The sequence below is a fragment of the Bos taurus genome, chromosome 21 (assembly GCF_002263795.3).
Source record: "Bos taurus isolate L1 Dominette 01449 registration number 42190680 breed Hereford chromosome 21, ARS-UCD2.0, whole genome shotgun sequence".
In the NCBI taxonomy this organism is placed as follows: domain Eukaryota; kingdom Metazoa; phylum Chordata; class Mammalia; order Artiodactyla; family Bovidae; genus Bos; species Bos taurus.
The window spans coordinates 23270294-23342382 of NC_037348.1; the positions used below are offsets into that span (position 1 = coordinate 23270294).

The following is a 72089-nucleotide window of genomic DNA, read 5'->3' on the forward strand; positions in this document are numbered from 1 at the left end:
GACTCCAGCTTATAACTCATCCAGCCTGGCATTTTTCACAATGTGCTCAGAATATAGGTTAAATAAACAAGGTGACAGCAGACAGCTGTGTGGTACCTCATTCTCAATCCTGAAGCAATCAGTCGTTCCCTATAGTGTTCTAACTGTTGCTTCTTGACCCACATACAGGTTTCTCAGGAGACAGGTAAGGCGGTCTGGTATTCTCATCTCTTTAAGAATTTTCCACAGTTTGTTATGATCCACACAGTCAAAGGCTCTAGCATAGTCAATAAAACAGAAGTAGATGTTTTTCTGGAATTCCCTTGCTTTCTCTATGATCCAGCAAATGTTGGCAATTTGATTTCTGGTTCCCCTGCCTTTTCTAAACCCAGCTTGAATACCTGGAAGTTCTTGGTTTGTCTACTGCTGAAGCCTAGCTTGGAGGATTTTGAGCATAACCTTACTAGCATGGGAGATGAGTGCAATTGTTCAGTGGTTTGAAAATTCCTTAGTACTGCCCTTCTTGGGGATTGGGATGAGGATTGACCTTTGCCAGTCCTGTGGCCTCTGCTAGGTTTTCCAAATTTGCTGACATATTGAGCGCAGCACTTTAATAGCATCATCTTTTAGGATTTTAAATAACTCGCTGGAATTCCATTCCCTCCACTAGATTTATCGGCTGCATTGTTTCCTAAGGCCCACTTGACTTCACACTCCAGGATGCCTGACTCTGAATGAGAGACTACACCATTGTGGTTATCCAGATCATTAAGATCTTTTTTGTACAGTTCTTCAGTGTATTCTTTCCATCTCTTCTTGATCTCTTCTGCTTCTATTAGGTCATTACCAGTTCTGTCTGTCCTTTATTGTGCGCATCTTTGAATGAAATGTTCCTTTGATATTTCCAATTTCTATGGCTACCGACTTTAAAAAAAATTACCTATCTATGCACCCACTAGATGAGGCACCAAGTCTGCCACAAAACTTCCTGTTCATAATCCAGCACTAGCCCCTAAAATAAGGAAATTGTGAACATGCGCTGCTGCAGAAGAACAAAAATTCTGAGGTAAAGACTCCTTATCCTTAAATAGTTTGTGCTAAACAAACTCTCCGTAACATCCTTAGGAAGCCCTTGTCCCAGATACGTGGCCATGCAGCTGTCAGGTGTCCTCTATGGCTCCATCCTGCACCCCCTTCCACACAGCAGACACACTGTACCCAATCACCCCATTTCAGAACAGGAATAATTTGTTTCTATGAATATGATTTTAATAATATTCCATAAGTATTCAGTAATCAAAGTTTTCTCCAAATCAAGAAAAAATCCAAAGTAATCAGCAAATATTTTGTGTGTATATATATGTATATATACACATATAATTTAAAAAAAAAATCCCTTTCCGTAATTTAGTTCTGACTTCTCAGTGACGGAAGCAGGGAAGGACTCAGTGTCAAAGCACACTGTGATAAGACTTTCTCAGGGCAATCAGTTTCTTGTGAATTATTCATCAGGCTTGCTCCAATTCCACAAGGACTCCACCACAGTCACTAGGATGGAGAAAGATCATTGGTTTTCTATGTGCTCCTATTTTGGCCTCTTCACTTAGAATACAAATCTTTTCTTTCCAATCCAACACAGCTGCATTTATATTATCCACCCTAAGAAAAGGAAATAAACAAGAACACATCTGAAATCATAAAAACACCCAATTATAGTATCGTAAGACTTAGAAGAAACTTTGCAAACTCATGAGTCTGACTCCTCTGCCTTTGGGCAGAACCATTCTTTAACCATCACAAAAATAAGCTTAATACTTCTAGAAACCAAAAAGGAGGTTGCTAAATTTTCCTAGGTGAGAACCACATGCTTAAGAATTTTCTCCATTAGTAAACATTTCTCCTTAGGGCCTAAATGATGTTTTCTCCACTTCATAGTATGTTCTTGTGGCAACACTATTGATGATTCCTCACAAATTATTTTTTCTAAGAGCCTTGGGTTCCTCATTTATAAGAGGGAGATGAGGCCTGCCATATAAATGGCCAAGAGAGCAAAATGAGATAACAGATAAGCAGCTCTTAGCACAGTTTACAGAAGGTACTCAACAAATATGAGTGCTTCCCTGATCTCCAAACCTCCCATCTGCCAAACTGTCTGGTTATTACTTTTATTTTGGCCATGCAGTGTGGCATGTGGGATCTTAGTTCCCCGACCAGGGAACTGTGAGCATTTCCAGGGAGTTACTGAGCATGAGGGTGGGTTTGTGCTGTTCTATGCTTAGTCACTCAGTCATGTCCAGCTCTTTGTGACCCCATGGACGGCAACATGCCAGACTTCCCTGCCCTTCACTGTCTCCCAGGGTTTGCTCAAACTCATGTCCATTGAGTCAATGATGCCATCTAACCATCTCATCCTTTGTTGTCCCTTCTCCTCCTGCCTTCAATCTTACCCAGCATCAGGTTCTTTTTTCAGCGAGTCAGCTCTTGACATCAGGTGGCCAAAGTGTTGGAACTTTAGCTTCTTCCAATGAATATTCAGGGTTGATTTCCTTTAAGATTGACTGGTTTGATCTCCTTTCAGTCCAGTTGACTCTCAAGAGTCTTCTCCAGCACCACAATTTGCAAACATCAATTCTCCGGTGATGGCTGGCTCTAAATTGTGCAGTCTGACTAATAGGCATATCAATTAAAGTTTATATATATATATATACATGCTAAGTCACTTCACTCGTGTCCGACTCTTTGCGACCCTATGGGCTGTAGCCTGCTAGGCTCCTCAGTCCATGGGATTCTCCAGGCAAGAGTATTAGAGTGGGTTGCCATGCCCTCCTCCACATATGTATATATACACATACACATACATTGTGTGTGTGTATAGGTGCATATGATGTCAACTGTATGCATTACTTGTATTTGCTTTTTTATTTAAGATGTCTTAGCAATTTTTCCATGTCAGTACATAGAGGTCAACAATTTTTAACTGACTACATAGCATCCTAAACAATTATTTCATAGAAATACAAAAGGTGATCTAATACTTCCCATAGTAATAAGCATTTGGACTATAACAAGGGAAGTGGGCTCTTCTCAATGGTTTGGTGATAAACTATGCATCTCTAGTGTTGCCTGTTGAACAAAAGAGTTTGGTGCAAGTTTGTGGACACCATTCCACTGGCATCTGAAGCCACATGCACACAGCAGGGACAGGCGGAGACAGATACAAATATTCTAGAGTGAAACTAAGAGATATGGAGGACAGCTTCATATATTCTAACAAACCTGAGCTAAAGAAAAAGAGATCAGCTGGAGTAAGAGTAGAAATATGTGAAGAGATATCTGATAATTCTACATAATTGAAGAGAGAGATGAGTTCTCAAATTAAAAATAAATAAATAAAAATATTTATTTTATATTGTTATAGACAGGACACAATCCTGTTTGATGACATTTGACATAGAAAATTGAACTGAACAGTGGTCTGATTAGAACAGTAAATAATATGGGTCTAATTAGCCCTTATTCCCGATGACAGACTTGGTCAGTTGCCAGATATTTATACTTTCTTTTCACTTGACTCTTGCTGAAATATTGCCTCTAGTAGGGCTGCTTACTGTGCTATAAATAGATGACTTGGTAAGAAGCCAGAAACCCACTGATGGGTGAGACGTGGGTAAAAATTATTGGAAAACCTCCTCCTTGCTAGGAGTCACTATTTCTTCATTTCACATTTGAAGGTCCTTTCTACAGATCCCACTCTTAATTTGTTTTTGTTTTTGTTTTTTTGGTTGGATGAGGTAACTTGGCCTAAAGGCTTAAGGAAATCTGCGTAATATCAAGTGGAGTCCCTTGCTTCAGTTTATTAGATGTCAGGGTTTCCTGCATAAACTCTCCTGGCCTCTAATGTAGAACTCACCTATGAAGTCCTGTCTGACTTGAACTTTTCTGTATGTCAACAGGATGTGGTTTTGTTTGTTTGCTTGCTTGTTTTCGATTAAAATATTAAAGTGTTGGCTTTACAAAAGAACTTTACAAAATGCAGAGACACAAATACGAAAGAAGTAAAATAGCTCAGCATCCTTCCACCTAGAGGTAGCGGCTGCTAACATTTTAATTAACCTCTGATTCCCTTCTTAGGCATGGACACACTTACCTGTATTAAATGTGGTAAGGCTTACATTCTTCTCTAATTATTGCCTTTTACGCCCAAATTTTTAAAAAGAAATTTCAAAATCCATAGAAATTCAGAGAAAGCTAACATCCATTCTGACTTCATCACCACTTGACTTTATCAAATTGAATGTTTTGTCATGTTTGTGTCAGATTTTTTTATGGGAGGGGTGGGAGGAGAATAAAATGTTCCGTTGGTATTCCTTTTGTGTGTTTCCCTAACAGCCTTCACTCCTCGTCTTGTTCCCTCCATCCTTAGAGGCACTTTGGTGGGTTTTCTTCCAGCCCATACGCTTGTGCTTTTTATTGCCGCATTTTCGTGTGGCTATCCACGTTTGTTGGTGGTGTTTAGTCAGTGAGTCATGTCTGACTCTTTGCAACTGCATGGACTGTAGCCTGCCAGGCTCTGTCCATGGGATTTCGCAGGCAAGACTATTGGAGTGAGTAGCCATTTCCTTCTTTAAGGGATGTTCCTGAGCCAGGGATAGAAACGGCCTCTCTTATGTCTCCTGCATTGGCAGGCAGATTCTTTACCACTAGTGCCACCTGGGAAGCCTGGATATTCACATACTTATCACTTTATCTATAGGTGAGATAGAAAATGCTATGTGTGTTTCTATTTCAATGTAATTAAATCTGTCAGTCTTTTCCTTTAGGATTTCTACCTTGGTTGATGTATCTAGGACACTCTTCGTTGCATCAAGTCTGTGTGACTTTTAATCTATAACTTTTTTTTACTATTTTACAGTGGTCAAACAACTCCATTTAGAAAAATTATTTCCAGAAGATACGTCTTTTCCATGGTTTTAAAAAAAGAAACAAATGGGCATTTACAAGATATATGATTTTCTAACTTGACTTTATCATACTTCAGCAACCTCTTCGTATCTAGAAGGCCTAGATATAGCGTGAGTTTCCTTTTGCAAGGTTGAGTGAAAAATTGAGAGCAGCTTTTTCATATTATAGACATAGGCCTTCTATAAATGGACAGGAAGTCTTCCCAAAGGGCGATGGTTAGTTCCTATTGGCTGCATGCGGTAAGTTATTCCACCATTTCTATTAATGTCTTTCGACGTCAAGGTCTTGGCAGAACCACCACCAACTGCCGAACCGTTAATTTCTACCCGTTGCCCACCGCGGCTCAGCTCACCTTCCGAGCCGTTAAGGTCTTCGTCAGTCTCCACGCGTAAGCGGTCACCTCAGGTACCGGATCCGCGCGGGTCCAAGGCGTCCACACCCACCCGTGAGGGCCTGGCGGAGGCTTGGCCTAAACCATGCAGCCTTGGGCCAAGAAACCGGGTGGGTTGGTCAGCGAGATCCGGGCTCTGAGCGGCCGCCGACATTAGGCTGCAGAGGTGAGGGTGAGGGTGAGGTTTGCTGCGGCTTCCAGTGGGTGGCGGTGGTGAGAGCTCTGGGGCACCGCAAGACACAGCCCAAGCTGTCCCAGTGAGTGCGCCCCCAGTTCACCTACCCACCGCGGGTCCCGGCCCCCGGCTCGCCCGCCCGCAGGAGGTCCCGGCCTGTGGACTCCTAATTCACCTGCCCACCGGAGGCCAGAGGACCTCCGGGTTGAAGGCCGCCATCCGCTTCTCACCGCACTCCCTGCCGGAACTGTATGTAATATTCTTGAAATGCAAAGATTATAGACATGTAGAACAGACCAGCAATTGCCTGATATTAAAGAAGAAGTGGGGGTGGGTGGAAAGGAAATACGACTGTAAAAGGCAACTTGAGAGATCTTTGTGATAGAAGTGTTCTGTATTGACTGAATTAATGTCAACCATACCGCAATTTCGGAGAAGGCAATGGCACCCCACTCCAGTGTTCTTGCCTGGAGAATCCCAGGGACAGGGGAGCCTGGTGGGCTGCCGTCTGTGGGGTCGCACAGAGTCGGACACGACTGAAGTGACTTAGCAGCAGCAGCATACCGCAATTTAAAAATTGGTGGAGAAAGGATGAACATTCAATACATGGGGTTCAAATATGATTATTAATATCCAAAGGGAAAATATTAGAAAATATCAATCCATTAAAGAATAAATTCCAGGTGGATTAAAATCTATTTATGAAAAGTAAATCTTAAAGTATTTAGAAAAAGAATATATAGAATATCTGTATGATCTCTGGGTGATGTTTGTGTCCTTAACTAAGATACAAAAGGCATAAGTTACAAAGGAAAATATTTATAAATTCAAGCAGGTTAAGCAAACACCTTTGTATCATACAAATGTATATACTATGGGGACTTACCCTGGCGGTCCAGTGGTTAAGACACTGCGCTTCACTGCAGGAGTCGGGGTTTGATCCCTCGTGGGGGAACTAGGATCCTGCATGCATGCCCTGTGGTGTAAGCAAAAAAAAAAAAAAAAAAAAAGGAAAAAAAGGAAAAGTATAGAGTGGGAGAAAATCTTAATAATAAATATAACCAATAAGGAATTAGTGTATGAGATATTGAAATACAATAAAACAAAGGCAAAGTGAACTAATAGAAGAATGGGAAAAGGATATGAACAGGAAGTTCACAAAGAGGAAACTGCATAGTCTAAAACATGAAAATATTAACTTCACTAACAAAAATGCAAAAAATACAAAAATATTTCATATTCTTCAGAGTGGGAAATTTTTTAGTGAAAAAATGCCAAATATTGGCCTTGATGTGTAAAAACAAGAACTTTTCTGCACTACTAAAGGGAATGAAAATTGGTATTCCACCTTAAAATGACAGTTTGTCATTGTCTGGTACTAGTGAAGCTCTCAATGTCCACAACAGAGCAGTCTCACTAGAGTACGTATCCCAGAAAATGAGTGCAAATGTACCCTTTGTTGGAGTTGTTCAGTCACTCAGTTGAGTCCGACTCTGCAACTCCATGGACTGTGGCCTACCAGGCTCCTCTGTCCATGGATTTCCCAGTCTAGAATGCTGGAGTGGGTTGCCGTTTCCTTTGGGAATCTTCCTGACCCAGAGATTGAACCATGTCTCCTGCATTACAAATGGATTCTTTAACACTGAGCCACCGTGGAAGCCTGGAATTCTAGTACTGTAGGTGACAATATAAGATTGCTCATTGCAGAACCAATGTAAATCTTCATAGGCTTTTAAGAAAATTGATCAATAAAAAAATGAAAAGAATTGATGAATCAGGCTATATTTATAAATTGGATTACTCTGGAGTCATAAGAGTGAATGGGTTAGAATTGCATGTATCAACATGGATATTTTCAGTAACATAGTGTTGAGACAAAAAAATCCCGCTGTGAAAGGTTAGGCAAACTATGATACTGATTACTTTGTTACTTCTCACCAAGGGGAGGGAGGCAGGGAATAGGATTGAGGAGGTTTGGCAGGGGGCTTCCACCATGTTTGTAATGACACATTTCTTAAATACAAAGAAAACTTTTAAGAAATGATGAAGCTTACTGGTGTGTACAAGAGTTTGCATTGTCCTCCTGACCTTTTTTGGATCTAAAATATTTCACAGTAAAGTAATTATAGGGGCCCCAAAACAGGTCTGTCCTAAATATTGCTACTGTATTTAGAGTCACCATTCCTGAAGTAGTCCCTTTTTTTTTTTTTTAGTATTTATGCAGTATTATTTAGTCTGTTTTGTCCATATTTTAATCTATATTTTAAAATTTACTTTTGGGCCCAAGAATCTCCAAATTTTTTCTTGCTCCCTGAGCTCATCTAATTCAAATACATATTTGAAGATAGGGAAGATTCCATACCAAATACAAGAAAAAAAATTAAATGAGTGTGTAGTGTGTTCTGAGGTATTTACAGGAAAACAAGTGTGATGATCTATGTTCTCAGCTTAGCTCTTGATACAAGGTCAGGCCTGTGATACACTCTCTCTTTCCATGATTCTGATAAGAAACAGGGACAGTAATATTTTTTCTCTGCACAAAAATTAGATTATTTCAGAGGAAAGGCATCAAGATCATTAATAATTCTCTCATCCCTGCTCCACATCTTTTATGCAGCCCCAGGCCTTACGTACCCACTCCCATATTGAGATGTTTCACTGTAACTTGGGAAGTACTCTGAGATTATTAGGAAGGAAATCTACTTCCCCTGGAAAGCTTATCAGGTCTCCTTAACCTTGAACAGCCTTGAAAGTGAAAGTTGCTCGGTTGTGTCCAATTCTTTGTGACCACATGGACTGTATAGTCCATGGAATTTTCCAGGCCCAACCCAGGGATCAAACCTGGGTCTCCCGCATTGAACAGCCTTAGAGACTCATTGAAAGTGAAGTCGCTTAGTCGTGTCCGACTCTTTGCAACCCCATGGACTGTAGCCTACCACGCTCCTCCATCCATGGGATTTTCCAGGCAAGACTACTGGAGTGGGTTACCATTTCCTTCTCCAGAGGATCTTCCTCACCCAGGGATCGAACACAGGTCTCCCATGTTGTAAGCAGACGCTTTACCATCTGAGCCACCAGGTAAGTCCTATTAAATCTTCATAAATATTGAGCTTTTGTGGTCAGCGTTTCTTGGAAGAGGTATGTGGAGGGGGGTTACATAAAAACCAAGGAGAAAGCTATTCCAAAGCTTGAGAAACCTTTTCAGTGCCTATTTCTATCAGTATGCACCTTTAAATTCATGATTTAGGAGAGGGCATGAGCGTGGCTATTTTGCTCATGTATTTCTTTGTGGATAAAGTTATTTCAGAATTTGATTGCATTTAAATCCACACTCAATCCTTTTGGACCGTGGACCATACATCAGCCAGAATGTCTCTTTCGCTTGCAGAAATTTGCAATTTGATATTCTAGTCAAGTGCCAGCCATGGGAAAAACAGGTTTAAGTTAAATACTATTTTAAAAAATTAATATATTTCTTTTCTTCAAAACATATGCTTCTCAGTTTTTAAGACACTAGTATTTGAGTCAATATATCAGCAAGTGAATGCAATAAATTATAAACTCTAGGGAAAAATTATTAATGTATTCTCATGTGGAATCAACATGTTTTTTATATATTTATAAAATTTATGGCTTCAAAAATCTTCAATTTCAGGGTATTATGAATGTTGTAATAAATAAAAAATATATAATTATGAAATGATGTTCTTGAATTTTCATATACTACTGATAATCATTAGCTCTTGCAAATAATAATTAGAAGGAAATTAAAAACTTGTAAGTCATATTTCTGCAGCTCAGCTGCTTTGAGCCAAAATAATTATTTCCACAATAAGCTGGCAGGTTCCTACTTGGAGAATTAAGACTTCAGTAGCCTTAGCTTTAAAATAACTTGTATTTCATTTCATGCATGCTTCATAAAGTGGCCATTCATTTTTGTGCTAAATTGTAAGCAAAGCATGCCACATCAATAGAGGCTAGTCAGTGGGTTCAAAGTGTGTTAGATTGGACAAAGTGAAGTAGGACGTGAAAAATGTCTGCCAGATGCTTGGGTTAAAAAACCCTTACTACTGACTCATTAAGGGAACTGAGAGATAACCTTCCTGTATCCTTATATCCACATCCTAGTACATGAAAAGTGAAAGTGAAAGTGAAGTCACTCAGTCGTGTCCGACTCTTTGTGATCCCATGGACTGTAGCCTATCAGGCTCCTCCGTCCATGGAGTTTTCCAGGCAAGAGTGCTGAAGTGGATTGCCATTTCCTTCTCCAGGTGATCTTCCTGACCCAGGAATCGAACCCTGGTCTCCCACATTGCGGGCAGACGCTTTACAATCTGAGCCACCAGGGAACATGATAGGTTCACCATAAAAAGTCATTGGAGAAACAATGTGTCCAAAATGGTACTTTATATTTTGAGAATTCATGAAATAAAATGCTCTTCTTTTTCATATCACTTTGCTGCAGTTGTAGTGGGACTTTTAGTAGAGAGATATTTACATTTTAGGTTTAGATTTTCAGGCCCAACACTCAAGATGCAAGTTAGTGCCTCACAGTTAGGATATAGCAGATGGCATTGGGGTATAGACCCCACCAGTGGTTATGAGATCATAACCATAGCTGCCCGTCAGCAAATATGTTTTCCTTTTAGTGTTGTTTTTCAATGTTAGTTTTGTGTTTCATTTAAATCATTAAAATGAAACAATTACTAAAAATGCATTTGAAAATTTTTTTCTGAAGTTCTAACACACTTTTTAAAAAATATCATTCTTTTTAAGTTTCCACAGTTTTTGTGTTCCTGTATTTAGATTAACTCAAATACAGTCTTAAACCATGTTTTTGTAATTTGCCTGCCTTTTGAAATTAGAATCAAAAGCTTTTTAGGGTTATAAGTCAGCATGATACAAGAAATTTTTGGTCATCACTTCCCTAATCTGTTAGTTGCTTTCCAAAAAAAAGCAGAGTACTTCAAATTACCCTTTCACTTTTTCTGTAATTTATTTTCTTCCTTTATCCACACATAATAAGCACAATGAAATAAGTCATGTAAATAGATGACCTTGTACACTGGCAAGGTTGTTGTTTCCCAGGAGAATAGAGCTGTATCTTTTTGACTAAGAGAATTCTCCACCCTCATAAATTTCCCCTGCAAGACTCCCAGTTTGGTGCTTCTGGAATGTTTAATGTAACCTGGCTGGGAGTTTAATAAATTTTAATTTATACCTTTGATGAGTCACAAAGATGGAACTATACAGTGTTAGAAAATACTAACTAAGCCTGGGTCAGCCTATTGTGATAATACAGAAAGATGTTCTCAATGAACAGTCAAGAGAACTGTATATCTGGATACTTGTTTCTATAGCTCCCATGTAAGCTTATCATTAAACTTGCCACATCAATTTGGAGCTATATCTTTGTATCTTAAAACTAATTTGCATTCATTTCTGTATCATCAGCACTCAGCCCTGTGCCTAATACATATATTGTACTCAAATGGTTTTGATTAAATGAATGATTGCATAACTCAAAATAAAATACATCCTAATTCATTGTTTAAAAATTGGAACAGACATTAATACTCAGGAGTGCCACACTAGTTTAATTTGTTGCTAGTTTAATTTGAACTAGTTCAATTTGTTGCCTCCATATACCTCAAGGACAACTAAATCTTATCATTGTTGAATTCTGCTATTTGGACCTTAAATTGGTGATTCTCAACCAGTGTGAGGTCTGTAACTCTAATGTTATGGATTTAGTTTTATAACATTCATCTTCATAATGTATAAGGGAATGAACACATGTATAAATTTTAATGTAAATATTTGTATGTATTTATATTTTGTATACTATATATTATATATGTATGTTTTATATATTATCTTTATTTTATATAAATATTTATATATATTCAAATATAATAAATTAAATAAAAAATTTTTTAAATAAAAAGAGGAAACTAATTGTATACCTAGTCTGTATTTCAGTTAAGAAATGTAACTATCATTTAGGTCATGCTTTTGGAGGCAGCCCTAATGCTGTTCATTTCACTCCAAAAAGTCTTTCCTCCTTTATATTTTCTAACTCCCATTAGGGATTGTACCTTCCAGAAAATAGTTATGAAGAGACTAGGATATAAACTGCAATTGGAACAGAAAGTAAGGTGAGGATAGTTTGAGATGGAGAAGGATGAGTTCATGAAGGAGTACATGGATGCTTGGGGCTGGTGCACTGGGACGACCCAGAGGGATGGTACGGGGCGGGAGGAGGGAGGAAGGGTTCAGGATGGGGAACATGTGTATACCTGTGGCGGATTCATGTTGATATATGGCGAAACCAATGCAATATTGTAAAGTTAAAAAATAAAAAAAATAAAGAAAAAGTGTATCAAAGTTGTTCCCTGGTGACCTTGCGGTTTGGATTCCAGGGTTTCAAGTTCATTCCTGTTACCCAGGTTCAATCCCTGGTCAGGGAACTGAGATCCCTCAAGCTGCACAGTGTGGCAAAAAAAAACAAAAAACAAAACAAAAAAACAACGTATCAGATAATAAAATACAAGCTAACCACTACTGCTACTGCTAAGTTGCTTCAGTCCTGTCTGACTCTTCATGACCCTATGGACTGTAGCCCGCCAGGCTCTTATGTCCATGGGATTGTCCAGGCAAGAATACTGGAGTGGACTGCCATGAAGAAAAGCAGTCATGTGGAGGGATATCTGTAGGAAATTTCTTGGAAGTATAAGAATGAATGAGATATAAATTAGAAAAAAATCATAGATCAATAAATAATAGTAGCAGAGGAAAGGAACTCTAACTTAATACAGATATTCTTGGAACAAGAGCAGTAATCAAAATTATAATCTGAGAATAATATACAATGCTGAAAATAAAGACGTTGAGTATCCAGTCAAAAAGGCCAACCATTTTAGTCAAAATAGATGAAAATAAACAAACAACCATTAACAGGTACACCTTGATTCCAGTTTTTACTTCAAGTGCTAACAAAGCAAAACCCTATATGTTTGCATGCAGAAATATAAAATACATGTTAAAAAGTATAAAACTCAGACTTCTGCAAATTTAAATTTGCAGAAAGGTCAGTGATGCATGTCTACAGTTTTGAGGGGAAAGGATCATGAAAAATAATGTATCTTGCAGCGTTGCCTTCCCTCTGTGAAGTACAAAGGTCGGTAATGTGGGAGACATTTACCCTTCTTGAAGAAACAACCAGTGAAATAATACTTAGCCAACCAAGAGTTAAAAATGCATGCATGAAAAAGTCCTAAGATAAAAAGACTGGTATTTGTTATCCATTTCTAGATATGTATCCTAAATTTGAACAAAAATGAAAACATAAAGATATGTAGCAAAAAATTATTATGTAAAATAAGGAGACTCAGCAATCCCTCTTCTGAGTATTTACCCAAGAGAAATGAAAAGCTGTGTTCACACAAAACCCATATGTGAATGTTTATGGCATTTTGTTTATAATTGCTAAAAGCTGGAAACAACCCAAACATCCAGCTGGTGAATAGGTAAATAAATTGTGTGATACACACAGTGGAATACTGTTCAGCAATTAAGGAATGAATTACGGGTACACACATCAACATAAATGAATTTCACATGTATTATTTTAAGTGACAGGAGTCAGTCTCAAAAGACTATGTACTGTATGATTCCATATACAGGACAAGGCAAAATTAATGGGTGCAGAAAACAAGTCAGTGGTTGCCAAGGGCTGAGGGTGGAGAGAAGTTGGATACAAGGGGCAACCTGAGGGCATTTATGAGATGATGGATCTGTTCCATATGTTGATTGTGGTAGTGCTTACACAACTGTATGGACTTGTTAAATCTCATGAAATTGAGCACCCCTCAAAATTTTTACTGTATGTAAAATTTAAAAGTAGAGAAAATGAAAAGACAGCACAGGTGCCCACAAAAGGTAATGTCTGTGTATGTGTGTGTGTATTAATTGCTCAGTCGTGCCCAGCTCTTTGCAATCCCATGGACTGTAGCCTGCCAGGCTCCTCTGTCCATGGGATTCTCCAGGCAAAAATACCGGAGTGGGTTGCCATTTCCTACTACAGGGTATCTTCCCCACCCAGGGGTCAAACCTAGGTCTCCTGCATTGCAAGCAGATTCTTTACCATCTGAGCCACCAGGAAAGCCCAGTGTCTGTACAACAATGTGAACATGCTTATAGTCTTGCATGGTATACTTAAAATTGGTTAGGATGGTAAATTTTATGTAATAATGTATTTTACCACAGTTTAAGAAAACTCAAAACTGTAAGATAGATATTATATATTTATAATGGATTATTATGAAGTCATTAAGCAATTTTCCCAAGGAATTATTAATAAAATTGGAAAGTGGTTATAATTTTAGATTAAACTGAATACAAAGTTGAATGGGCTATAAATAAATCTGTAAATAAATCATGGCAGAAACACTGGAAGAGGAAATGCTAAAATATTAAAGGTAAAGGTCTTGATGATGGGATTTTTTAATGATAGATTTTCCTCCTTTATACTTCTTGGCCCATTATTAGTTTTCACTTATTCTTTTTGTCAGTTCAGTTCAGTCTCTCAGTCACGTCCAACTCTTTGCGACCCCATGGACTGCAGCACACCAGGCTTTCCTGTCCATCAGCAACTCCCAGAACTTGCTTAAACTCATGTCCATTGAGTCGGTGATGCCATCCAAGCATCTCATCCTCTGTTGTCCCCTTCTCCTCCCACCTTCAATCTTTCCCGCATCAGGATCTTTTCCAATGAGTCAGTTCTTTGCATCAGGTGGCCAAAGTTTTGGAGTTTCAGCTTCAGCATCAATCCTTCCAATGAATATTTAGGACTGATTTCCTTTAGGATTGACTGGTTGGATCTCTTTGCATCCCAAGGGACTCAAGAGTCTTCTCCAGCACCACAGCTCAAAAGCATCAATTGTTTAGCACTCAGCCTTCTTTATGGTCCAGCTCTCACATCCGTACATGACTACTGGAAAAACCATGGCTTTAACTAGATGGACCTTTGTTGGCAAAGCGGTCTCTGCTTTTTAATATGTTGTCTAGGTTGGTCATAGCTTTTCTTCCAAGGAGCAAACGTCTTTTAATTTCATGGCCACAGTCACCATCTGCAGTGATTTTGGAGCCCCCCAAAATGAAGTCTGTCACTGTTTGCATCGTTTCCCCATCTATTTGCCATGAAGTGATGGGACTGGATGCCATGATCTTAGTTTTCTGATTGTTAAGTTTTAAGCCAACTTTTTCACTCTCCTCTTTCAGTTTTATCAAGAGGCTCTTTAGTTGTTCTTCACTTTCTCCTATAAGGGTGGTGTCTTATACTATGTCTGTCTGCATATCTGAGGTTATTGATATTTCTCCCGAATATCTTGATTGCAACTTGTGCTTCATCCAGCCTGGAATTTCTCATGATGTACTCTGCATATAAGTTCCTCCATAGCTGCTTTCTGTTAATTAAACACAGCTGATTTTGTAAAGCTTGATTGGTTTGGGGGGTTTAAAATGTTCAAGATTCAAGAGTCAGACAGCTAGCACTTTAAGTTCCTGGAGCATGCTTAGGATGGTAAATGAGCCTGATGCAGGGGAAGTTATTTTTACCCTGCTTTCTTATACCCTCTGGTTTGGATTTCAAAGACTCAGATATCGAGAAAATTGGCCATGGTTGAGAAAAGTGGAAGTGAGACAATTTTATTACTGATAATCTTCTCTATGGCTAGATAGAAGACAAAGCCCTTATTCCAAGAGAAAAATGTCATCCAATTTTAATCCTCTTTAATTTGATTCTTTCTTCCATAGGTGTGACCTTGGTTAAGGGTTAATCTTGCTAAAGCAAAGAAAAATGTGGACACAATATAAGATTTTAGATTGATTCACAATAAAGTAATACAACTAATTCCAGGGGAAAGTTTATTAATTATATTTAATTTATTCCCTACCTTTTGGAGAAGGAAATGGCAACCCAGTCCAATATTCTTGCCTGGAGAATCCCAGGGACGGGGGAGCCTGGTGGGCTGCTGTCTATGGGGTCGCATAGAGTCAGACACGACTGAAGCGACTTAGCAGTAGCAGTACATTCAAAAAGGATTTGAGGTACTTTGTGAAGGCCCAAAGCATAAACACAGTAAAATACAAAAATCAAGTAGGAAAAGGGGATAAATAAAATAAATTGTATTTTAAAATTCTGGCTGGTAATCTGTTAATAACTATTTGCAGAAAAATAAAATTTGAGTTTTACCTTACCCCATAGATCAAAATAAATTCCAAATGGAGTAAAGAGTTACACTTAATCACTAAACTATAAAAGAACTAGAAAAATATATTTAAGTATTTATCTGTTTTCAGGTCAGGGTGGGAAAAGCATATCTCATTAGTAAAGAAAGCTTAAAAAGAACTGACTACATAAAAATGTAATACTTTTTGACTTCACAAAGCACCAAAACCAAAAATTAAATGGGGAAAATATTTCCAGTACAGATGACAAAGAATTGATAACTTCACTATGAAATGTATGAAATGTAATAGCTTTACCTGTTAAAATAATAAAAGCATAAACATTCCAATAAACAAATGAAGGGAAGAAAACAAGAAAATTTTGAAGACTTAATGCAAAAAAGCAAATTACATGGAAAGATATTAAACCTAGGTAAGAAAGAAATGCAAATTAAAGCATTGAAATTAAAAAAAAAGGAAACTATTTAACACTTATGATTAGAAAAAATTTTAGAAAATTAATATCCAAACTGAGAAGAGGTACTGAGAAAAGGGAACTTAGGTTGCCTGATGATAATAATAAGACCTTCCTGGAGGGCAGTGAAGTAATATGTTGAAAAATCTTATGAAATATACCCTTTTTCTCAGAAATTTTATTTCCATAAATTTGTCCTTGGGAAATAAAATGTTTGTTCAAAGATATATGTATAAAAATCTTTGTTATTTATTCTTTTTTTAAATAGAAACTATTCCCAGAGTTTTTACAGTGAACATTTATTTCGTTTACAATACGAAAAAAAATATTACCTTTCTGTATCTGTTTGCTTTAATTAGGAACTGAATTCATTCCCATTAACTGGGAAGTCTGTGCTCAGTTTTGAAGAGCAAACCGATATTTTTGTCATTCAGTATCTTGCTTTAGAACTCTCTGATGAGATGGGTTAGTAATTAAAGAAGAAGATCTTTGAGTTATCAAGTCTTGTACAAACACTTTTTACTATTAGTATGAGAGCTCCTTGGGTGCGTTTACTTGCTTTTGTTGCAGACAGGATTTGAAAAAGCTCTGTTATCTCTCTATGTTCTAGAGCCAGTGCCAGGCAGGCACTGAGTACCAGTAAAGAAAGAGTGATGGCTGGAGGCGTGAGAGCCAGAGAGGAGAGGCGATGAACGAGACGACAAAACCAGTGAAACAAACACAAGTTCCCACATCAGTGCAGCAGTTTGGGGCCAGTTAAAATAAAGGCTAATAATCATTTACATTGAAATGGCTCCTGAGAGCATGGATGATGATTAATATTTCCTATGAAGAACTTAGGTCACCTAGAAAACTAAAAAAACATAGGTCACCTGGAAAACTCAAAAAACATCCCATTTCCCCTTGTTTCAAAAAGGAGGTTGTGTAATGTGTTTGAAAATTAATATTCAATATGGTTGAAGTAGAGCAGAATTTGGCATTTATATAGGGTGAGCTTTAATTATCTGGAAAAAACTACCTGAGTGGAAAAATAATCAGAATAAATGAGGTGATCCCCTCTGTGATCAGAGAGGTACCAGTAGAATTTCACAGTGAAGATTCTGTTTTGAAGTTAAAAAAATCGAAGGAATGAAGTGACTTTCAGAGAGAGGCAGGTGGGGTCTGCTCTCAGGACTTGGGGAAACTTGCCCAGCTCACCTTGCAATGTGCCTGTGGCCCTTTTTCTCTGCCTCAGGACTGCTCTCTGGGTGCGGAAGACTTCTGAGCCCAGCAGTGTTCAGCCTGCAATGATGTTCAATACCTGGGATGTTATTATGAATGGCTTCCACAGTACAATGACACTGCCACCCTCTGCACACACAAGTGTCAGGCACGGGGACAAAACTTTGTCCTAGATGGGACTCTGTGCACTGCTGACTCCTTGGACGTGTATCAGTGGCATCTGCCAGGTAAGCCACACCTGCTTCCCGGACCCCTGGCTCCAGCTGGTGCCGCAACCACTGTCAGTAAAGATAACCTTTCTCTTCTGTACTTCTGTTCATGCAGACCAAATATTGTCTTTGAGAATTTTAATGTAAAATGTATTTTAAGGAGTATTATTTACCTGAAGATTATGTTTTACTTATTTAAAATACCATGATCAGAGAGGTAACAATAGAATTCCACACTGAAGATTATGTTTTGAAGTTAAAAAAAAGGCAAAGGAATGAAGTGACTTCTGGAGAGAAGCAACTGGGGGTCTGCTCTCATGGGACTCAGGGGAACTTGTTCAGCCTAGTGCTGGCTCAGCCCACCTTGCGATGTGCCTGTGGCCCTTTTTCTCTGCCTCAGGACTACCCTCTGTATGCAGAGGACTTCTGAGCCCAGCAGTGTTCAGCCTACAATGATGTCCATATTTTGGACATCATTTTGCCCATATAAAGTCAAAAGATCATAATGTATGACTTGTGGATTTTTCTAGATCAGTGGTTCTCCAACTTGAAAGTACATCAGAATCACCTGAAGGACTTGTTAAAAGCAGTGTTCTGGGCCCTAATTCCAGAGCTTCTGACCCAAAAGTTCTGGGAGAGGGTCTAAAAATTTGCTTTCTACCAAGTTCCAAGGATATGCTGCTGATGCTGGCCCAGGGACCCCACTTTCAGAACCACTGGTTTATTGGTATCAATAGGTTCTCTGACTTCTCTTGTCAAATTCATCGTTTGAGGCCTATGGGAGCAATGACTTATTTACTAAGTAATTAGTGCGAATGTTCTCCAGTAAACTTTTCAGAGTGGACTTTCCAGAGCTGTGATGAATGTGGTTGATGTATAACCCCCCACAGCTTGTAATGGGGGTGAGAACTCAGGGGACTATAACAGGTTGCTGAGACAGTGTGGGGATTGTAGGGAAAAGATCGAATTCTACTCCATTCCTTTGATCACTGGAAAAAATTGTAAACATAGTGAATGCTTACTATTCCATCTACCCTATTATGTTCATAATAAAAACAGCAGTAACAGTAGCAAATGACCCTCACCATTTACTAAGTGTCAGACCCTGCCAGGCACCTCTGACTTCATATGCTTAGAGGAAGTCATGGTCTTGCTCATCATATGAGCTTCTCTTTCCTGCATCCCTTCATCTAGAAAACAACCTCCAGTTGCTCACCACAAAACCTTGGAGTCATTCTTTTTTTTTTTTTTAATAACTTTTATTGGAGTATAGTTGATTTACAATGTTGTGTTAGTTTCTGATGGACAACAAAGTGAATCAGCCATACATGTACATATATCCCCTCTTTTTTGGATTTCCTTCCTATTTACATCACATATAGCTTTGGGTAGAGTTCCCTGTGCTAGACAGTAGGTTCTCATTACTTATCTATTTTATACATGGTAGTGTATATGTGTCAATATCTACTTCCCAATTCACCCCACCCCCTTTTCTCCACTTGGCTTCCATAGGTTTGTTCTCTATGTCTCTATCTCTGTTTTGCAGATAGGCTCATCTGTACCATTTTTAAAATAATTCTTGATTCTTCTCTTTCAATCTACACATCTAATCCATTGCTGAGTCAATTCTACCCTCAGACAACATAGTTGGATCTTGTTATTTGAACTACCGTGACATTCTTTATCTTTTTAACTTGTGCATTTCAACTCACTGCCATACTCCATTACTCCCACAATGTCTGTCCCCATCAAAGGTCCTCGGTTAAAACTGGTTGAATAAATGAGTCTTATCTATTTGCAAATGCAAAGGTTGTTCATATCTCTTGGTCTCTCCTTTATTTCTGTCTCAACCTCCAATCTTGAATTTTCTGGTTCAAATTTGATTACCATTCTGGGAGATTCCACAGATTCCTCCAATACACCATGGGAATTCCTCCAGTCCTCACCCTTTCTCAAATGAACTAGTATTGTTCTTCCCAGATCCACTAGTTATTCAAACTTCTATTTCTGTTGGTTTCTGTTTATGACACCACAATTCTCAGTGTCACCTTCCTGAATTCATGTTGTGGTCACCGAGTGTATTTGCTTACATGTCCTCTATCCTGGTACTTCTATCAAATTTCTCACATTTCATTTTTCTTCCCCCTCCCACTTTTGCCTTTTTACCCCAGAACTAGACTAGCCAATCTTCCTTTGGTGGCCTAACTAATCGCTCTTCCTTTCTGTTCTACTCTTAAACCATCTTATTTGTTGTTTACTGTTGACTAATCTTCCCAAAGGTTGGAGTTTGACTTTATTCTTTTATTGTATTTGCTGTCAATGATTTCCCTTTGTAACCACCAGTTAACTTTTGGGCTCTTCCACAAAATAATAATAATAGCTATTTTTGGTCAGTGAAATTATGCTTTTTAGTTTTCCAAGTTTTTGACAGTGAATTGTTGATTCACTAAAAACAATTTAGTCTGGGCTAAAGAGGAGCAATGCAATCCAGGTAATGTTTGGACATGAGGCTTTGAAGACTTGAGTAAAAGTTACATAAACCAAGATGAGGAAGAGATTACCAGGCAGAAGAATAGAGTTTGTAAAGAGATGTGACAGTAGGTGTGTTTAAGCATCTTTGACTCATTCTGTAGAGTTGAGGTGAAAAAATACCTGTGGGACAATGCTACGAGTCGAGGCTGCAGACGTAGGTGGAAACCAATCATGAACTGATTCTCAAAGTTGTAAGAGGAGCCAGTGAAGAATTTTATAAGAAATAGCTTGGATGGAATTGTCTCTGGGAAGGTCACTCAAGTGGCAGTGTGGCAGATTATCTGGGGAAGATGGGGTCAGAGCAGATAATAATAGGTTAAGTTGGGATAACAAGAGGGCTTCCCAGGTGGCTCAGTGGTAAAAAAAGTCTGCCTGTCAGTGCAGGAGACCTGGATTCGATCCCCTGGGTCAGAAAGATCCCCTGGAGTAGGAAATGGCAATCCTCTCCGGTATTCTTGCCTGTGAAACACCATGCACAGAGGAACTTTATGGGCTACAGTCCATGAGGTCACAAAGAGTTGGACACGACTGAGTGACTGAGCAGGTGCACAGGATAAAGCTTGTTTTCAGTGCTGAATTAGTCCCTCTAGAATATGTGCTTCCTGGGATTTCCCTGGCAGTTCAGGGGTTAAAACTCTATGCTTCCAATGCAGAGGGCGGGGCGCAGGTTTGGTCCTTGGTTGGGGAACTAGGATCCAAAAGGAAAAAAAAAATAAGGTAGAATGTGTACTTCTTAACATGTTTTTGTTAGTCTGTTGAACAAGTGGATTTTGGGGGCAGATGGTACCTTGCTGAAAGCTGAGTGCTCTTCTGGCAAGGCCATTCAGGTCAAAAGAATCATATGCACTTCTTTAGAAGTGACTCACATGCTTCTCAGTTGAATTCAGGATCTTTCCTTCTGTGGGATAGTGTTCACATAAATTCCCTTTCCTGGACAGTGTGGCCATGGCCGTCCACAGTTGTCAGAATGGGAGAAAGTAAACTCTGTGATTCTCTCTGATTGCCTCAGGATCAGTGAACTGAGCCCTGGTGTTCACTTGGCAGAGACTACAAACAATTTTTGCAAGTGTGTTTACAGTTTGCTCTTTTACATGACTGTGTCACCATGCTCCTAGGAACAACCTACAATGAGTGTGAGCACAGCATCTAGCATGAGACAACAAAACTCAATGGGATTTGCTTCTGCTTTGGGGCCCTGATTTTTACCAGAAACAGGACCTGATTGGAACCAGATCTGCAGAACAAGTCCATTGTATCTTTCAGGTTTATTGAATTCCTTGACGACTGGGTAAATGAAGAAATCACTCTCTGTTTCTGGTAAAAAGAACACCATCCAACACATACTGGATGCTTACGCGGGGTCAGGCACTGTCTAAGCCCTTGACTGTGTTAGCTCATCAGACTCTCTGAAGCTGGGACAGTCATTATCCTCACTCTGTTCATAAGGAAACTGGAATTTGAAGAGGCTAAGTGATTTGCCCTGATGATACAGCTAGAAAATGGTAGAGCTGGTATTTGAACCTAGGAAACTGAATTCCAAAATCTATTTTCTTAACTGTTGTGCTGTATTGATGATATTTGTACTTTTTGTGTTGCTACAAGTATCACTGAAGTTTGTAACTGGAAATGAGATGCAATTCTAGTAGACAACAGTCAGCACAATAGGTGTGTGATGCTTAGACAGTTTAGGATAGAGGTTGAAACTGAAATATCTACACCCCCCTCAGGGAGGAAGACTGCTCAGGTGTAGTCATAGTGAGTCACGAGGGCTGTCATGAGCTGGAGAGTATATACCTGCTTGTTGATGTGCCCAAGGGATCAACCATGTATAAACATGTCAGGTTTTTTGTCAACAGGAGCCAGAAATCTAGATTTTAACGTGAAGTGTCCAGTTTCAAAGAACACCATGACGTTAAAGACCTTTCTCTGTCCATTAATAGTTAAATAGAATTCCAATATAATACAGGCTAGGTTTTCCTTCAGTAATAAGCAACCCCCCAAAAACTCTGAGCTTAAAACAACTAAAGATAACTTTTAGCTCATGCTACTTGGTCAGTGTGGGTCAGCAGGGGTCTCTGCACTTGAATGTCTCAGATACCCCATCTGAGGGAGGCTTTATTTGCACACACATTTTGCATAATAAGTACAGTATCGAGGAGGGGAATGTGTGACTTACACGCTGACCCTTGAAGCTTCTAACAGAAGTGACAGAGATACTTAGACTCATATTTCGTTGGCCAAAGATAATCAATGATCACATTTAATTTCCAAGGGAGTGGGAAAGTGCAGTCCTCCAGGGGCTGAAGGGAGAAACTATTTATGAATATTCCTAATGACTACCATAGCTCCATATACTCTGATTTTTCAGGCAGAAATGTTAGAATGTTTTGTAATGTAGAATTCAATTTTCAGAGATCTCAAACAGAAGTTGACTCAAAAAATTATTTGTTTCTTGAAGGATTAAATTTGACTGCTTTGGAAAATTCACACTTTGCTTCATCTGGAGTAAAGACCCTTATTTAAACACTGACTTCTATGAACAGATTAAGAAATCATAGGCCAGAACTATGAAATAATCCTTCACTAAAGTGATGATTTATATATCAGTATTTATTCCCCAAAGTACTGACCATATAGCTTAAATTTTTATTTATATTATCCCCTATCTTGTGTAACTAGTCTCATCAACTGCACTGCAAAATAGGAATCCCATCTTATTAATTTAGACTCTGTTATGCCTGGTTCTATACAAATTGGCTATGTGGATGTTAATAAATTTTATTGATGTGTTTATCAATTAGTGATTTTTAAATCATTACAGCTAGCAATCTTGACTTCAGGAGAAGTCACTGAACTTGAAAATACTTCTGGAAATTCTTAAAAAGTTGCTCATCATTGATTATGATGAGATCTGAGAGCCAATATTCAGTAGTCCCGCAATTTCAAGGGTGGTTCAGGCTTATCCCCTATGAATCACAAGGCAATCAGATATTTTCAGATATTATTTTTCTGTTTTCACATGCTTTTTTTGGCTGCAAGATTTGGATGAACTGTAACTTAAAAAATTATGAAATAAATGTCAGTGCTCAGGAAGGTATTTGATTTCCCAAGATCCTGCAAGGCTCTAAACAGCCATTCAAAACAAGCCCATCCTAGCTCCTAAACCCACACCCTTCCTGGATGGCCAGATAAAGAGTGATTGTCATTCTCATGAAATGAAAAGTGCTCAGGGACTCACATGTATGAGAACAGAGCTTGGCCCAGGAACAGTATTTCTATAATTTAATGGTAGAATTACTCCCCTTGGAGAAAGTTGCTTGAACACAAGTTACTCATTGATTGAATCTCAACCATGCAAGTATGGTTCCAGGCTTTGTTGTCAATTCCTTAGACTAGAAGAGTGCCATCATTCTTTGCCTCTTGCTCATATTTCCCCTGTCTGTAATTAATTACTGAGTTGTGAAGTCATATCTACTAAAATCTTTCTCTGTTGCAGCTCCTTCTCTCCATCCCCACTGCCATCCTTGTTCAGGTCCTGAGATCACATACCAAGACACCTACAACAGCCTTCTGATTTGCTCCCCACTCTATCTCCTCAAATCCACCCTTTAACCCAGAGTAGTCTGGTTAAGGCACAAGTCTGATCTTTCCTTACAATGTTCAGCATTTCCCGAAGACTTATGCTCATTTGCTAGCCAATAAGTCATAGCGGGGTATCACCCTACCTGGCTCCCAGCCTCATCTCTGACTGCACACCCCCCACCTCCTGCTTAGACTGGAATGGGGTGCTCCAGCACTCGCTGCTGTTGGCTGTTTCTTGCCTGCAATGAGCTGCCACTCACCTCCTTTGCTTTAACAATGTTTTCCTCTCTGTTGGGAATGGCCTCCACCTGGATTTTAAAAATCTTTTTTTTTTTTTTTTGGTTGTTATAGAAAATATCAAGCCTGTATGAAAGAGAAAGTGTGACAACCCCCCATGTATCTGTCACTCAACAGCAACAGTTAACTCAGGGCCTCTCTTGTTTCTTTTTCACCGCTGCCTCCACCCCAGTGGGACATTTTTGAAGCACACTCAGAGAGCATATCATTTCATTCATAAATATTGCAGTGTGTAGCTCTAAAAGAGAAAGGTCTGTTTTTGACAACCAGAATACCACTATAAAAAATTTTTTTTGGACGTGCCACACGACATGTGGAATCTTAGTGCTCAGACCAGGGATGGAACCTGTGCTGCCTGTATTGAAAGCTCAGAGTCTTAACCACTGGAGCAACAGGGAAGTCCCCACAATACCACTTTTTAAAGTGTGGTACTCAGATTGCTTTCTTTAGAAGCACCTACCAAATTCAGACTTAAATTGAAGAAAGTAGGGAAAACCACTAGACCATTCAGGTATGACCTAAATCAAATCCCTTATGACTATACAGTGGAAGTGAGAAGTAGATTTAAGGGCCTAGATCTGATAGATAGAGTGCCTGATGAACTATGGAATGAGGTCTGTGACATTGTACAGGAGACAGGGATCAAGACCATCCCCATGGAAAAAAAATGCAAAAAAGCAAAATGGCTGTCTGGGGAGGCCTTACAAATAGCTGTGAAAAGAGAAGCAAAAAGCAAAGGAGAAAAGGAAAGATATACGCATCTGAATGCAGAGTTCCAAAGAATAGCAAGAAGAGATAAGAAAGCCTTCCTCAGCGATCAATGCAAAGAAATAGAGGGAAACAACAGAATGGGAAAGACTAGAGATCTCTTCAAGAAAATTAGAAATACCAAGGGAACATTTCATGCAAAGATGGGCTCGATAAAGGACAGAAATGGTATGGACCTAACAGAAGCAGAAGATATTAAGAAGAGGTGGCCAGAATACACAGAAGAACTGTACAAAAAAGATCTTCATGACCCAGATAATCATGATGGTGTGATCACTCACCTAGAGCCAGACATCCTGGAATGTGAAGTCAAGTGGGCCTTAGAAAGCATCACTATGAACAAAGCTAGTGGAGGTGATGGAATTCCAGTTGCACTATTTCAAATCCTGAAAGATGATGCTGTGAAAGTGCTGCACTCAATATGCCAGCAAATTTGGAAAACTCAGCAGTGGCCACAGGACTGGAAAAGGTCAGTTTTCATTCCAATCCCAAAGAAAGGCAATGCCAAAGAATGCTCAAACTACTGCACAATTGCACTCATCTCACCCGCTAGTAAAGTAATGCTCAAAATTCTCCAAGCCAGGCTTCAGCAATACATGAATCGTGAACTTCCAGATATTCAGGCTGGTTTTAGAAAAGGCAGAGGAACCAGAGATCAAATTGCCAACATCTGCTGGATCATGGAAAAAGCAAGCGAGTTCCAGAAAAACATCTATTTCTGCTTTATTGACTATGCCAAAGCCTTTGACTGTGTGGATCACAATAAACTGTGGAAAATTCTGAAAGAGATGGGAATACCAGACCAGCTGACCTGCCTCTTGAGAAACCTGTATGCAGGTCAGGAAGCAACAGTTAGAACTGGACATGGAACAACAGACTGGTTTCAAATAGGAAAAGGAGTACGTCATGCTGTATATTATCACCCTGCTTATTTAACTTATATGCAGAGTACATCATGAGAAACGCTAGACTGGAAGAAACACAAGCTGGAATCAAGATTGCCGGGAGAAATATCAATAACCTCAGATATGCAGATGACACCACCCTTATGGCAGAAAGTGAAGAGGAACTCAAAAGCCTCTTGATGAAAGTGAAAGTGAAAAAGTTGGCTTAAAGCTCAACATTCAGAAAACGAAGATCATGGCATCCGGTCCCATCACTTCATGGGAAATAGATGGGGAAACAGTGGAAACAGTGTCAGACTTTGTTTTTCTGGGCTCCAAAATCACTGCAGATGGTGACTGCAGCCATGAAATTAAAAGACGCTTACTCCTTGGAAGGAAAGTTATGACCAACCTAGATAGCATATTCAAAAGCAGAGACATTACTTTGCCAACAAAGGTCCGTCTAGTCAAGGCTATGGTTTTTCCTGTGGTCATGTATGGATGTGAGAGTTGGACTGTGAAGAAGGCTGAGCGCCGAAGAATTGATGCTTTTGAACTGTGGTATTGGAGAAGACTCTTGAGAGTCCCTTGGACTGCAAGGAGATCCAACCAGTCCATTTTGAAGGAGATCAGCCCTGGGATTTCTTTGGAAGGAATGATGCTAAAGCTGAAACTCCAGTACTTTGGTCACCTCATGCGAAGAGTTGACTCATTGGAAAAGACTGTGATGCTGGGAGGGATTGGGGGCAGGAGGAGAAGGGGACGCCAGAGGATCAGATGCCTGGATGGCATCACTCACTCAATGGACGTGAGTCTGAGTGAACTCCGGGAGTTGGTGATGGACAGGGAGGCCTGGCATGCTGTGATTCATAGGGTCGCCAAGAGTCGGACACGACTGAGCAACTTTACTTTCACTTTTCACTTTCATGCATTGGAGAAGGAAATGGCAACCCACTCCAGTGTTCTTGCCTGGAGAATCCCAGGGACGGGGGAGCCTGGTGGGCTGCCGTCTGAAGCAACTTAGCAGCAGCAGCATGGTGCTATTTAAAATACAGATTTCTGGACCTCACCTAAGTCAGGCATTCTGGGAGTGGGTCCAATTGTGGTAAAATAGACATAACCTAAAATGGAGCATCTTAACCCTTTTTAAATGTATAGTTCACTGGTATTAAGTACATTGACACTGTTGTGCAACCCTCGCCACAATCCATCTCCAGGAGTTTTCATCATCCCCACCACAAATTCTGTACCCAGGAAGCACTGACTCCCGGTCCCCTGTCCCTTTCCCTACAGCCCATGGTCATCTCTGTTCTACTTCCATCTCTATGGCTTTGTCAGCAGCATGTTTTAGCAAACACCCTGGGTGACCAGAGCGGGCACGGATGCATCCAGACTTGGTAACTATTGTACCAGATAATCTCTAGGGTCCCTCTTGGTGGTAGTGGTTTTAGTCGTTCAGTCACATGCAACTATTTGGGCCAGGCTCCCCTGTCCTTGGGATTTCTCAGGCAAGAATACTGGAGTGGGTAGCCATTCTCTTCTCCAGGGGATCTTCCCTATCCAGGGATTGAATTCATGTCTCCTGCACTGGCAGGTAGGTTACCAACTGAGCCACCAGGGAAACCAGGCTCTTTCTTAAGTTTTACCTAACTGGAAAAGGGCCGTATCGTGTACGCTGCAGCAGGGTCTGGCCCCATGTTCATCCTCAAGCCTGCATGTGCTGTCAGCCGCACCTGACTTTGGTGGTGGCTTTTCCTGTTTACATTCACTGAGCAAAGCTGATCCGCCCTCTCCTTCTGAGGGACTGCTTCTTCCTCCCCAGCACCTATTCCTGGGCCTGAATGGCTGCCTCTCCCTTTCTCTGTGGTCTCTCTGCAGTTTTCCTTTATATTTCATGCTGCCTGGCAGTTTCTGCCCTGTTCCTGTTGTCTAGTGTGGAGTTTATGGTTTCCTCCCACCACTCTGACTCTAGTCATTCCCTTGATTTCCAAACAAAACCACAACATATCTCAGCTTCCAGTTCATCCTTTTATTCCCCCGTTGTGGTTTGGGGATCCTTGCCTATTGATAGTGAGTGAGAAGAGGAACATAGCTGTATTTCAGATTCCTTGAGGAATGTCTGCCAAAGCCGCCTGGAGAAGATAAATATTTCTGCCTCTGTGGTTTACCATGACTCGAGCTCTGACTTTACATAGAGAGCGGGTGTTCAAAAGGCTTTTCTTTTTAATTAGGAAAATAAAAATTACAGCTTATAAAATGAAGCCAGGGGAATTGCAGTTTTAACCTTCTTAGCTTTCAGCTGTAGAATGTGTCCATAGTTGATATGGTTTATCATTGTTTTAAAAACTCTTCCCTGGATCCTTCCTAGTTTCTATGGAATTCAGAGCTTCCTTAGTCATGCTGCCTTCCCTCCTGTTTTGCATGTATAAGAACCAAGGAAATGAAACAGATTCAGAGCACTTTGTATATTTTCCCCACTGCCATTTTAGCCTCTCCATTTGTACTTGCTCAAATTGAATCAGGTTATATTTTAGCCATGCTGTTTTTCTCACAACAGCAGCAGTAGCAACTAATGTTGTGGACTTTGTGCCAGACTGTGTTCTCAGTGTTGTATGTGGATTAATTCTGATTTAATTCTCACAATGACCCCATGAAGAGGCGTTACTATTAGCTTAATTTTGGGAACAAGGAAATAAAGGTGTAGATTAAGGAATTACCTCCCAGCATTTCAGATCTACTAAGTGGCGGATGGTGGTGCTCTGGCCTGTGATTTGAGGAAGAGCTCCAATTTATGTCAGGAGACCTGAATTCGAGGCTCTCCCATCCTTGGGTTGGTCTCATAGGGCAGACAGAGAATTTAGCAATTAGATTGCTGTGTTGTGAGGCTTAAAGCTCAGGGATGGCTTCCTGGGAGAGCTGGTACACGAAGTGATGTCTTAAGATGTACGTGGGTGTTAGAACAGCACGTCAGGCATTGAGGTTGTACGTAGGCCAGCTGGTCCATGGGAGCCACCACACCTGGGCACTGAGGGTACTGAATGTGGAGAGGGGGCTGGAGGCTGAGGAGGTGGTAATGGCAGCCGGGAAAGTGGGCAAGTCTTGGAGGCCTTTCATGGCTCATAAAGGAATTTGGACTTCATCTGGAGGCAGTGAGAGTCATTTAGGGATTTTTAACAAGTGATGTAATCATGATTACATTTTTAGAAAGATCTTTCTGGCTGTCTGCCATTTGTATCTAATTATTCACTATGATACATAAAACTGTAGCAAATCTCAAATTGCACCTCTCTACATCTCTAATTGTCTCCTTAGGACACATTTGCTGGGCTGGAAGTTGGGGGCCAGAAGATGGGTTCATTGAAGGCATTTAATTTCCATTGTCAAATTTCCTTTTTAAATTTTAAACAAAAGATAATACAGTGTTCATGCAGTACTGAATCTTGTTTTGCTTTTGTTTTCTTCCCATAGTAATTTTAAAAATTAAATTCTCATTAAATGGGAGTGTATCTTTCTGCATTTTTTTTTCTGGGAGCTTATATAGATGGCATAATCTCTAAGACTCTCTGTATTTAAGAATGCCTTTCTTATACCCTCAAATGAGCGGAAGTATGAACTCTTGTTTAATAAACTTCTTTTTATCTTAAAAAAGAACACATGAACACATGTATCTGAACACATGGCTCTGAATAATGAAGAGGAGATATTTGTGCCTAAGCTGTCCTTTATCCTTTTGTTGTGAGCCTTATTTTTTTCCCCACTTAGAGATTAGGTTTTTCTTCATATACTTAAAATTAGAGGATTTTTCTAGAATAAGTCCAGGTATTATTTTCTTTTCAAAAATTTTGGTAAGCAGAATTTTTAGGACATAGATTCAAATCTTTCTTGGGCGCATGAAAGTTTTCTTCTATTGTACTGGTGCCTCTTTTCTATTGTTTTTCTATTATTTTAAAGGTTCACCAACTCTCTGTTGACTCTCTCTCTGTTTTTAACACATGATACTTCCCTTGCCTGTTTGTGTTTTTTTCCTCTGTGTTGGATGCACATCTCCCCTTCAAACAAAACCACTTGCTGTCCTTATCATGAATGTATTTTCAACTCTTCATTTGGATTTTCTTCTGTCATAGAGCAAACTTGGCATTATTTTGTATTTTTTTAGTCTTCCCTCAATGAAGCCAGAGGTTTTTTCCGGCCGTGTTCTGGCGGGTTTCTCCTGCGTGGTGTTTGTTGCTGTGCGCTCTTTCTCCAGGTGCTGTGAGCAGGGCTGCTGTCTGGCTGTGGTGTGCAGGTTTCTCACTGCAGTGGCTTCTCTGGTTGTGGGCACAGGCTCTAGGTGCACGGGCTTCAGTAGTTGTGGCACGTGGGCTTAGTTGCTCTGCAGCATGTGGGATCTTCAGGAATTGAACCCTTGTCCCCTAAAATGGCAGGCAAATTCTTAACTCCTGGACCACCAGGGAAGTTCATGTTCTGACTTTTTTAGTCTCATCATTTATCTTCTGTTTTATAGAACGTTTCATTGAATTTTATTGTCATTAAATTTTAAGGAGATGCTGTAACATTTCCTTATGTTTGATAATATTTTTCCTAAAATATGCTTTCCTTTCACTTATATATGTTACATTCTTTGTCTTTAATAGCAAATAATTATTTTAGCAGGTGGATATTGGTGTTTATTTATTCGTTTTTGAAATCAGAAAAATACATGCCCCAAAATATTATTTTCAAATTTTCCTAGGATTCTTTCATTGTTACCTTGGATGATCTTAAATTCCATCTCTCACCTGTGATACTGCTGAGGCAGGGTAAAATAATGCTGGTAGTTTATCCTTGATAAATTACCCTCAGTTTCCTCATTTCTGGGCTTCCCTTGTGGCTCAGCTGGTAAAGAATCCACCTGCAATGCGGGAGACCTGGGTTTGATCCCAGAATTGCGAAGATCTCCTGGAGAAGGGAAAGGCTATACACACTCCTGTATTCTGGCCTGGAGAATTCCATGGACTGTATAGTCCATTGGGTCGCAAAGATTCAGACACGACTGAGCAACTTTAACTCACTCCTCATCTGTACAATGGGAATAATAATAATACTTCCTAATGGGGTTGTTGCTATGAGTAAATGAGAAAATACATGTGAAGTACATAGAACAGTATCTCACACAAATAACAATGCAATGAATGTTAGTTGTTCTCATTTTTGTTGTAATTATTGAACTTTTCACTCTGACAGCTCATTTAATCCTTACCGAACCCCATGAGGTTGGTACTATTACTGTTCCTATATGACAGGAAATTATTGCCTTTATATTTGAATAACAATTTGACTGGACATAATATTCTTGGGACCCCAATTCTCTCTCTCAAAACTTTTGTTCCATCTTTTTCTGGTTTTGAATGTTGCTGAGTCTGAAGTCCACCTGAGTTTTTATTCTTATAAGGGACTTGATTTTTGTACTTAGATGCTTATACAATTCTTTTTTCCATCCTCAAAGTCTTAATTTTTGAGTACCTTCATTTACATAAACTTAGTGCTTTAAGACAGCACAAATGTATTATCTCACAGTTCAGTGGGTCAGAAACCCAGTAGATTCAGTGATTTCTATAGGTCCCACCAGGCTAAAATCACGGCATCTGTCAGCCTAATCTCTTCTCTGGAGACCCAGGGTGGAATCCACTTCCAGGCTCATTCAGACAGTTGACAGAGTGCAGATCCATGTAGTTGCAGAGCTGAAATCTCCATTTCCTTGCTGGCTCTTGGCTGGGAGCTGTTCCCACTTCTGGAGGCCTCCTGCATTCCTTGGCTCCTGGCCCCTTCCATCCTGGAGCCAGCCACAGTGGGTTGAGTACCTCTCATGCTCTCACTCTTGTCTCTTGTTCTGCTGCATCTAACTCCAGCCAGAGAATTCTTTCTGTTTTTAAGGACTTGTGTGATTAGGCCCACTGGGATAATCGCCTTGAGATCCATAACCTTAATCACATCTGCAGAATCCCTTTTGCCATGTAACAGCATATTCATATATTCTAGGGATTAGGGTGTGGGTATCTTTAGGGATATCAATAACCTCAGATATGCAGATGACACCACCCTTATGGCAGAAAGTGAAGAGGAACTCAAAAGCCTCTTGATGAAAGTGAAAGTGGAAAGTGAAAAAGTTGGCTTAAAGCTCAACATTCAGAAAATGAAGATCATGGCGTCCGGTCCCACCACTTCATGGGAAATAGATGGGGAAACAGTGTCAGACTTTATTTTTCTAGGCTCCAAAATTACTGCAGATGGTGACTGCAGCCATGAAATTAAAAGATGCTTACTCCTTGGAAGGAAAGTTATGACCAACCTAGATAGCATGTTCAAAAGCAGAGACATTACTTTGCCAACAAAGGTTCATCTAGTCAAGGCTATGGTTTTTCCTGTGGTCATGTATGGATGTGAGAGTTGGACTGTGAAGAAGGCTGAGCACCGAAGAATTGATGCTTTTGAACTGTGGTATTGGAGAAGACTCTTGAGAGTCCCTTGGACTGCAAGGAGATCCAACCAGTCCATTTTGAAGGAGATCAGCCCTGGGATTTCTTTGGAAGGAATGATGCTAAAGCTGAAACTCCAGTACTTTGGTCACCTCATGCGAAGAGTTGACTCATTGGAAAAGACTGTGATGCTGGGAGGATTGGGGGCAGGAGGAGAAGGGGACGACAGAGGATGAGATGGCTGGATGGCATCTCTGACTCGATGGACATGAGTCTGAGTGAACTCCGGGAGTTGGTGATGGACAGGGAGGCCTGGCGTGCTGCGATTCATGGGGTCGCAAAGAGTCGGACACGACTGAGTGACTGATCTGATCTGATCTTTAGGGAGGGCATTCTGCTGAAATGTCTAGGTTTTTACATTAATCATTTTGTATCACTTTTTCCTGGAAGACAGTGTAACCTTTCCAGGCTGTATTTTAGGCACATTTTTCACATATTTTATTTATGAACTTTTTTTTCTGTTTCATGTGTTGAAACCTCTACTTGAATAATCCAGCTATCCTCAATATTGGATTCTCTCTCATTTTATCTCTAAATACTACATTAAAAATTGATTTTAGAGAAGTATTGTGTACAAACAAAAGCTGTGTCAATCTAAAGTGATGAGTTTGAACAGGTGGACCTGACCACAGAACCCCAGTCCCATTCATGATACAGAACATCTCCATCACCCAGAAGCGTCCTTTGTAGCCCAGCCCTCTGTTCACCCCTCTGATTGCTTTAAAACTTTTCTTTCTCTCTCCCAAACACTGCATTCACTTCCAAGTCTTGTTTCTGTGTCATTAATTGGACCTTCAGCCACGTTTCTTCTATTTTTTCCTCTTGGTTCTGAGTTAGTTTTTAATGATGTTATGTTTCACAGTTTGTTTCCTCAGCTCTGTAGTTTTCCATTTTATTCTGTGGTTTTATCATCTCATTCTTAAGCTCTCATATAAGTGAATTGTTGATCTTTTTTTTTTGTTTGGGGCTTCCCTTGTGGCTCAGCTGGTAAAGAGTCCAACTGCAATGTGGGAGACCTGGATTCGATCCCTGGGTTGGGAAAATCCCCTGGAGAAGGGCAAGGCTACCCACTCCAGTATTCTGGCCTGGAGAATTCCATGGACTGTATAGTATAGTCTGTGGGGTTGCAAAGGGTCAGACACGACTGAGTGACTTTCGCTTTCACTAGGGTGGGGGGCAGCTAAAAATACATTCTGTTCTACTTTGCAAATGATATCATATGATGCTTAGGACAAATATTCCAAAATCAAAGGAAGCACCGGAAAACAATTAAGTTAAAGGCACAGGTGTACTCAGTGGAGTACAGCTGTGGACACAGCTGGTTAGCTATTACTTACTTGTGATTATTACAAGAAAATCTGGCACTTTCTGTGATCATACACAAATCGGTCTTCGTCATGTCCTATCTCATCTTTTTACCCAGTGTCAAAAGGAAAGGAAAGGCTGCTTGGAACAAGGACTAAAAGGAAAGCAAGCTGGGATTATTGGAGGTGGTCAGCTTCAACTTTTCTAAAGGAAACTCCCATTTTCACCTTTCCAGAGGGCTCCATGACAAATTATTTATTCAGCTATAGGACTCATTTGAAGTTGAGAAAAAGAATTAGTGGAGAAGTAAGAATGGAATTGAAATATATCTTGAACCTGTCTGCTTAATCCCTAATCCCTGCTAAATCATCTTTCATCTCTCTTGGTCTGATCCACTTTTGAGAAAGAGAACCCACTAGGGCATCCCCTGGGAAGACCCTCCTCTTCTGTCCTCTTGTCTCTGCTTAGAGGGTCCTCAGGAGCCGGCCCACTGCACAGAGTATCTCCTCCTTCTCTGGGACTTTGCTGGCAGATCCAGCTGGTCTGAGACAGCCCCTCTCCCAGGCTATGGTCCAAGGACTCCATCCTGGTTGCCCACCCCACCCCCACCCCTGCCAGGTATTACAATGAGCTAGTCAAGGGAAAATGAGATTTAAAGGACCCCTTTGCACCGTCTCAGAAAAGGCTATGGGACCCTACTCCAGTACTCCTGCCTGGAAAATCCCATGGACGGAGGAGCCTGGTAGGCTGCAGTCCATGGGGTCGCTAAGAGTCGGACACAACTGAGCGACTTCACTTTCACTTTTTCACTTTCATGCATTGGAGAAGGAAATGGCAGCCCACTCCAGTGTTCTTGCCTGGAGTATCCCAGGGACGGGGGAGCCTGGTGGGCTGACGTCTATGGGGTCGCACAGAGTCGGACACGACTGAAGTGACTTAGCAGCAGCAGCAGTTGCACCACCTGATGGCAGATTCTCTATGTGCTACTCAGAAGTTGACGGGGAACTAATCAGAAAGCAGCTCATGGTGGTCTTTAGCTGGGTCGTCTCCAGCCCATCATCCCTTCTCCTCCAGTGGCCATCTGTGACATTCCTTTTCTTTCTGAAGAGACTTTCTAGGAGCTTGGTGACTGGATTCATTGTTCTGACACGTGCGGCCACTTGGAAGCCCAAATTCAGAGATCCCAGTGCCTGATGGCCAGCCAATGGGCAGGAAGTCAGCGAGGCCTTCTGTGACAAGCTCCGGAAGCCATGGAAGAGCTGCATTCCACCCTTGTAACATCTGGGACTGCCCCACCTCCCCGAGGTGTCTGCAGTCACTCTTCTCTGCTTGCTACCAGGCATTTCACTTGTTTTAAAATGCACAGTAATTTGGACTGAATAACTCAACCACTAACATTTATTTTACGAGGACTGTATGAGGTGCTCAGCTAAGTAGTGTATGTGGATCACCTCACAGTCACCTATCAAGTTGAGATTATTCATTTTCTTTTTTAAAAATTAAAAAAAATTTTTTTGGTTGTACTAAGCTGCATGCCCAATCTTAGTTCCCTAACCCGAGCCCCCTGCACTGGATCTCAGAGTCTTAACCTCTGGACCTCCAGGGATGTCTCCAGTGTTGTTCATTCTCTATTATACAGTTGGAAAAGGTCCTCTAGGCTACACAGAATTCAAGTTGGGTTATTCTGATTTTAGAGTTCCTGCTCTTAATTACCTGGAGAAGGCAATGGCACCCCACTCCAGTACTCTTGCCTGGAAAATCCCAGGGATGGCAGAGCCTGGTGGGTTGCCATCTATGGGGTTGCACAGAGTTGGACACGACTGAAGCGACTTAGCAGCAGCAGCAGCAGTAGCTCTTAATTAGCACCCTCACCTGCTCCCTGCACTCACAATGGACCTTAAGAGCACAGGGAAACTGACTTCAAGGGTGCACCTAGGAGATATGGCAGTGGGCCAGCATCACAAGAGGTACTTGTGAAAATCACCATTCCTGAGACTCTACCCCTAGGGTATTGTTGTTGTTCAGTTGCCCAATTGTGTCCAACTCTTTGTGACCCCATGGACTGCAGCATGCCAGGCCTTCCTGTCCCTCACCATCTCCCCAAGTTGGCCCAAGTTCATGTTCATTGCATTGGTGATGCCATCCAGATATCTCACTCTCTGACACTCTCTTTTCCTTCTGCCCTCAATCTTTCCTAGCATCAGGGACTTTTCCAATGAGTGGTCTGTTACATCAGATGACCAAAACTGGAGATTCAGCCTCAGCATCAGTCCCTCCAATGAATTTTCAGGGTTGATCTCCCTCAAGATTGACTGGTTTGATCTCCTTGCTGTCCAAGGGACTTTTAGGAGTCTTCTCCAGAACCACAGTTTGAAGGCATCAATTATTAGGTGTTCTGCCTTCTGTAGGTCCATCTCTCACAACCGTAGGTGACCACTGGGAGGACCATGGCCTTGACAATACAGATCTTTGCTGGCAGAGTAATGTCTGTGCTTTTCAACACTGTCTAGGTTTGTCATTGCTTTCCTGCCACGAAGCAATCATCTTCTGATTTTATGGCTATAGTCACCATCTGCAGTGATTTTGGAGCCTAAGGAGAGGAAATCTGTCACTACTTCCACCTGTTCTTCTTCTATTTGCCATGAAGTAATGGGGCTGGATGACATGATCTTGGTTTTTTTTTTTTAACTATTTATTTTAAGCCAGCTCTTTCACTCTCCATCACCCTCATCAAGAGACTCCAGTTCTTCACTTTCTGCCATTGGAGTGGTATCATCCTCACCCCCAAGAGTAAAACCATTAATAACCTTTCAGTGTCATAAATGACACAAATCAATAGTTTTAAAGGTATTCAAAATCAAGCTCATAATCTCCACCAAATCTGATCTGCCCCTAGTGTTCCAGATCACAATGACTATATCCTAAGCTACCCACACCCCTTTCCTCTCACTTCCTTCCGTTCCTGTCAATTTACCACTGTCATTGTCATTCCTCATGAATGCCTCGGCAGGAGCCTCCTGAGTTTTATCTCCTTCCTAGAGTGCCTTCAGAATTCCCTGATAGCTCAGTTGGTAAAGAGTCTGCCTGCAATGCCAGAGAATCTAGTTTGATTCCTCAGTGAGGAAGATCCGCTGGAGAAGGGATAGGTTACCCATTCCAATATTCTTGGGCTTTCCTTGTGGCTCAGCTGGTAAAGAATCCGCCTGCAATGCAGGAGACCTGGGTTTGATTCCTGGGTTGGGAAGATCCCCTGGAGAAGAGAAAGGCTATCCACTCCAGTATTCTGGCCTGGAGAATTACAAGGAGAGTGTCCATGGGGCCGCAAAACGTCAGACAGGACTGAGAGACTTTCACTAGAGTGCCTTGTTAACTCTATAAGCAGAAACATCTTTTATTTTACTCTTTTTTTTTAGTATAGTTGCTTTACAATGTTTGTTTGTTTCTGCTGCACAGCAAAGTGAATCAGCCCCATATATACATACATCCCCTCCTTTTTGGATTTCCTTCCCATTTAGGTCACCACAGAGCACTGAGTAGAGTTCCCTATGCTGTACTTTGGGGTCTCATTAGTTATCTATTTTATATATATCAGTGTATATATGTCAATTACAATCTTCCAGTTCATATTCCAAGATGGCGCTAGTGGCAAAGGATCTGCCTGCCAATGCAGGAGCTGAAGGAGACACAGGTTCAATTGCTGGGTTGAGAAGATCCTTTGGAGGAGCAAATACCAACCCACTCCAGTATTCTTGCCTGGGAAATCCCATGGACAGAGGAGCCTGGAGGGCTACAGCCCATGGGGTCGCAAAGAGTCAGACACAACTGTGCAACTGAGCAACAACAAGAAGGACCACATATGTGCTTCCTTTTCCTTCCCTTTGGTTTCAATGAGTTGAAATCCGCCTTTTTGAAATTTCCACCTAATTTTGCCCTAGCTCTGCTCTCTGAGGCCACACAGATGATGGCTTTTGTATCCCTGAGGGTGACTTTATCCCACCCCATGCTCTTGTCTCTACATGGCAATTCTGTTGCTTCTGAGTGAAAGGAAATCTGAGAATATGGCTGGGAATTATATGTGCTGCTGCCCATTCCCAGATACATGTGTGTAGGCCCTGAAACAATCATAATGCTAGGATGGGCTTTCCCTCTGGAAGACAGTCCCCATAGGGTCTGACCTACTAAGCTCCTGTAGTTTTTGTTCTTAGGTGGCTCACGGGCACGTGGTCAGAGTGCTCTGTGCCTTGTGAAGGATTCCGCAGTCGGCAAGTGACATGTAAGCGCACAAGAGCCAACGGAACAGTGCAGGCGTTGCCACTGAGAGTGTGCATCCCCAGAGTCAGGACTCTGAACGAAGGAACTAGGTAGTGCTAACAAATGTAGAATTTTCAAATCTTCCAGTCCCTGCAGTCAAACCCACGCATCAAAAAAGGGACTTCCCCTGGCAGTCCAGTGTTAGGAATTTGCCTTCCAATGCAGAGGATGCAGGTTCCTTCCCTGGTAAGGGGGCTAAGATCCCACATGCCACGAGGTCAAAACATCAAAACATAAAACAGAAGCAATGTTCTAACAAAACCCCACCCATCAGGGCTCCTTCCCACAGGGGAGAGGAGAGCACCCAACTCCTGCAGGACTTTCAGGAAACTCATCTGCACAGGGAGCTGACCACACTGCACACCGGTTGGTTCAGGGGACTTACTATTCTATCCTAGACCTCCCAGTCCTGATTAACTCAGGCTGCAGAGATCAAAAGTTCCCCTCGGCCCTTCTGAAAATGTTCAGTATTGTCAGTGCAGGAGAATAATACACTCTTTCTGCATTTCTGCCCTGCAGTGCAGCAATTTTCTCTCTTGAGAATGATTGTGCTAATTCTTAGGTCATTAACTCCAAGTCCTACATGACTACACACTTCTCTAACTGGAGAGGATATAGAACTGAGGGTGATACATCTTTCTGGAGAAATGAAGTTTATTAAAACTATGAAGAACCAGAGAGTTGGCAAAAGCTAGCTCCTCCACCACCAACATTGAAGGGGGATTGTGGAGGAAGGGGGACATGCCTTGGGGGATAGTTCAGTCTGTGAAGTTTTACCCAATAGGGGAGGAGGGGTGGTCAGGCCAGGGTGATGCCTCATGGTTGCCCAGGCCACTCTAGACCATCCTTCTAGCTGGCCAGGGTTTCTGAAGGCTGTGGAGGTGCTGGATTTGAAAATCATAGTCTACTTGACAGGGTCCCAGGAAGCTCGGCAGATCTGACCTTTTGTCTCCATTAGTCATACAAGGGACATTTCTGGGACTATTGTATTTTTATGCCTCTTGCTGGGAAGCCTGCAACATAAATGTTTCACAATAAAATTTCATATTCTCCCAGCCAGCCCCTTCTATTTCTGGCTGAGGCCAGAGGGAGTGGCTGGGGAGTGGGGCTGCCCAGCTTGGGAGGAGCTTCTGATGGTGTTGGCCACCCTCAGGGGTCAGTTGGGCCAGTCCCTCTGAGGCTTTGCTGCAGGTGCCTTGGGTGCTGCTGGTGTCTTGGGCGCTGCTGCTGTCGCAAGTGTTGTGGGTGCCGCAGGTGTCGCAGCCGTCACCGATGCCACTTGTGGAGGGGGAGGCCTCAAGGTCTAGACTTGGGGTGGTGGCCCTGCCTCTGGGCAGGGTGGGGTGGTAGTAGGCTCAGTGGTCTTCGCCTGTGATTCATGGGTTGTCGCCTGCCTGAATGTTCTCCCACAGGAATAGCCAGGCCAGTAGGAGGGTGGATGCCTCAGGGCTTGGAGACTGGAGTTCTCAGCTGCTAAGGTTCTTGGAAGATGAGGGAGGGCCTCACAATAATGCTCTGGAATCCCACCTTGCGTCCCTTCAAGTGCACGCTCTGGTCCCACCTTGAGCCCAGAATCATCCCCACTGTCACCCCCGAGTCCTCGTCACAGAGTGGCAGGAGTGGCTCCCAGCCCATCTTAACCCATGGATGCTTCCAAGTATTAGCTAAAGTACCTCTGTTGACAAACCCTACAGGGTCGAGAGTCAGCATATTTGCCAGTGAGCTTCTTATTTCAGACGACAGGTAGTGTGGGGTATCGCCCTATGAGCGATATGGTATTGCCATACCATATGGCATACAATACCACATGGTATTGCCCTATGAGCACTCTGTGCCAGAGCTGCCAGAAATCTTGTCCCTGGAAGGGGCAGGACCTGGTTACCATGACTGCAGGACGACACTGAGGCTCCACACGTCCGCAGGTGGGCCCATGCAGCTCCGCCCCGGGATGAGCTCAGGGGCGTGTAGGCGGCAGTGCGGCAGAAAGTATCTAGCTTCTCTCTTGGGCTGTGCTCGTTGCTCAGACCGAAGTCCGAAATCTTCACCTGGTTCTCATTGCGGAGCAAGTTGCTCAGGGTCAGGTCCCAGTGAATGATACCCCGACTCTTTTGCAACCTCATGGACAGGACTTTAACCCACCAGGCTCCTCTGTCTCCGTCCTCACATAACCTCTTCTCTTTGTACACACAGAAAGAGAGAGTTCTGCATGTCTCTTCCACTTCTTGTAAGGACACTTCCTATGGGATTAAGGCTCCACCCTTTGGCCTCATTTAACTTGTAACCTTCTTATAGACCCTGTCTCCAAATATAGTCACATTGGTGGTTAGGACTTCAGTATACAAATTTTGAGGGGATACAGTTTGGTCCATAACATTTTGCCTTTTGGCCCCCAAAATTCATGTCCTCTTCATGTGCAGAATACACTCACCCCATGTCAACATCCCCAGAATTATTAAGCCATTCCAACATCAATTCCAAGTCTGAAATCTCATTAAAATGTCACCTGATCAGATATGGGTGAGAAGTGACACACAGAATTAATCCTCACAGAACCCATAAAGAAAAATGCAACATATTGTTGAAACACATAACAGAAAACCTGTACAAGTAAAGGCACTCTGAATACTATAAAGGAGCCCATTCCCTTAAATGAACTGGAACACATACTTCCAATTCAAATTGCTGTAGAATTCTTTTTTCAGAACTTCATATAATTTTGACACTCATATGGGAGAGTAAGGACAAGAGATTTTTAGAAAAACATATCATTCAGATCAGATCAGATCAGTCGCTCAGTGGTCAAGAATGAGATGGCTGGATGGCATCACTGACTTGATGGACGTGAGTTTGAGTGAACTCCGGGAGTTGGTGATGGACAGGGAGGCCTGGCGTGCTGCAATTCATGGGGTCGCAAAGGGTTGGACACAACTGAGCGACTGAACTGAACTGATTGCTTTTTTGGAGAAATGTCTATTTAGCTCTTCTGCCTATTTTTGGATAGGCTTTTATTGTTGTTGAGTTGTATGAGTTCTTTGTACATCTTGGAAATTAAGCCCTTCTTGGTTGCATCATTTGCAGATATTTTCTTCCATTCTGTAGATTGTCTTGTGTCTGGGAGGTTTTGATTAACTGGTTTAGTGTGAAGCAATTAGCAGCCTGAGTCATAGCAGATGCTCACTCTATGACTCTTTCTTCCTCCTCCAAATCGTGAGTTGCTGGGGAAAATGAGATGACCTTGACCATTGGCTCAGTTTCCATTTTGAGCCTTCACTAAGATTTGTCAACGCAGTGTCAGCTGCATTTCCTATTACCAGCACAGTTCCAGCCAGAACCATTCTCCTTGAGTGGAAAATGTTCAGAACAGCTGCCCTGATTCTCAACAGAAAACCTAGTTTCCAATTTTGTTTTAGTAGCTTATGGTGGATATCTGGACCTGACTGAGTAAGAAGTCTATCTTTTAAGATCACTGTTCCCTTTTCACTTTTGGGATCAATCTCAGTGAATCTGTGAAGGGCTTCCTGTGGTCTGTCTAGGAATTTACCAGGCTCTTCTTTCTCTCCCTGTTTTATTGTTGCCAGTTTGGCATAGTTTAAAGTTTTATCGTGTGGTTGCCTGAGTCCTTCAAGAACACATCTGACAAAGTGACTCTGATCCCATCTTTCTTTAGCCATGTAATAGTCCCAGTCTGGTTCTGTTGTCGGGACTGCCTGATTCCCAGTAGGGAGGGTGGCTATCTTGTCCTCTATCTTTCCTGCTGTTTCATCACCAAGCCATTCATCTCCATAGGCAACAGCTTTCTCCAAAACTCGAGTTTTTGAGTCAGGAGTTAGCGTCTGTCCCAAGATATACATCACATCTTTCCAAGTAAGGTCATAAACAGAATAACACCCTTAAATGCTCTAATATATTTCTCTGCGTCCTCCAAATAGTTTCCCAAATCCTCCTTGATTCTTTGTATTTCTTGATAAGAAAAGGGGTGATTAACTCTCATAGACTGGTTATTCCTCCCAGTGGGTCCTTCCTGAAGAGGCAACAGCTTGTGTGGCTGTTCCTCAGCCTCTCTAGCTGCCCTTTGCATATGATCCCAGGGATAGATTGGAGAAGTCTGTTTTTCCTTATCTCTGTCTCCTATCTTCCATCTCTTCCTCCATCTCATCTCCTTTCTCATCCTGTATTTTACCCTTAGTTTTAGTTGCCTGAGTTTCCTTTATTTCAACTGAGTTTCTATTGAAACCACAGTAGTCTGAGGTCATCTTGAAACGAGGATTGCCTGAACCTCTGCTGAGACTGCAGGAGTTTGAATTTCAGTATGAATTTCTACCGAGACCAAGGCAACCCTTCCTAGAGGGGTGCCCTGACTTTGAGTTTGTTCAGTTGGGAGCCCCAGATATGGGGGCAAAGTAGGAGAACAGGAGGGAACTGAAAGTGTCACACCCAAATCTATACCCTTAGGACATGTCTGGCGTGTCTCACAGAGCGAAAAAGAGCAGCGCATATGTCACTTCTACCCATTTCTCTTGTTTTCTACAGAGCTGGTCTAATTGCAAAATGGTATAATTAAGAGACACTCCAACCGGCCATTGTTTGCTGTCCTCCAGTGGATACCGTGGCCATGCAGTTTCACATAGGAAGGTCAGGTGTGTCTTCTTTAAGCCCTGGGAATTGAATCTATCCCAGTTTTTCAGGATACAGTCCAAAGTAGTATGGCTGGAACTGTTAGCTCCCGTTTGTGAAAGAGAAAAAAGCAGTGTCCCGCACTTTGGCTCTTTTCTACCCGAGGTGTCCCTCCTTGCTGTAGATGGGAATGGAGATAGGGCTTCCACCTAAGCTTCCTTCCCTAGCTGGAGTTAACCTGTCTCTTACCGACACAGGTGTCTCATCACTGGCCTTCTCCATTCTATCAGCGAGGCGGGATAGAGATGAACCAGGGGTAGACCTGATGGCATCCCAGATTGATGTCCAGTTGCTCACCATTAAGACCTTTTCCTGATTTCTGCTCTTCCTCTGATGTCACCCAGGGTGCAACAGAGTAGCCTTCCAGAATGCCTCCCAAGCTAAGACGACTAGAGGAAAGATTCATCTCCTGGGTGCCTGTGCACAGTCCTGAATATATTCCTGACCACAATAAAACTGGAAAACCATAAAGGGACAAACACAAAACCCAAAATGTCCCTTCGGAGTGTCACGACACCAGTATATATGTCATAGTGAAAGAGGTGGTGAAGGGCCGTCCAGAGAGGAAAAAGTGATTTTTGTCTTTGAGCTATTAGGGCCAATCCTTTGAGTTCATTTCCACAGATTCCACAGGAAGAATATCTAAAGAGTTGAGACAAAAGTCACTGGAGAGCCTCCTCTGGTCCCCTAAGAGCTAGTGTTACCAAAGGAAGAAGCCCATTGCACTTCCAATCTGACCAGATCCTAGAATTTCTGTGCTGTGTCCTCAGAAACCTCATGATCGCCCGCAGTGCCTCTCTCCACGTAGACTGGAGGCACGGCTGTGACAAGGACTCACTTTCAGGTTGCTGGCCCCTGAGGCAGGCAGCTAAGAGAGCAACCTCTAGCCTGAGAGACGTTCCTGGAGCTAGGAACACCTAACCTAACACCTAACACCTAACCTAACTGTACTGCTGTCTGCAGTACATGAGAATACAACCAAGGTAACTTTTGGTTCCTAGAAAGGCTAGGTGCTTCATGACTATCAATCCAAACTTGGGGTCTAAGTAAAAGTACACAGTAACAGCATGGATCTCAAGTCCCTTGAAAGTCTATTATTTTACAGATTAGGTTAGTAGTTTCAATTCCCCAGGTAGTTACAAAATGGCCAAAGAGGCCAGGAAAAGTTGACTGAGAAAGAAAAGTCAGGTTCCGCGTTTCACCCATTTCTGGCCACTCCCCTCACAGGGACATCGGATGGCTCTTGGCATTGGCAGGTCAGTATAAACCCCTGACTGGCTCCCTTTTGGGCTACCTTCAGTCGTTATGAGGCGCCATGGAACCACAAAGCCAGTCTCAACTCCTGCTTCACACTTGTTTGTGCATCTCTTCCCTATAGCATTCACACAGACCAGGCATACTGTGTTAGTAAAGTAGAAAACATGTTTACTAGGAGAACCAAAGAACTAGAGCTCTAAGTGTCTTTACCATGTCCTGAAGATCCTGGAAGAGCCCCTAAGATGAAAGGTTGTGGCTGTGAGCCAAGAACGACAACGGAATTTTTGGCTTGCAGATGAGAATATTTCAATCTGGGACCAGAGACAAGGCTTGATCACTCAGAGCTTTTGTGTAGCAAAGTTTTATTAAAGCACAAAAAGGATAGACAGAGCTTCTGACAATAAACAGCAGAAGTGGGCAGAAAAGATACCCCCTTGCCGGTTTTTAGCAAGGCATCTTATGCCTGTTAGCAAGTTGTCGATCATAGATAGAAGAAACACCTCAAGGTTGAGAGAGTTGCACCAGGTTTCTCTCCCATAGCATACATATCTGCACAAGGGGAGTCCTCTCCAGACTATATGTCTCTGGGTGAGATATATTGTATCCACAAAACAATTAAGTCTTGAAGGAAAACAGACCTCCAAACAAACAAATAGTTTCATTAACATAGCTTAAGAAAAACTTTTTCATGAGTAAGATGTATTGTTTCTTTGGGCAATTAGCAGCTCAAGGTTTGGGAAAAAGGTACTTTCAGGTAGAACCCATTGTCATCATAGCAATTAAAAGGAGCCTCCTACTCGTGACTAAAGCAGGAGCAAAGGAATGTCAGAAAAAAGGTCCACCGCTTGCCATTCATTTCCTCCTGCCGCCTGGGGACGTCTGGCCTCCCTAGCATGACTTGCCAAACGGTGGGGCCTTAATACGATAGGAAGTGTCCTTATAAGAAGAGGAAGAGATGCCCAGAACTTTCTCTCCTTCTGTGTGAACAGAGAGAAGAGGTCATGTGAGGATGGAGACAGAGGATCCTGGTGGGCTACAGTCTTGTCCATGGGGTTGCAAAAGAGTTGGATACGACTTGTGACTAAACAACAACAACAATGTTGGAAGAGGGCTATCTACAAGCCAGTAAAAGAAATCTGACTGAAACCAATCCTAACACCTTGATTTTGGACTTCTAGCCTCTAGAGTTGTGAAAAAATTAATTTCTGCTGTTTAAGGGATCCAGTGTGTGCTTTTCTTTTATGGTGCCCTGAAGACTACTGGGGCTTCCCAGGTGGCACTAGTGGTAAAGAATGTGCCTGCCAATGCAGGAGATGTAAAAGATGTAGGAGACATGGGTTCGATCCCCTGGGTTGGGAAGATCCCCTGGCAGAGGGCATGGCAACCGACTTCAGTATTCTTACCTGGAGAATCCCATGGACAGAGGAGCCTGGCAGGGGATCGCAAAGAGTTGGACATGGCTGAGTGACTAACACTACACAGACTACTACTAATACAGGGTCCTACACATTACTTTAAACATTTTTGTAGATTTTTTTTATTATCATGTTACTCGAGGTGGCATTTCGAATAGGGGGTTCTGAGACTTTTGTGCATCTATTAATAGTGGTCCTCGGTTCCTTTTCCTAAAGCCTGCTCTTATTGTTATTGCCTCACATCTGTCTATCTTGTAGCTTCTGTTATTGAGCTGCCATATTGAAAGGGACCTGACTCTGGCTTACCTTTATATTGGAGGACAAAGACACTACAATTTCCAAATGCTATCCTTGAGGTCAGACACATACATTCATTCTTAGAGACCAATCAGATTTTTTCTTCTCCAAATAAGTATTAGAACAGATGATGATTTTTGTGTGTGCATGTTTATTACATAATCAGTTCAGTTCAGTTCAGTCGCTCAGTCGTGTCCGACTCTTTGTGACCCCATGAATCTCAGCACGCAAGGCCTCCCTGTCCATCACCAACTCCCGGAGTTCACTCAGACTCACGTCCATCGAGTCAGGGATGCCATCCAGCCATCTCATCCTCTGTCGTCCCCTGTTTAGCTTTTCTAAACAGCCATCTATCTATGGACCTCATGGCCATCTCTGCTAACAAGGATGCTGGCACTGAGATTTACAAAATCTTCCACACAATCAGAGGAAGGCCACTTTGCCAAAGTAAAGTTGGCACGGCATGTTGTGACAGGGGGACAGGTGCCCATTAAGGTCATAAATGAACGTCAACAGAGCTTTTCCAGTTTCCAGGAGCTCCTTCCTGAGGTCAACAGTATGCAAGTTCTGAACCATCCCAATATTGTGAAACTCCTGAAAGTCACTGACACATGAGAGAGACTCTCATTATGGAATGCCTCCGTGGGGGAGACATGCACACTTGCCTGGATGAGCAGGGCCGCGTGACGGAGGCGGGGCCCGAGGCCGCTTCCGGCAGCCGCTCTTGGCCCTTCAGCTCTGAGCAGCGAGCGCGATGCACCGGGCCCTGGCCCTAAGCAGCTCGCTCCGTTATGGGAACCGAAAGGCGGAGATTGCAGACTCCGGTAAGCAACGAGCACAGGCCCAGAGAGAAGCTAGATACCTTCTGCGGCACTGCAGCCTACATGCCCCTGAGCTCGCCCCGGGGCGGAGCTGCATGGGCCCACCTGCGGACGTGTGTGGAGCCTCCGTGTCGTCCTGCAGCCATGGTAACCGGGTCCTGCCCCTTCCAGGGACAAGATTTCTGGCAGCTCTGCACAGAGTGCTCATAGGGCAACACATTGTGCCCCACACTACCTATTGTCTGGAATAAGCTCACTGGCAAATATGCTCACCCTCAACCCTGTAGGGTTTATCCACAGAGGTACTTTAACTGATACTTGGAAGCATCCATGGGTTAAGATGGGCCGGGAGCCACTCCTGCCACTCTCTGAAGAGGACTCGGGGGTGACAGTGGGGATGATTCTGGGCTCAAGGTGGGACCAGAGCCTGCACTTGAAGGGACCCAAGGTGGGATTCCAGACCACTGTTGTGAGGCCCTCCCTCCTCTTCCAAGAACCTTAGCAACTGAGAACTCCAGTCTCCAATCCCTGAGGCGTCCACCCTCCTACTGGCCTGGCTATTCCTGTGGGAGACCATTCCAGGCAGGAGACAACCCACAATTCACAGAAGACCACCAAGACTCCCCCCTCCCTCCCCGCACCCAGCCTGGAAGTGAGGGCAGGTACCCCAAACCCAGCCCCCTCGTGTGACCTTTCAGCCTCCCCCTGCATAAGTGGCATCTGCGACAGCTGCAACACCTGTGGCACCCACAACACCTGCGACACCAGCAGTACCTGCGATCCTGTGACACAAGTGGCTCCCACAACACCTGGGACAGCAGTAGCACCCGTGACACCCGCGGCACGTGCAGTACCCTCAACATTCGTGGCACCCAAGACACCAGCGGGACCCATGACATCCAAGACACCAGTGGCACTCAAGACAGCAGCAGCGCCTGAGACACCAGAGACGCCAGCTGCACCAGGATACCAGCGGCACCCACTATGCCACTGACACCCCAGACACCAGTGGCACCCAAGATGCCAGTGGGACCTGAGTCACTAGTGACACCCATGACACCACTGACACCATGACACCAGCAGCACCCGTGACCCCCGAGACAGCAGCAGCACCTGAGACACCTGGAACACCCAGGGCACGCCCGCCACCTGCCGCACCCAAGGCGCCCCAGGCACCCAGGGTACCAGTGGCACCCACGGCACGTGGAACACCAGTGGCACTCCCGGCACACTGACACCCGAGACACCAGCGGCACCCACGACACCCGTGACTCCAGGGGCGCCTGAAAAACCTGCAGCAGAGCCCCAGAGGGAACCCACTGACCTGAGTGCGGCCAACATGGTCGGAAGCTCCTACCAAGCCAGGCAGCCAGAGTTCCCAGCCACTCCCTCTGGCCTCAGTCAGAAAAAGAAAGGGCTGGCTGGGAGAATACAAAATTTTATTGCGAAACATTTCTGTTGCAGGCTTCCCAGCAAGAGGTGCAAAAATACAATAGTCTCAGAAACAACAACTGTATGACTAACTGAGATAGAATGTCAGACCTGCGGAGCTGCCTGGGACCTGATAGGGTGGACGATGATTTTCAAACCCAGCACCTCCATGGCCTCATAGGGCATTACCATGTGCTTGACCCTCAACCCTACAAACAGAGCTAATTTACTATGTCTTAATCAGCATCCATGGGTCAAGATGGGCCAGGAGGTGCCACTCCCACCACTCTGTGAAGAGGACAAGGAGGTGACAGTGCACATGCCTCTGAGCTTGATGTGGGACCAGAGCCAGAAGTCAGAAAGCCTGTGTGCAAATAGACCCAGGGTGGGGCCCCATACCCTGACTGTGAAGCCCCTCCTCCCATGATGAACTCCAGTACCCAAAAACTCCAGCCTCCAAGCCCTGAGGTGTCCATCTTCATTTCATCCTGGCTATTCCTGTGGGAGACCATTCGGATGCAGGAGACAACCCACGATTCAAAGATCACCAACCCGAGGGGAGGAGCCAAGATGGCGGAGGAGTAGGACGGGGAGAACACCTTCTCCCCTACAAATTCATCAAAAGAGCATTTAAACGTCGAGTAAATTCCACAAAACAACTTCTGAATGCCGGCAGAGGACATCAGGCACCCAGAAAAGCAACCCAACTCTTCGAAAGGAGGTAGGAAAAAATATAAAAGACAAAAATAGAGACAAAAGAGGGAGGGACGGAGTTCCGTCCTGGGAAGGGAGTCTTAAAAAGAGAGAAGTTTCCAAACACCAGGAAACCTTCTCACTGCTGAATCTGTGCCGAGCTTTGGAAGCACAGAGGGCAACATAACAGGGAGAAAAAATAAACAAGTAAAACTCGCAGATTGCGAGCCCTACGGTAACTCCCCCAGCGGAGAAGCAGCGCAGATGCCTGCACACGCCATTAGCAAGCGGGAGCTGGGCAGGGAGGTGCGGCGCCGGCTACATCGCTTACAGTAAGAATCTGGCCTGAATACCCTGAGTGCTATCTGAGCGAAATAATTTGGGCTAGCAAACCAGACTGTGGGATATCTACCACGCGAAAAGCCAGCCCCAACCTAAGACACCGCCAGGCCCGCGCACGGAACAAAGGACTGAACAGAGATAGCCGGCTGCAGACCTTCCCCCTCCGGTGACAGGCAGCCAGAGCCGGAAGGGGGCAATCGCAGCCCCAGAGAGACATTATCTATAAAACTGTAAGCAGGCTTCTTTGCTAACTAAAACTTCTTGGGGGTCTGGACGGTCAACATCTCCCTGAGAAGGTGCGCTGGTTTTACACCCAGATAACCGAGTGGTGGGGAGGTGATAAGTCGCAGCATTGGTGTTCGCCAAACACCTCATTACCTTAGCTGCTCGGACCTGGGAAGAGCACAAAATGCAGGCCCAACTGAGTCTGCGCCTCTGAGGACTACCCCAGTGCCTGAACCTGAGCGGCTTGGACCTGGGAGGTGCATGCAACCCAGGGCCGGCCTCGGATTGTTCTCGGCGGAACAACCTAGAGCCTGAGCAGTGTGGGCAGGGAGGCTACATGCGCCGTTAGTGGGGGCAGACCCAGTGTGGCTGAGGCACTGCGAGCGCACGCCAGTGTTATTTGTTTGCAGCATCCCTCCCTCCCTCCCCACAGCGCGACTGAACAAGTGAGCCTAAAAAAATAAATAAATAAATAAAGTGTCCTCCACCGTCCCCTTTGTGTCAGGGCGGAAGCCGGACACTGAAGCGACCAGCAAACAGAAGAAGTTATAACAGAGGGAAACGCCTTGGAAGCTACGGGCAATAGATTAAAACCCCGTGGTTACTACGGACTACATAGGAAGGGGCCTATAGATCTTGAGAAATATAAGTCGGACCAAGGAACTAGCCAAAAATGAACTGAACCCACAATACAACAAAACCAGAGAAAGTCCTAGATATATTTTTACTATTTTTACGATCATTCTTTCTTTCTTTTTTTTTAATTAAAAAAAATTTTTTTAAGTCCTCTATCGTTCCTTTAATTTTCACTTTTATAACCTATTACTTTGCAAAAAAAAAAAAAAAAGACCCTATTTTTTTTCTTCTTCAGCAAACTTCATATATATATATTTTATGATTTTTTGACCTTTTTTTTTTCTTCTTCTTTTCTTTAACATTGTATTTTTGAAATTCCAAACTCTACTCTAGTTTTTTAATTTTAGCTTTTTGGTATATGTTATCAATTTTGTACCTACAGTTTTTTTTTTTTTTATAATTTCTGTGACTTTATTTTTTTCTGTTTCATTCTCTTTTTCTTTTATATAACATTGTATATCTGAAATTCCAAACTCTACTCTAGATTTTTAATTTATGCTTTTTTGTGTTTGATATCAAATTTGTACCTGTACTTTCTTTATAATTTTTGCTACATTGTTTTTGTTTGTTTGTTTTCTCTCTTTAAGTTTCTTCTTCCTTTTTTTTAACATTGTATTTTTGAAATTCCAAACTCTACTCTAGATTTTTAATTTTTGCTTTTTGGTATTAGTTATCAATTTTGTACCTGTATTTTCTTTATAATTTTCACGACCTTGTTTGTTTTTCTTTGTTCGTTTTTTCTCTCTTTCTTTTCCTTCTTCTTTTCTTTAACATCGTATTTTTGAAATTCCAAACTCTACTCTAGATTGTTAATTTTTGCTTTTATGTATTTGTTACCAATTTTGTACCTTTAAGAACCCAATCTTCAGGACCCATTTTTCACTAGGGAGCGAGACTGGCTTGACTGCTCTCTCTCCCTTTGGACTCTCCTTTTTCTCCACCAGGTCGCCTGTGTCTCCTCCCTAACCCCTCTCTACTCTACCCAACTCTGTGAGTTTATGTGTGTTCCAGATGGTGGAGAACACTTAGGGAACTGATTACTGGCTGGATCTGTCTCCCTCTTTTTCATTCCCCCCTTTTATCCCTCTGGCCACCTCTGTCTCCTTCCTCCTCCTTCTCTTCTCTGTATAACTCCGTGAACATCTCTGAGTGGTCCAGTTGTGGAGTGCACATAAGGAAGTGACTACTGGCTACCCCACTCTCTCCACTATTGATTCCACCTCATCTCATTTGGGTCACCTCTAACTCCCTCCTCCCTCTTCTCTTCTCCATATAACGCTGTGAACCTCTCTGAGTGACCCTCACAGTAGAGAGACTTTTCATCTTTAACATAGATGTTTTATCAATGGTGCTGTATAGAAGGAGAAGTTTTGAAACTACTGTAAAAATAAGACTGATAACTGGAAGCAGGAGGCTTAAGTCCAAACCCTGACTCCAGGGAACTCCTGACTCCAAGGAACATTAATTGACAGGAGCTCATCAAACGCATCCATACCAACACTGAAACCAAGCACCACACAAGGGCCAACAAGTTCCAGGGCAAGACATACCAAGCAAATTCTCCAGCAACAAAGGAGCACAGCCCTGAGCTTCAAGATACAAGCTGCCCAAAGTCACCCCAAAACCATAGACATCTCATAACTCATTACTGGACATTTCATTGCACTCCAGAGAGAAGAAATACAGCTCCACCCACCAGAACACCGACACAAGCTTCCTTAACCAGGAAACCTTGACAAGCCACCAGTACAAACCCACACACAGCAAGGAAAAGCCACAATAAAGAGAACTCCACAAACTGCCAGAATATAGAAAGGACACCCCAAAATCAGCAATTTAAACAAGATGAAGAGACAGAGGAATACCCAGCAGATAAAGGAACAGGATAAATGCCCACCAAACCAAACAAAAGAGGAAGAGATAGGGAATCTACCTGATAAAGAATTCCGAATAATGATAGTGAAATTGATCCAAAATCTTGAAATTAAAATGGAATCACAGATAAACAGCCTGGAGACAAGGATTGAGAAGATGCAAGAAAGGTTTAACAAGGACCTAGAAGAAATAAAAAAGAGTCAATATATAATGAATAATGCAATAAATGAAATTAAAAACACTCTGGAGGCAACAAATAGTAGAATAACAGAGGCAGAAGATAGGATTAGTGAATTAGAAGATAGAATGGTAGAAATAAATGAATCAGAGAGGATAAAAGAAAAACGAATTAAAAGAAATGAGGACAATCTCAGAGACCTCCAGGACAATATTAAACGCTACAACATTCGAATCATAGGGGTTCCAGAAGAAGAAGACAAAAAGAAAGACCATGAGAAAATACTTGAGGAGATAATAGTTGAAAACTTCCCTAAAATGGGGAAGGAAATAATCACCCAAGTCCAAGAAACCCAGAGAGTCCCAAACAGGATAAACCCAAGGCGAAACACCCCAAGACACATATTAATCAAATTAACAAAGATCAAACACAAAGAACAAATATTAAAAGCAGCAAGGGAAAAACAACAAATAACACACAAGGGAATTCCCATAAGGATAACAGCTGATCTTTCAATAGAAACTCTTCAAGCCAGGAGGGAATGGCAAGACATACTTAAAATGATGAAAGAAAATAACCTACAGCCCAGATTATTGTACCCAGCAAAGATTTCATTCAAGTATGAAGGAGAAATCAAAAGCTTTTCAGACAATCAAAAGCTGAGAGAATTCTGCACCACCAAACCAGCTCTCCAACAAATACTAAAGGATATTCTCTAGACAGGAAACACAAAAACGGTGTATAAGTTCAAACCCAAAACAATAAAGTAAATGGCAACGGGATCATACTTATCAGTAATTACCTTAAACGTAAATGGGTTGAATGCCCCAACCAAAAGACAAAGACTGGCTGAATGGATACAAAAACAAGACCCTTACATATGTTGTCTACAAGAGACCCACCTCAAAACAGGGGACACATACAGACTGAAAGTGAAGGGCTGGAAAAAGATTTTCCATGCAAATAGGGACCAAAAGAAAGCAGGAGTAGCAATACTCATATCAGATAAAATAGACTTCAAAACAAAGGCTGTGAAAAGAGACAAAGAAGGTCACTACATAATGATCAAAGGATCAATCCAAGAAGAAGATATAACAATTATAAATATATATGCACCCAACACGGGAGCACCACAGTATGTAAGACAAATGCTAACAAGTATGAAAGGAGAAATTAACAATAACACAATAATAGTGGGAGACTTTAATACCCCACTCACACCTATGGATAGATCAACTAAACAGAAAATTAACAAGGAAACACAAACTTTAAACGATACAATAGACCAGTTAGACCTAATTGATATCTATAGGACATTTCATCCCAAAACAATGAATTTCACCTTTTTCTCAAGCGCACATGGAACCATCTCCAGGATAGATCACATCCTGGGCCATAAAGCTAGCCTTGGTAAATTCAAAAAAATAGAAATCATTCCAAGCATCTTTTCTGACCATAATGCAGTAAGATTAGATCTCAGTTACAGGAGAAAAACGATTAAAAATTCCAACATATGGAGGCTGAACAACACGCTGCTGAATAACCAACAAATCACAGAAGAAATCAAAAAAGAAATAAAAATTTGCATAGAAACGAATGAAAATGAAAACACAACAACCCAAAACCTGTGAGACACGGTAAAAGCAGTCCTAAGGGGAAAGTTCATAGCAATACAGGCACACCTCAAGAAACAAGAAAAAAGTCAAATAAATAACCTAACTCTACACCTAAAGCAACTAGAAAAGGAAGAAATGAAGAACCCCAGGGTTAGTAGAAGGAAAGAAATCTTAAAAATTAGAGCAGAAATAAATGCAAAAGAAACAAAAGAGACCATAGCAAAAATCAACAAAACCAAAAGCTGGTTCTTTGAAAGGATAAATAAAATTGACAAACCATTAGCCAGACTCATCAAGAAACAAAGGGAGAAAAATCAAATCAATAAAATTAGAAATGAAAATGGAGAGATCACAACAGACAACACAGAAATACAAAGGATCATAAGAGACTACTATCAACAATTATATGCCAATAAAATGGACAACGTGGAAGAAATGGACAAATTCTTAGAAAAGTACAACTTTCCAAAACTCGACCAGGAAGAAATAGAAAATCTTAACAGACCCATCACAAGCACGGAAATTGAAACTGTAATCAAAAATCTTCCAGCAAACAAAAGCCCAGGTCCAGATGGCTTCACAGCTGAATTCTACCAAAAATTTAGAGAAGAGCTAACACCTATCCTGCTCAAACTCTTCCAGAAAATTGCAGAGGAAGGTAAACTTCCAAACTCATTCTATGAGGCCACCATCACCCTAATACCAAAACCTGACAAAGATCCCACAAAAAAAGAAAACTACAGGCCAATATCACTGATGAACATAGATGCAAAAATCCTTAACAAAATTCTAGCAATCAGAATCCAACAACACATTAAAAAGATCATACACCATGACCAAGTGGGCTTTATCCCAGGGATGCAAGGATTCTTCAATATCCGCAAATCAATCAGTGTAATACACCACATTAACAAATTGAAAAATAAAAACCATATGATTATCTCAATAGATGCAGAGAAAGCCTTTGACAAAATTCAACACCCATTTATGATAAAAACTCTCCAGAAAGCAGGAATAGAAGGAACATACCTCAACATAATAAAAGCTATATATGACAAACCCACAGCAAACATTATCCTCAATGGTGAAAAATTGAAAGCATTTCCTCTAAAGTCAGGAACAAGACAAAGGTGCCCACTTGCACCATTACTATTCAACATAGTTTTGGAAGTTTTGGCCACAGCAATCAGAGCAGAAAAAGAAATAAAAGGAATCCAAATTGGAAAAGAAGAATTAAAACTCTCACTATTTGCAGATGACATGATCCTCTACATAGAAAACCCTAAAGACTCCACCAGAAAATTACTAGAAATAATCAATGAATATAGTAAAGTTGCAGGATATAAAATCAACACACAGAAATCCCTTGCATTCCTATACACTAATAATGAGAAACAGAAAGAGAAATTAAGGAAACAATTCCATTCACCATTGCAACAGAAAGAATAAAATACTTAGGAATATATCTACCTAAAGAAACTAAAGACCTATATATAGAAAACTATAAAACACTGGTGAAAGAAATCAAAGAGGACACTAATAGATGGAGAAATATACCATGTTCATGGATTGGAAGAATCAATATAGTGAAAATGAGTATACTACCCAAAGCAATTTATAGGTTCAATGCAATCCCTATCAAGCTACCAACAGTATTCTTCACAGAGCTAGAACAAATAATTTCACAATTTGTATGGAAATACAAAAAACCTCGAATAGCCAAAGCAATCTTGAGAAAGAAGAATGGAACTGGAGGAATCAACCTACCTGACCTCAGGCTCTACTACAAAGCCACAGTTATCAAGACAGTATGGTACTGGCACAAAGACAGAAATATAGATCAATGGAACAAAATAGAAAGCCCAGAGATAAATCCACGCACATATGGACACCTTATCTTTGACAAAGGAGGCAAGAATATACAATGGATTAAAGACAATCTCTTTAACAAGTGGTGCTGGGAAAACTGGTCAACCACTTGTAAAAGAATGAAACTAGACCACTTTCTAACACCATACACAAAAATAAACTCAAAATGGATTAAAGATCTAAACATAAGACCAGAAACTATAAAACTCCTAGAGGAGAACATAGGCAAAACACTCTCCAATATACATCACAGCAGGATCCTCTATGACCCACCTCCAAAAATATCGGAAATAAAAGCAAAAATAAACAAATGGGACCTAATTAACCTTAAAAGCTTCTGCACATCAAAGGAAACTATCAGCAAGGTGAAAAGACAGCCTTCAGAATGGGAGAAAATAATAGCAAATGAAGCAACTGACAAACAACTAATCTCAAAAATATACAAGCAACACCTACAGCTCAACTGCAGAAAAATAAATGACCCAATCAAAAAATGGGCCAAAGAACTAAGTAGACATTTCTCCAAAGAAGACATACAGATGGCTAACAAACACATGAAAAGATGCTCAACATCACTCATTATCAGAGAAATGCAAATCAAGACCACTATGAGGTACCATTTCACACCAGTCAGAATGGCTGCGATCCAAAAGTCTACAAATAATAAATGTTGGAGAGGGTGTGGAGAAAAGGGAACCCTCTTACACTGTTGGTGGGAATGCAAACTAGTACAGCCACTTTGGAGAACAGTGTGGAGATTCCTTAAAAAACTGGAAATAGAACTGCCTTATGATCCAGCAATCCCACTGCTCGGCATACACACTGAGGAAACCAGAAGGGAAAGAGACACATGTACCCCAATGTTCATCGCAGCACTGTTTATAATAGCCAGGACATGGAAGCAACCTAGATGTCCATCAGCAGATGAATGGATAAGACAGCTGTGGTACATATACACAATGGAGTATTACTCAGCCATTAAAAAGAATTCATTTGAATCAGTTCTAATGAGGTGGATGAAACTGGAGCCGATTATACAGAGTGAAGTAAGCCAGAAGGAAAAACACCAATACAGTATACTAACGCATATATATGGAATTTAGAAAGATGATAACAATAACCCTGTGTACGAGACAGCAAAAGAGACACTGATGTATAGAACAGTCTTATGGACTCTGCGGGAGAGGGAGAGGGTGGGAAGATTTGGGAGAATGGCATTGAAACATGTAAAATATCATGTATGAAACGAGATGCCAGTCCAGGTTCAATGCACGATACTGGATGCTTGGGGCTAGTGCACTGGGACGACCCAGAGGGATGGTATGGGGAGGCAGGAGGGAGGAGGGTTCAGGATGGGGAGCACATGTATACCTGTGATGGATTCATTTTGATATTTGGCAAAACTAATACAATTATATAAAGTTTAAAAACAAAATAAAATTAAAAAACAAACAAACAAAGATCACCAACCCTATGAATCCCCCACCCACCCCATCAGTCTCATGTGACCCTGGGGCCACTCCCTTCACCAGCAACATCTTCAGCACCCGAGGCACTTGCCACACACCCAAAACCTGCTGCACCCAAAGCACCCTCGACACCCAGGGAACTAGCAACACATGCGGCACGCGTGACAACAGCGACTAGCGACAACTGACACACCAGCAACACTCAGGACACCAGCAGCACCCGAGACATCCTCGGCACCCACGAACCTGTGGCACCAGGGGCACCCGAGACACCTGCAGCAAAGCCCAGGAGTGTACTCACCATCCCCTGAATGTGGCTGACACTGTCGGAAGCTCCTACCAAGCCAGGCAGCCAGATAAGGGGGCTGGCTGGGAGAATACGAAATTTTATTGTGAAACATTTCTGTTGCAGGCTTCCCAGCGAGACGCACAAAAATACAATAGTCCCAGAAACAACCCCTGCATGACTGAGACAAAAGTTCAGACCTGCTGAGCTTCTTTAGACCCGGTCAAGTGGACTATGGGATTCAAATCCAGAACTCCATGGCCTCTTAGGGCATTATCATGTGCCCAACTACTTATCATAAGAAATAAAAACGTGATGGCAAGCATGCTGATCCTCACCCTTAAAAGCAGGGCTACTTTACCCTGTCTTTGGCAGCATCCATCCATCGAGACGGGCCAGGAAAAGCCACTCCTGCCACTGTGTGAAGCGGATCAGAGGGTGACAGTGTGGATGCCTCTGAGCTCGATGTGGGACCAGAGCCAGAAGTCAGAAAGCCTGAGCCTGAATAGTCCCAGGGTAGAGCCCCATGCCATCACTGTGAAGCCATCGCCTGCCATGAAGAATTCCAGCACTCAAAAACTCCAGCCGCTATGCCCTGAGGTGTGCACCTTCATACTGACCCTGCCATTCCTATGGGAGACCATTCAGATGCAGGAGACAAACCAAAATTCCAAGATCACTGACTCTACCTCTTCCCCACCTACCGCATCTGCCTCGTCTTACTCTGTGGTCACTCCCTCCACCAGTGTCTACCCCAGCCGAGGCACCCGCCACACCCCTGACACCCACTGCACCCAATGCACGCCCGACACTGGCCGCACCCTAGACACCCCCCACACCCAGGGCACCGGCGACACCCTGGCACGTGCGACATCAGTGATAGTCACTAACACCAGAGACACCAGCGCCACCCGAGAGACCTGAGACACCAGCAGCACCCAAAACACCCTTGGCACCAGTGGCACCACAGACATCTGCGGCACCCATGACACCAGGGGCACCCGAGACGCCTGCAGCAAAGTCCAGGAGTGTACCCACTGCCCCCTGAGTGAGACCCACACTGTTGGAAGCTCCTTCCAAGCCAGGCCGCCAGAGTCCTGAGACACTCCCTCTGCCCTCAGCCAGAAAAAGAAGGGGCTGGCTGGGAGAATACGAAAATTTATTGTGAAGCATTTCTGCTGCGGTCTTCCTGGCACGAGGCACAAAAATACAATAGTCCTAGGAACAACCCCTGCATGACTGAGACAAAAGGTCAGACCTGCTGAGCTCCCTGCGTCCCGGTCAAGTGGATATGGGATTCAAATCCAGCACCTCCACAGCCTCATAGGGCATGACCATGTGCACAACTACTTATTATATGAAATAAGTAACTTAATGGCAAGCATGCTGATCTTCAACCCTACGAAGAACTACTTTACCCCATCTGTGGCAGCATCCATTGGTCAAGATGGACCAGGAGGAGCCACTCCCACCACACTGAAGAGGAGTCAGAAGTGACAGTTGGGGATGCCACTGGGCTTGAGGTGGATCAAGAGCCAGAGCTCAGAGAGCCTGTGCTTGAATAGACCCCAGGTGGAGCCCTGTGCCATCACTGTGAAGCCATTGCCTGCCAAGAATGCCAGCACTCAAAAACTCCAGCCTCTATGCCCAGAGGTGTACACTCTTATAGCAGCCTGGCTATTCCTGTGGGAAACCAGTCAGATGCAGGAGACAACCCACAATTCAAAGATCACACACATTACCACTCCCTCACCTACCACCTTGAGTGACCCTGGGGCCATTCCCTCCACCAGTGGGATCTTCCCCAGCTGAGGCACCTGCCACATCCCCAACACCCGCTGCACCTGCTGCATGCCCAACACCCTGGGCACTGGTGAAACCTGTGGCATGTGTGATGCCTGCGACATTCGCAACACCAGACACACCAGCCACACCCCAGACACCCACGGCACCCATGACACCTGTGATAGCAGGGGCACCCAAGACGCCTGCAGCAAAGCCCAGGAGTGTACCCACTACCCTCTCTGTGGGGCTGACAGTCCCCAGCCACTCCCTCTGCCCTCAGCCAGATAAAGAAGGGGCTGGCTGGGAAAATAAAGAATTTTATTGTGAAACATTTCTGTTGCAGGCTTCCCGGCAAGAGGCACAAAAATACAATAGCCCCAGAATCAACCCCTGCATGACTAACTGAGACAAAGTTTAGACTGGCCGAGTTCCCTCAAATCCAATTCAAATCCAACACCTCCACAATCTCATAGGACATTATCATGTGCCCGACTACTTATACGAAATAAGAACGTGATCGCAAGCATGCTGACCCTCACCCCTAAAAGCAGGGCTATTTTACCCTGTCTTTGGCAGCATCCATGGGTCAAAATGGGCCAGGAAAAGCCACTCCCGCCACTGTGCGAAGAGGATCTGAAGGTGACAGTGTGCATGCCTCTGAGGTCGATGTGGGACCGGAGCCAGAAGTCAGAAAGCCTGAGCCTGAATCGTCTCAGGGTGGGACTCTGTACCATCACCGTGAAGTTGTCACCTGCCATGAAGAATTCCAGCACTCAAAAACTCCAGCCTCTAAGCTCTGAGGTGTCCACACTCTTGCTATTCTTGGGGGAGAAAATTCAGATGGAGGAGACAGCCCATGATTCAAAGATCCCCTGACCCTACCACTCTCCTACCCATCTGCCTCGTGTGACCCTGGGGCCACTCCCTTCACCAGCTGCATCTTCTGCATCCGAGGAATCCGCTGCACCCATTCACGCCCGACAGCCGCCAAACCCACGGCACCCCTGACACCTGGGGCACACATAACACCAGCAATTTTCGTGACACCCAAGACACTGGCAGCACCGAGACACCCGTGACACCAGGGGAACCGGGACACCTGCAGCAAAGCCTCAGAGGGTACCTGCTATACCTGCTGCCCCCTAACTGGTCCGACACCATTGGAACCTTTTCCCAAGCTGGGCAGAGTCCCCAACCACTTCCTCTGTCCAGGCCAGAAAAAGAAGGAGCTGGCTGGTAGAATAATGAAGTTTTATTATGAATCATTACTGTCTGCTGCTTGCTGGAAACAGGCACAGAATTACAATAATCCCAGTAACAATCCCTGCATGACTAACTGCAACAAAAGGTCAGACCTGCCAAGCTACCTGGGACCCAGTAAAGTGGACTATGGGATTCAAATCCAGAACTCCATGGCCTCACAGGGAATTAGCATGTACCTTCATAGGGAATTATCATGATAAATTTCATATTATCATGTGAAATAAGTACCAAATGGCAAGCATGCTGATTCTCAACCCTAAAAACAGCTAATTTACCACGTCTTCGGCAGCATCCATGGGTCAAGATGGGTCAGGAGGAGCCACTCCTGCCCCTCTGTGAAGAGGACTCGTAAGTGACAGTGCAGATGCCCTTGGACTCAAGATGGGACCAGAGCCAGAGCTCAGAAAGCCTGTGCTGGAACAGACCCAGGATGGCGCCCTGTACCATTGAAGAGGAAAAGTTAAAATTTTACCTCCTTCTGCCTCTGTAACTCACCTTACCCCTTGCAAAGTCTGGATCATGTAGGTCACGTGGTCTCAGAAAGTGGGGACTTGCAATACTAGGAACTGGAATTTATCTTACTCACCCTTGTCTTGCTCTTTTCAATCGCCCAGCTGCTTCAAACCTGCTTAATCATGCCTGTCCAGATCAGGCATCTCCCTCCCCATCTTGACCACTATTCCTGCGTGTGCGAAACCCCTTAGTTTAAATTAAACCAGCCTATAACAGCTAGTGTTGCCCACTACAGTCTGTCTATAAAAACTCTGTAATCCCTTTGTTTGGGCCTCAGAGCTTGAAGTGTTAACTCCTCTGGGCCCGCCTGTGTAATAAACCTGAGTTCTCCAACTCTCCAAGTGTGGTGCTTGGTTTCTCGAGTACTGGTTTCTGCAACAGCATCAATAGTGAAGCCCCTCGTGCCACGAGGAACTCCAGCACCAAAAAACTCCCGCCTCCAAGCTGTGACGTGTCCACCTTGATTCCGGCCTGGTTTTTCCTGTGGGAGACCATTCGGATGCAGGAGAGAACGCAGGATGCAAAGATCCCTGACACACCCGAGGCACACCTGACACCCGATGCATTCGGTGCATGCCCGATGACCAACACACACAGGGCACTAGTGACCCCTGAGACACATCTGCCTCTTTTGACCCTGTGGCCCCTCCCTTCACCTGCGGCATCTTCAGCTTCCAAGGCACCCGCCACATCCAAGGCACACCTGGCAACCCCGGGAGAGGGTCACCAGCAACACCCGCTGCATGTGGCCACCAGCGACATTCGCGACACCCGAGACACCAGTGGCACCTGAGACACCCTTGGCACCATTGACAGCTGTGACACCAGGGATACCCGAGACACCTGCAGCGAAGCCCCAGAAGTTACCCACTGCCCCCGAGCGCAGCCGACACAGTTGGAAGCTCCTACTAAGCTGGGCCTCCAGTGTCCCCAGCCAGTCCCTCTGCCCTCAGCCAAAAAACAACGGGGCTGGCTGGGAGAATGTGAAATTTTATTGTGAAATATTTCTATTGCAGGCTTCCCGGTAAGAGGCACAAAAATACAAGTCTGAAAAACAACCCCTGCATGACTAACTGAGACAAAAGGTCAGATCTGCCGAGCTCCCTGGGTCCCAGTCAAGTGGAGTATGGGATTCAAATCCGGCACCTCCACAGTCTCATAGGGCATTACCATGCACCTGACTACTTATCATACAAAACAAGAAGTTTAATGGCAAGCATGCTGACCCTCAACCATACAAACAGCTACTTTACTCCGTCTTTGGGAGCATCCATGGGTAGTGAAGAGAATTGACAGATGACAATGCGATGCCTCTGGGCATGGGGTGGGACCAGAGCCAGAGCTCAGAAAGCCTGAGCATGAATAGACCCAGGGTGGGGCCCCAACCACCACTGTGAAGCCCTTCCCTCCGTGAAGAACTTCAGCCCCCAAACACTCCAGCCTCCAAGCCCTGAGGTGTCCACCCTCATACTGGCCTGGCTGTTCCTGTGGGAGACCAGTCAGATGCAGGAGACAACCCCTGATTCAAAGGTCCTGACTCTACCACTCCCCCAACCCATCCAATCTGCCTTGTGTGACCCTGGGGCCACTCCCTCCACTACAGGCATTTTCGGCACCGGGGCACCAGTGGCACCTGTGACACCAGCGGCACTGGGGATACTAGCAGCACCAGGGATGCCTGTGGCACCGGTGACACCAGCTCAAAGCCCAGAGGGAACCCAGTGCTCCCTGAGTGTGGCCGACACCACCAGAAGCTCCTCCCAAGCTAGGCAGCCCCGCTCCCCAGCCACTCACTCTGGCCTCAGCCAGAAAAGGATAGGGGTGGCTGGGAGATATGGAGGTTTATAATACAACATTTCTGTTGTGGATTGCCCAGCAAAACTTGCAAGAGTAAAGTAGGCTCAGAAACAACCCATATATTACTGACCAAGACAAAAGGTCAGACTTGCCGAACTCCCTGGGACCTGGTCAAGTGGACTATGGAATTCAAATCCAGCACCTCCCTGGCCTGCTCAGAGGATGGTCTGGAGTGGCCTGGGGACCAGAAGAAGCACCACCCTGACCCAGCTGCCCCTCCTATCCCACTGGGTGAAACTTCACAGACTGGACTGTCCCCAGGGGCATGTCCCCCTCCCCCCACACTCCCCCTTCCATGTTGGTGGTGCAGGGGATAGTTCTTACCAATTCCTTGGTTCTTCATAATTTTAATAAACTTCATTTCTCTGGAAAGATCACCTGTGGAGATCTGTTTTACCCTCTGTATAACCCTCTGTTTTACATCATCTCCAGTTGGAGAAGTGTGTAGTCATGTAGGACTTGGAGTTAATGACCTAAGAATTAGCACAATCATTCTCAAGAGAGACAATTGCTGCACTGCAGGGCAGAAATGCAGAAAGAGTGTATTATCCTCCTGCATTGACAATACTGAACATTTTCAGAAGGGCCAAGGGGAACTTTTGATCTCTGCAGTCTGAGTTAATCAGGACCGGGAGGTCTAGGATAGAATAGTAAGTCCCCTGAACCAGCCGCTGTGCGGTGTGGCCAGCTCCCTGTGCAGATGAGTTTCCTGAATGTCCTGCTGGAGTTGGGCGCTCTCCTCTCCCCTGTGGGGAGGGGCCCTGAAGAGTGGGGTTTTGTTACAACATTGCTTCTGTTTTATGTTTTGATGTTTTGGCTGCAAGGCTTGTGGTATCTTAGCCTCCTGACCAGGGATGGAACCCACAACCCCTGCATTGGAAGGAAGGCCCTAACCACTAGACTGCCATGCTGCTGCTGCTGCTAAGTCGCTTCAGTAGTGTCTGACTGTGTGACCCCATAGACAGCAGCCCACCAGGCTCCCCCATCCCTGGGATTCTCCAGGCAAGAACACTGGAGTGGGTTGCCATTTATGTATGAAAGTGAAAAGTGAAAGTGAAGTTGCTCAGTCGAGTCTGACTCTTGGCGACCCCATAGACTGCAGCCTACCAGGCTCCTCCATCCATGGGATTTTCTAGGCAAGAGTACTGGAGTGGGGTGCCATCGCCTTCTCCGCTAGACTGCCATAGAAGCCCCTTTTTGGATGTGTGGGCTTGACCACAGGGACTGGATGATTTCAAAACACTAGATTTGTCAACATTACTTGGTACCCTTGTTCAGCGAGCCCTTGAACACCGGGATGACTGGAACAGAGTCTTCTCCCGAGTCCTGTCTCTGGGACGCAGGCTCTCGGAGGCAGCGCCTGCATCGTTTTGTTGGCTCTTATGTGCTTATATGTCACTTGCCCACTGTGGAATCCTTCACCACAAGACACAGAGCACTCTGACCATGTGCCCGTGACCCACCTAAGAACAAAAACTACAAGAGCTTAGTAGGATAGACCTAATGGGGACTGTCTTCCAAAGGGAAAGCTCATCCTAGCATTGTGACTGTTTCAGGGCCGACACACATTATCTGGGAATGGGCAGCAGCACATATAACTCCCAGCCATATTCTCAGAGTTCCTTTCACTCAGAAGCAACAGAATTGCTATGTAGAGACAATAGCATGGGGCTGGGATTAAGTCATCCTCAGGGATACAAAAGCCATCATCTGTGTGGCCTCAGAGAGCACAGCTAAGGAAAAATTAGGTGGAAATTTCAAAAAGGTGGATTTCAACTCATTGAAACCAAAAGGAAGAAAAAGGAAGCAACTATATGCTCCTTGTTGTTTAGTTGCTCAGCCATGTCGACTCTTTGTGAGCCCATGGACTGTGCCCTCCAGGCTCCTCTGTCCATGGGATTTCCCAGGCAAGAATACTGGAGTGGGTTGCTATTTCCTCCTCCAGAGGATCTTCTCCACCCAGGGATCGAATCTTGAGTCTCCTGCAGCTCTTACAGGAGAGGCAAGCATATTCTTTACCACTAGTGCCTCTTGAAAATCCCATGGACGGAGGAGCCTGATAGGCTGCAGTCCATGGGGTCGCAAAAAGTCGGACACGACTGCCAGACTTCACTTTCACTTTTCACTTTCATGCATTGGAGAAGGAAATGGCAACCCACTCCAGTGTTCTTGCCTGGAGAATCCCAGGGACGGGGGAGCCTGGTGGGCTGCCGTCTATGGGGTCGCACAGAGTCAGACACGACTGAAGCGACTTAGCAGCAGCAGCAGCAGCGCCTCTTGGGAAAATGAATTGGGAGATTGTGATTGACATATATTAACTACTATGTATAAAATAGATAACTAATGAGACCCTATGTACAGCACAGGGAACTCTACTCAGTTCTCTGTGGTGATCTAAATGGGGAGTAAATCCTAAAAAGAGGGGGTGTGTATATACATGGGCTGATTCACTTTGCTGTACAGCAGAAACTAACACAACATTGTAAAGCAACTATACTCCAAAAAAAAATAAGTAAAAAGATGGTTCTTCTTATAGAGTGGACAAGGCACTCTAGAGAGGAGACAAAACTCAGGAGGCTCCTGACGTGACCCTCATGAAGAATGACAATGGCTTGGACTTAGGTAGGAACAGTGGGAAACTGACAGGAATGGATGAAAGGGAGAGGAAAGAGGGGTGGGTAGCTTAGGAGGTAGTCCTTGTGATCTGGAACACCAGGGGCAGATCAGATTTGGTAGAGATTGAGTTTGATTTTGGATACTTTAAAAACTATTGTTTTGTGTCATCTATGATATTGAAAGGTTATTAATGGTTTTACTCCTGGGGGTGAGGATGATACCATTCTAATGGCAGAAAGCAAAGAGAAACTAAAGAGTCTCTTGATGTGGGTGAAGGAGGAGAGTGAAAGAGCTGGGTTACAACTAAATAGTAAAAAAAACCTAAGATCATGGCTTCTGGCTTCATTACTGCATGGCAAATAGAAGGGCAAAAGGTGGAAGTAGTGAGATTTCCTCCTCTTAGGCTCCAAAATCACTGCAGGTGGTGACTGCAGCCATGAAATCAGAAGACCATTGCTTCATGGCAGGAAAGCAATGACAAACCTAGACAGTGTTGAAAAGCACAGACATTACTCTGCCAGCAAAGATCTGTATTGTTAAGGCTATGGTCTTTGCAGTGGTCACCTACGGTTGTGAGAGATGGGGCTACAGAAGGCAGAACACCTAATAATTGATGCCTTCGAAATGTGGTGCTGGAGAAGACCTGAAAGTCCCTTGGACAGCAAGGAGATCAAACCAGTCAATCTTGAGGGAGATCTACCCTAAATATTCACTGGAGGGTCTGATGCTGAGCCTGAAGCTCCAATATTTTGGTCATCTGATGTGAACAGACAATTCATTGGAAAAGTCCCTGATGCTGGGATAGATTGAGGGCAGAAGGAGAGGAGGGCGTCAAAGGATGAGATGGCCGGACTGCATCACCAATGCAATGAACATGAACTTGGGCCAACTCTGGGACATGGTGAGGGACAGGGAGGCCTGGCGTGCTGCAGTCCATGGGGTCACAAAGAGTTGGACACAGTTGGGCATCTAAACAACAACAAGACCCTGGGGCAGAGTCTGAGGAATGTGCTTTTCACAAGCACATTGTGATGCTGGCCCACTGCCGTATCTCCTAGGTGAACCCTTGAAGTCGATTTCCCTGTGCTCTTAAGGTCCATTGTGAGTGCAGGGAGCAGTTGAGGGTGGCAATTAAGAGCAGAAGTCTGAAATCAGACTAACCCAACTTGAATTCTGGCCCTCATACCTGTGTGGCCTAGGCGACCTTTTCCAAATGTATAATAGAGAATGAACAACACCGGAGACATCCCTGGAGGTCCAGAGGTTAGGACTCTGTCTGAGCTTCCAGTGCAAGGGGCTCGGGTTCCCCGGTCAGGGAATTAAGATTGCGCGTGCAGCTTAGTACAACTAAAAAAAAAATTTTTTTTTAATTTTTGAAAAAGAAAATGAATAATCTCAACTTGATAGGTGAGTGTGAGGTGATCCACATAAACCACTTAGCTGAGCACCTCATAGAGTCCTCGTAAAACAAATGTTAGTGGTTGAGTTATTCAATCAAAATTACCGTGCATTTTAAAACAAGTGAAACACTGGTAGCAAGGAGAGAAGAGTGACTGCAGACACCTCGGTGGGGGCAGTCCTGGTTGTTACAGGGCTGGAATGCAGCTCGTGGCTTCCGGATCTCGTCACAGAAGGCCTCACTGACTTCCTGCCCATTGGCCATCAGGCACTGGGGTCTCTGAATTTGGGCTTCCAAGTGGCCGCACGTGTCAGAACAATGAGTCCAGTTACCAAGCTCCCAGAAAGTCTCTGCAGAAAGAAAAGGAATGTCACAGATGGCCACTGGAGGAGAAAGGATGATGTGCTGGAGATGACCTGGCCAAAGACCACCAGGAGCTGCTTTCTGGTTAGTCCCCTGTCAAGGTTCTGTAGTAGCACAAAGAGAATCTGCCATCAGACGGTGCAAAGTGGTCCTTTATCTCATTTTCCTTGACTAGCTCGTTGTAATACCTGGTGGGGGGCTGGGGGGTGTGGGGATGGGCAACCAGGACGGAGCCTTTGGACCATAGCCTGGGAGAGGGGCTGTCTCAGACCAGCTGGATCTGCCAGCAAAGTCCCAGAGAAGGAGAAGATACTCTGTGCAGTGGGCCAGCTCCTGAGGACTCTCTAAGCAGAGACAAGAGGACAGAAGAGGAGGGTCTTCCCAGGGGATGCCCTAGTGGGTTCTCTTTCTCAAAAGTGGATCAGACCGAGAGAGATGAAAGATGATTTAGCAGGGATTAGGGATTAAGCAGACAGGTTCATGATATATTTCAATTCCATTCTTACTTCTCCACTAATTCTTCTTCTCAACTTCATATGAGTCCTGAAGATGAATAAATAATTTGTCATGGAGCCCTCTGGAAAGGTGAAAATGGGAGTTTTCTTTAGAAAAGTTGAAGCTGACCACCTCCAATAATCCTGGCTTGTTTACCTTTTAGTCCTCATTCTAAGCAGCCTTTCCCTTCTCTTTTGACACTGGGTAAAAAGATGAGGTAGGACATGATGAAGACCAATTTGTGTGTGATCACAGAAAAGTGCCCGATTTTCTTGTAATGATCACAAGTAAGTAATAGCTACCAGCTGTGTCTACAGGCTGCTCCACCGAGTACATCTATGCCTTTAACTTAATTGTTTTCCGGTGCTTCTTTTTGATTCTGGAATATTTGTCCTAAGTTGCATATAACATTATTTGCAAAGCAGAAAAGAATATATTTTTAGCTGCCCCCACCCAGGATTACAGTTTATTTAAAACATTTTTTAGAAATAGCTAAGTTTATTGAAAATTTTCCAGGTTGTAGGTACTGATTTAAAGAGTAACATCAATTTTCCATTTAATCTTTATAGCCATCTTGTGATTTAGATTATTTTTACTTGCAGAGGTGGAAATGGAAAAAAGTTAAGTGACTTTTCCAAGGTCCTGCAGCTGCACTGGAACCCAGTGTGTCTGATGCTGAATCTAACTGTTTTAAAATACTACATCACATTTCACAAAGGCCCCTTGACAGTTCAAGGCAAGACATACATGCCTTTCTTTTAAAAAATAGATCTCATTTTTATTGAGGTATAATTCAGATACGATAAAATGTTCAAATGTCAAGCACGTAATTCTGTGAACTTTCACAACTGTATGTACTTAGGTAACTATGATCCAGAGCAAGGTATATGACATTTCATCACTCGCAAAGCTTCCTCTTGTCTCTTTTTAATCAATTGCCCCCTCCTCCCAGGCAACTACTTCTTTACTTCCAGCCACATACATCAGTAGTATCTGTTCTTGGACTTCGTACAATATGTACTCCTTTGTGTCTGGCTTCTTTTGCTTAACATAATGTTTTTGAGATTCACCCATATTGTTGTGTATATCAGTAAGTCCTTCTTTTTTATTGCTGAATACTATTCCATTAAATGAATATACCATAGTTTGTTTATCCCTTCTCCTATGGATAGCCATTATGAAGTAAAGACTGCGATGAACATTCTTGTATGATTTTGTGTGTGTGTGAACATGTTTTCATTTTTCTTGGGTAAATACCCATGAATGGAATTGCTGGGTCAAGGGTAGGTGTGTGCTTAACTGCCACATAATTTTCCAGCATTGTTGTCCTCTTTTACCCATGTATCCACAGTGCATGGAGAATTTCTCTTGATGCCAAAAACTTTACATCATCAGTCTGTTTTCACTATTCTGGTAGGTGTGATAACTGCATCTCACTGTGCCTTCAATTTTCATTTTCCTGATTCCATCTGTCAGTATTTTTTGTGAACTACTAGTCTTTTGCCATTGTCTTTCTTGGGGAGGGAGAGTTCATGGTTTACCTGCAATAGTTCCTCATATATTCTGGATATAAGTTCTTCATCAGACACAGGTACTGCCAATCTTTTTCCCAGTCTAAGGCTTATCTGTTCATATTCTTAATAGTCTTTGATGAGCAGATTTTAAAATTTTTGATGAGGTCCAATTTGATTTTTTTTTTTGGTTTTATGATGAATGATTTTTGACAGAAATGAATTGGAAAAGTAGATCACATTTCTTCCCACGTAGAACTCCTCAGTGGTTTCTCATGTTTTGGGAGTAAAACTCCAGTCTTCACCTTGACCCTCAAAGCTCTGATTTGGTCCTCAAAAGCTCTCCAGCTTCATCTCACACCCCTTCTTCCTCTGCCCCACTGCACCCTCACCACATGAATCTTCTTTCTGTTCCTTGACCACGCAAAGCCTGTGCTCACTTTAGAGTCCTCGTGCTCACTGCTCCCTCTGCCAGAAATGCTCTTTCCTCATCTCCTGGCATGGGTGGCTCTACCCCATCCTTTAAGTCTGGACTCATGTATCCCCTCCTCAGAAGGCCTGTCCTGACTCTCTTCACTAAACTAGTGATGCCCAATCACTGGGCATCCCTCCACCCTATTTCCTTTTCTTCATAGCACTTTCCACAGAGAAACATCCTGTATATTTGTTTACCAGTTTATTATCCATATCTCCTACTAGAATGCCAAATCCTTGAGATTAGACATATTATATCCTAGGTGTTCAGGCAGTATTTGTTAAGTTGACAAATGAATTTTTTTGAAATGCTAACTACTGAAGGATTGGCATATTCCACAATGTACACACACACGTGTGTGTGTGTGTTGCATGTGTGCGTGTGCAGGAGGTGGTAGAACAATGTAGGTAGTTTCAATAAATCAAAGTTTTAATTATTCCAAAGATGTCACCTTTACCATCAATTTCAGCCTCATGAATATTCCAATCTTTTAATTAACTGATTTGAAGGCATTCATTTGATTTTCATGTTCCATTCCACATGGAACTTCTCTCTGCCTTTGAACATCCTGATTTTTCTGCCTGGAACGTTCTTCTTCCTCATCCCAGAGCAACATCCCGACCTATGTGGAAGCCTGATTGGCTTCTCCAGAGAACTTTAGGGACCGCTCCTCAGAGCTACCGTGTCCCTTGGAGCCGACTCACTGGAAAAGACTCTGATGCTGGGAAAGATTGAAGGCAAATGACAAAGGGGGCAGCAGAGGATGAGATGGTTAACTAGCATCACCAACTCAATGGACATGAATTTGACCTAACTCCAGGAAATAGTGAAGGACAGGGAAGCCTGGTGTGGTGCAATCTATGGGGTCGCAAAGGGTCAGACACGACTTAGTGGCTGAACAACAAACAACCATTACAGTGCTTGTCACTCTGCTTCAAAATATCTGTTCACATGAGCACCTCCTTCTTTAGACTATGAGTTTCTCAAGGGCTAGGTTATCTACGTATTCCCAGCTCTGGCAAGAATAAACTGGGCAAATATTTGTTGAACATGGCTGTTTGTGTCTGTCTATAATTCATGTGTCAAATCCTAACATCCAATGTGATGGTCTTAGGAGGTGGGTCTTTGGGAAGTAATTAGGTCACGTAGGGGAGCCCTCACAAATGAGATTAGCACCCTTATGAAACATCTTGTATCATGTGGCAAGCATAGCGAGCTGGAACTCCTGCATGGCTACACCCGAAGGACCCCTGACCCTGCTCCTGACCTCTACCCTCGGCTGATTTTAATCTGCATCCTAAGCAACTCTTTGCTTGCTGCAAAGAGAGGTAGCTTGTTCACATATCCCTCCCAGGGCACGGGCTCACATGGGCAGACCCCTCCCAGGGCAGGGGACCCATCTGGGCAGGGCTCAGCACACAGGAACTGTGCACAGAGCCCTTGTTGCAGAGCACCCCCAGCCCTCTTCCTGGGCAGAGTTGGCTCTGAGCACCTCAGAGCAGGATATGGACTAACAGCTGCTCCTGGACAGGTTGTTGACCCTGCACTTCACTCTATGTGGCCTCCAGAAGCTTCCACTGCACCCAGGGCCCTGGGCCTCTGTCTCCACCCACCACTCCTCCTCTTCCTGACTCCAGGGTTCCTCTCCTTAGGAGAAGGTCTCCTTGAAATTCTGTCCCGCTCATGGCCCAGAAAAAATGATTAGATATCAAGCCAGGGCTGCAGCCACATGTCCATCCTGACCCTCAGGACCGCACTTCTGTTTCTTGCACCTGGCCAGCACAACAAGCCCCATTTTCTGCAACCATGAGCCCCTGATGGGTGAGGATTGGCTGACCTGGGGGAGCCAGCCAGCCTTTCCCAGCAATGCCTGGGTTGAGGTCTTTATAAACACCTGCCTCCAGGCAGTAGGGCTTCCCTTGTGATTCATTTAGTAAATGAATCTACCTGCAAGGCAGGAGATTTGGGGTCAGGAGGATCCTCTGGAGAAGGCAATGGCAACCCACTCCAGTGTTCTTGCCTGAGATATGCCATGGACAGAGGAGCCTGGTGGGCTACAGTCCATGGGATCGCAAAAGACCAACCTTACATTTAGATCTTTATCTTGAAAATCTGTTGCTAAATCGTGTTCGGCTTTTTTGCTATCCCGTGGACTGTAGCCCACCTACAGTCCATGATCCTCTGTCCATGGGATTTCCCAGGCATGAATACTGGAGTTGGTTGCCATTCCCTTCTCCAGGGAATCTTCCCAATGCAGGGATCCAAAGCTGAGACTGTTGCATTGACAGGTGGGTTCTTTACCACTGAGCCATACTAAGGTGGGAACTTTATCTTATTTGGAGTTTATTTTTGTATATGGTGTTCAGGAATATTCTAATTTCATTCTTGTTTTCACTGTTCAAGGAACCAGTGAAGTAGGAGATAGATGGGTTCCAGGTTGGAAATTCACAATCAGCCAGCCTCTTCTCTGCATTTCCTGAGGCAACAGATAGGTGGGTTCCAGTTGAAGAATTTACAACCAGCCCCCTGTTTGCTCTCAGAAATTGAAGTAACAACAGAAACAGAGTAAGTAGCCAGTTTTTGTGGAGAAGGCAATGGTACCCCACTCCAGTACTCTTGCTTGGAAAATCCCTTGGACGGAGGAGCCTGGTAGGCTGCAGTCCATGGGGTTGCCAAGAGTCAGACACGACTGAGCGACTTCAATTTCACCTTTCACTTTCATGCATTGGAGAAGGAAATGGCAACCCACTCCAGTATTCTTGTCTAGAGAATCCCAGGGATGGGGGAGCCTGGTGGGCTGCTGTCTATGGGGTTGCACAGAGTCGGACACGACTGAAGCAACTTAGCAGCAGCAGCAGCAGCCAGTCTTTGTCTCTTGTAAACACCTCCAGG

The 72089-nt window shown here is 43.4% G+C and overlaps 2 long non-coding RNA genes across 4 annotated transcripts; one reads left to right on the top strand and one right to left on the bottom strand.

The window, feature by feature from the left end:
• Positions 1–1226: 1226 nt before the first annotated feature.
• On the bottom strand, positions 1227–3354 carry LOC132343409 (uncharacterized). Its single transcript, XR_009492246.1, has 2 exons — positions 2427–3354; positions 1227–1638 (listed from the first exon to the last, which is right to left on the bottom strand). It is a non-coding gene; the product is annotated as an uncharacterized lncRNA (long non-coding RNA).
• Positions 3355–4983: 1629 nt separating this feature from the next.
• On the top strand, positions 4984–49875 carry LOC132343408 (uncharacterized). 3 transcript variants are annotated; one of them, XR_009492245.1, is made up of 4 exons: positions 4984–5498; positions 17447–17660; positions 42367–42473; positions 44757–49875. It is a non-coding gene; the product is annotated as an uncharacterized lncRNA (long non-coding RNA). The 3 variants fall into 3 exon arrangements; XR_009492244.1 differs by lacking the exons at positions 42367–42473; positions 44757–49875 and adding an exon at positions 34633–36119 and having other exon boundaries at positions 4989–5498; XR_009492243.1 differs by lacking the exon at positions 42367–42473 and having other exon boundaries at positions 4990–5498.
• The last annotated feature ends 22214 nt before the right edge of the window (positions 49876–72089 follow it).